This window comes from Passer montanus, unplaced genomic scaffold, assembly GCF_014805655.1.
Source record: "Passer montanus isolate IOZ18808 unplaced genomic scaffold, ASM1480565v1 scaffold12, whole genome shotgun sequence".
NCBI lineage: Eukaryota > Metazoa > Chordata > Aves > Passeriformes > Passeridae > Passer > Passer montanus.
The window spans coordinates 4,781,450-4,853,538 of NW_024358722.1; the positions used below are offsets into that span (position 1 = coordinate 4,781,450).

The window sequence follows — 72,089 nt, forward strand, 5'->3', positions numbered from 1 at the left end:
GTGTGAGACCCCATTGCTGCTCCTCCCCTCTCCCTGGCATTCTGAGGCCACTTAGAGCCAAGTGTTGTACATAAATGGTTCCTGACATTGAACTATGGTATTTTAAAGTAACAGCTTTGGCATTTATTTGGAATTACTGTAACTGGGAAAGTAGCACATATGTATTTCTCTACTGCTTAAAAAGATTGCACTGTGGGAGTTTTCTGTACCCTAAAGATTCGATATGTAGGCTGTCAAGATTATATTGGTTGCCATCTGGTTTTCAGTCCCACTCTTTGTTTTCAGTCTCCAGGCCATTATGCCTTTAGTAAATAATCAAACATATTTTGTTCTATTCAATTTCTTTTCTTCTGGTGAATTGTTGATTAGGAGCCAAAGGTTTATTTAAACAGGTGATAGCTTTGCTGCTTACTTGGTGCATTGGTAACATGATTTTAGGTCACATCTACAAAGACAAATGTAGTCCTGCCAAGAGATCTGAGCACACAAGAACAAAGTAAAGTGTATCTAAGGTTTGGAAGCCTTCTGGAGAATTCCAAACTAGAAAGAGCTGAGCTTTATCCTCCCACTTCAGAGGCTGCAGCAGTAGGGACCACTGTGGTTATGAAGTGGGGTGGAGGAGCATAGGAGTGGCAGTAAGTGGGAACTGGAATGGGAAGAAAGGGAGGAGGAACATGCAGCTAGAAAAGGTGCAACTAAAATTCACAACTGGCATGGCCTCTTTCAAAACCTGTTTTGAACTGGAGCCTCACTAACAAGTCCCTGTATTTCAGTAGGCTTGCCCAGTCCACTTCATTGCCCCTTAGCAATGTTCTACCCGTGCCCTTTACTGAACTACATCCATGCAAATCCTAACCCCCAGCAGATAAAAATAGCATGGCTGAAAGTGTGCCAAAGCTTGAGTTTTTCACTGAAGGAAGCCATGAGCACTCAGCTGGGTGCCTTGTTGGTTGTGTCTGCCTCCTGTAGCTGAAACAGTTCAGACTGATGTTGTTTGAGGGGAGAAGCCAAGTCTATCTTCTGGCTATCAGCCTCAGTTGCCAAGAGGCTGCTGTGTCCTGCCTGCAGGCAGCTGTGGTGCTCCTAGGGGGCATGGGACAGCTGCAGCACAGCTGAGGGAAGGGAAAATTAAGACATATAAGCAAGAAGACAAGCAATGGGAACCAGAAGATACAGATGAAAGGGTTGGAAGTGGTATCCTTCCTTGAAAAATTAGTTGGGTCATTACTGCATAGGTCTGAATAGAATGTGTGTTTGAAACCAGTCACAGGTCTCCCCACCCTGAGTCTTGCTGATATTGCTTTCAAGAATGGTCATTTTACAGTAAATATACTCTGACAACCCCAAAGTCTCTTCTTCCCTTTCCGTGCCAGAGTTTAGCCCATGCATTTCCAAAACCATATAGCACTTGAAAGCACAGTAATATTTGGAGGCTGAAGCTTTTAAATAAGAGCCAACTAGAGCTACAATCCATCTCCACCTTTTTTTTTTTTAATTTTCTTTGCATTCTTTGAAAGAAGCCTGTCTCAAGCCTACACATTTTAAAAGGCTGCCAGTTCTTTCCTGCAGATTTTGCAGCTTTCAGCTGTTATGCCTCCATAACATTATACTTTGCATCTACTGACAAACATCATAGAATTAAAGTCCCCCAGAGACATTAATATCACTTATGGCCAGATGACATATTCAGAAAATTGCTTGAAATTATTTGCCAGAAAACTAATTTCTTAGTGTTTTAGAGCAAATCTCCCAACCATTAACAGATTCTTCAGCTACTGTAGCTCTCATTTCTTCCTGCACTTGATAAAATTTTATATCTCACCCAAAAAAAAAAAAATCTTAATTCAACACCCCATCCCTTTAACTTTGCCTGACTGACATGCTGGGATTACCAGAGCTAGGGCTAGATGTCAGGCTCTCTCAATTTGAGCAGCTGTGAAGGATAGAGAACATACACCACAAAACTACAGATAACTTGATGGTTAAATTTTAAAACCAGGTATTTGCTTTACCTTCTGCCTTCACCTGATCTCTATCATATACCTCTGAGTCTAGTCACACAATTTACATCAGTGAATTTCACTTTCTGAAGATAAGCAGGACAGAAAAAAACCTTAAAACTTGAGTCTTCTTCACTGTATGAAAGAAAGCTATCCTTGCAAGCCTTTCTCATTTTAAGCCACCCATTTTCTATCATTTATTAAAAACTAACAGCCACAAAAACAGCCAAAGAGTGCAGTGTCTCCCTCAGGTGTCCAAGGTGTGCTGCATACTCCTGCTTTTGTATTAATTTTCCATTTTAATCAGCAATTAAAAAGCAGACCAATTAGCTTGCTATTTTTCCTTCCTTTCCAGCTGTGCCAGAGATGAGTTGGCAAAATCCCCAGGATGAAAGGAATAGAGTATATCAATAGAGATTGTCTGCATCTGAAGTGTTAATTTGTTCCTTTACTTTTTGCTAGCTGCCAACAACCCAAAAGCCACAAATATGAAGATTGCCAGAGAAGGACAACAGAGCTTTATGAATAAACACTTAAACTTCAGAAGCTTGTGACTTTCAGTGTGAACACAGATTTATTTCACATTGGTGTGCACATATTTTGCAGTTTTGCCCAGCAACCAGGAGTATGTAGGAACAAGTGCTCCTCTGCAGAGTTTATTTTGATCAGTATGGATAGCGCCCAACCCACTAATCAGCACAGAAGAGGATTTTTGTCTCTGATCTTAGCGGCATTAGGAATTATGATACTTCCTCATACACCCAAATGCTCAGCTAGATAAACTGAAATGTGATCAACAAGTGTCCAAAGCCAAAAGTGCACAGAACACTGCAAAGCTGTGCACAGGCCTTAAACAGGATTTTTTTTTGCTCTTGGTCATTAGTACTGAGTACATTAATTCCCCTTACAGTTATAGGCATATTATAGTGCCCCACTATACTTTTATATCAAATAAGATTAAAAGTGTGTCAAAGTATTTACATTTTACCTGAATTAATAATGCATAGAAATAATTTGAAAACATGAGTGCTTTTGTTCAGCATATTTAGGAGAGTAGCCAAAAAGAATGTTAGTAAAAGTTAGCATGGGAAATTTCAAAGAATGTCTATAGGAAAAAAACCCTGACTTGTACTTAAGATAGTTTGTGTTTTAATCTCCTCACAGAGGAGAAATTCATTGTTTCAGAGATTTTCAATTTTTCAGAATTCATATTTTCAATTTCTTTTTTCTGCTTTGTCATTCGCAGCCTCACCCCAGTAAGAAGAAAAGAAGGGACAGGGTTTATTTTCCACAGCTTTCTCCATGTAGGAAACAACATAACCATCAAAATATGAAGAGTGGGTTATCACTCTTCTGCTCTTTCCTATAAGCAGCAAGGAGGGACAAGAGGGAGAAAAATTCTGGCATCCCATAAAAAATATTCTAAAAACAGAAAACCAAAACTCTTTGACTTCACAATTTTTTCAGTTTAAGTTGTAAAATCAAAAATGATAATCAGAACATTTCTCATATGTTAATATATTTTCCATATATCGACTCATTTTTTTTATTAACCAGAAGGAGTTCTGGCTATGGGCTGTACTTGGAATCTTGGCTATCAGAGGAAGCCCTCCCAACTACAACATGATACGTGGCTTTCAGGGAGCCTCTGTGCAGGATAATGCTTTCAGCATCCCAGTGCCTTTACTCTCCCTTTCTAGAGAAGCCATGCTGGTGTGAAACAGCAAATTCCCTTGGTCAGTTAGATGAGTATGAGTATTTATGGGTGTTCTGTTTTGGACCTCCATGCTCCTATCAGTCGTGGTACCACTCCCTGTGCTAGGCTGGCTGTGCAGTCACAGATAACCAGTGGCTGCTACTTTGTTGTACCAAAGATGCACCCATTGTCCACAACACATTAACCCCTCTCGCCCCCTCCAAAACCCCAACCCCTTAGCAGTCTGTTTCCTTGGGAGCTGGGAATAAAATCACAGCAGCAAAGGGCAGTTTTGCACCCCTTTTTCCCCTGAGTCTTTGCTCTCGTGCCACGAGTCAGTAGGAGTTGCATCAGCTGCAGGCAAAAGCAGGTATTTGCCAAAAATAAAGTGAATATTCCTCACCAACCCCTTCAAGCACCCCAAACTGCACAAGACCTGATGATGAACAAATTTGAGTTGAGAGCTAAGGGCCTGCCAGGAGGAGGCAATGCCATGGCTTTGCTCTCAGTGAGACAGGTGACTCTGGTCAGGGCTGGGTTTACTCCTATTCACCCATCACTTCCCCCTTTTCCTCAGGGATGAAGCCACTGCCCAGAATCAGTCAGTAAGGCCATGCAGGGTATGTGGAAGAGGCCCAGTCTGGGTGCAGGTCAAGAGAATTCTCCAAGAAACAAAAATTAAGAATCTAAGGAATGTTGTACTCAGCACAACCTTTTTTTCTTATATATCACAGTATCAGTTATCTTACCAAGGGCAGGTTGAGGCTAAAAATATGTTAAAAAAAAAAAAAGTAAAAATTAACCAACCAAAAAACCCCCCAAAACCAGCTAACAAGTCACAAATTTAGAAAAAACCCTTTTTAAACTATAGGTAACAGAGCTCCACCACCTCCTTTCATAAGAGTTGAGACAGGTATTTTATGGGTCCTTCAGGACCCAGGCCCAGGAAATTGCCCTGAATGGAGTAGCATTTCCCTGTTCAAAATGGTCCTGAACTGCAACTCGTTCTGATTTCTTACTGTCTTCATCTCTCAGAAATAAAGGTTTGAGTTCTCCGTGACCATGAGCTGCAGGTTGCTGGTTTCATGTTGCACTGGGCACTGGTAAAGGCCTGTGATAAGCATTCAGTGAAAACATTTCAGGCTTTTTAAGTGTCAGCTGGTCTGTGATTTTATCTATTAAGCTATTGTGTTCAGAGTACCTGCAGCCAGGCATGGACCATAAGAACGGGTGTGTAACAGATACAGGTTTGTCCTGTTTTCCCACTTCTTGCTACCCTCCCCTCAATAAATTAATGACACTACTAAAATTCCAAGGGCAGAAGGTGAACAATAGTCTCCAGCCTGCTGGGAGCTGATAGAAACATTACTGGGTGCATACCAGACTCCATGCTATGTGCTGCCCTCGGCTCCATGAGGAGCTGCCTTTGGCTCTTTTTGCCATCAGTCACAAGTCAGGCACTTCTTCCTTCACTGCTCCTGTTGTGTGGCTGGAGGAAAAGCAGAGATTGGCTACCCTCACTCAAATCCTACAGCATCCACCCTTCGCTGCCATGCCCATGCATCTCCCCACTTTCCTAGCTTGTGCCTCAGCAATTCCACTCAGTTGTCTAAAAGCCAAGGTTCAGTCTCTTCCTCCTCAGGCTGAGGCTGTCTCAATTTCTTCATATGGCTCCATCTCTACCAGGGTATCACTAAGTCACACTTTGCTGCCCATTAAGACAGGTAGTTAGCTATTTTGCAGCATGTTGCCAAGGAAACTGCTGGAGCTGAAGGACTGCAAATAGTTCTAGCCTGAAAAATGGTGAGCACTGCTACTAGACATATTGCGAAAATTCATAAACAGCTACTCAGATATTTTAATAGCTCTGGCATGAGATTCTGATACCAGTCATAAATGTCCATTTTATTTTATCACAGTACTGATTAATTCTAACACTCCCCATCTCTGTGCATCTTTAAAAGCAGCCCACTGATAAAACACAGCCCTTAAAATAAACTTCAGTTTATTTTTCAACAGCTGTCCAAAATCCACATTGAATAATACTTTGCTATGCTGTATCTAATTGAAGACCAGATGCCGTTGAACTGAAGTCATCAATACCCCGTACAAGTTAAGGCATCTGCTAGCAAAAAACAACTTGCTTTTTTTGTCTCTTTACCTTCCAGCTCTTTGGGTCAGGACCAGCCTCATCTGTAAGGTGCATTACAAGTGTAGGTAGTTGTAAAAAGAAATATTACCATTCTTCTCATGACAGAGAGGATAAATTGTAAAATTTTTATTGCAAAATATTAAAATAAATTACATTTTACAAAGACTTAGCAAATATTTACATACAGTGTGATTCCAGTGACAATCAGCAACAAAGAACAGACAGACAGGCATATTATGGAGTGATAAGAGTCAGAACTGCACAAATGTCAAAAGCCATATGAAAGACAAGCTAATTTTTAAAAGTTAAATCCATCACAAATGGAATAAATCCCACGAGGCACAAAAATTACATGTCTACAAAGTTCTTTTGTTTACTCTACAGACATATTGCTTTTTGCTCTCCTCGTCTGTCTCTACACACTCTTCCAGATCAACTGGAGGAAAAATAAAATCTTTGCACATACAGCTGTGTCACCATGGATCTGTTATCAGTCTGGTTTTAATTCTGCGTGCTTGGTGATATCCATTGCCAGCAACAGATTCACTAATCATTAGTTCAGAAAAATTAAACACTCTGATTTTGTATTTCCTCAGTGACTTCGTACCAGTGTATCAGATGTGTCAGGCTGCCTGATGTGAGACAGGTATCTGAAAGTGATGCCCTCCTGGCAAAAACGGGCTTCAATAATGCAATACAAACCCAAGAAGCATCACAACGATGTCATGAAGTATGGGGTCACACAGTCTTAAAGCACTTAAAAGGCCTTTTGTAGGAACAGACTTCCATGGTCACATTTCAGGATTTAATTTTTGAAAAAAGAGTAAAATTGAAAGTACTGGCTCATCTTGGCAAAATTAGTAAGTGAATCCATCCTTCACATGATGTGACTGGAAATAAAATCTACTTGTAGGCAACAGCTAGAAAAAAAGAGTTTTCACTGCTATTCCATCCCTTCCTTATACATGCTCTTAAGCTTTTTTCCTTCCTTAGATATCCCCCTTTCCTCTCTTTCCAGGAAGAGTTCTGTCTCACCTATAAAACCAACTCCACAGCTTTAAGAAAACTGTTAACATTACTAGTTAGTTAAATGAAATCAACAGGTATCCAAAGAAAATGTTTCCAGATTGACCAAAGAATTGAAATAACCACAAGACGTAACCAGGTAGCACTGGGGAATTCACTCAGAGAGACTTTTGGAGCTGAAGAGAACAAATCCAGCCCGGGACACCCCTCTAAGTCATTACATGTAAATCTGAAGGCAGAAAGACATTAGTTTAGATCCCCCAGGCAGCTTCTTTTCTGAAAACGTGGAAGACAGGCAGGCAAAAAGCTATCCTGTTTAGCTCTTCGGCACTTCTGAGATGGCACCATAATTTTAAAAACCCTGGGAATGGTTCAGCTTTTTGGAGAGAGTCATTATCAAAGCTATGCACCAACTAAAGCCCTCCAAAACTCTGAAACATGTAGGGCTTAACGAGACCAATTCTCTTGGCCCCTGTGTAAAGAGGAATTTTTTCCCAGTGTTAAGATTACATTAAGGCACATGGTGGGATATCTTGAGAACAGTTTTGTGAGGTGTGATCATGTTTCCCCGAAAAACTGGGAATATTGTACTTTGTTTTAATAAATTTAAACTATTACTTTAAATCCCACGATACTTATTATGCAGACTTATAGTCTGTGCTGACTACACTGGGAAAGGCCAGAGAGCCACATCTAGCTTGATAATATGAAACAGATCCCATCTATTCTCAGCTCTGGCATACAAGTGCACTTCGCTACACAGAACAGAGTCTGGGTTCCAGTGTGCAACATCCCCTCCCAATCAAAGCAGCCCAGCCAAGTGTCTGGGTTGTATTATTTCAGTATTATAGAGAATTTTTTCTTTCTTCTTTTTCTTGTTTTTTAAATGAAGATTGGACTACGCTTTTTCGTTTCACGCACTTGCTGAAAGTCTTTTCTCTCCTCGTTGTCCTGTAGCTCTCTGTTACTAAAACTTTGATCTTTGCATCAATAATGGAAGACAAGTTGGAGGAAAACAAAAACCAAAAACTATATGGAGTGCTTTCTCTTTTTTTTTTTTAAGTTAGTGTGGACTTTTTAAAACAAAAAATATTTAAAAAAAAAGAGAGAGAAGGCTAAACTGACTACACAAGCATCCTGCGCATAGGCACATAATCCTACCTAACATTTCTTACAGTTATTAAGTACAGCTGTCAACCACAGCCCTTCAGATACAAAAACTTGAAGGGCATGGAGTAATTTTAGAAGAGTGGGGATTAAGCTATCTTACTAGAAGTAAATAAGAATCATCTTGATATGGCCTCTCCCTCTTTCCTGTTAGATACAAGTCAAATTCATCCAGCCATCCCTGCTCCAAATAGCATATAGAATTTTATTACAAATGAGGATCTCTCTTCAACAATACTACCATAAATTGCAGATTAAATACAAATCAAATGATGTTGACTCCACAGTTGTTCAGTATGACAGGTGAATATGAGTTGGCCATTATTTAGCCATTGTGTTCACATTCTCTTTGAAAAAATGTCATATATGTGGAAAATTCTAGGAAAGAAACAGAGTAGTAAAGACAGTCCCTTGTTTCACAGTAGATAATTTCAAAACTTCCCATCTAAAGGCTGTCCAACCAGAGAGCTAGCTTCCCATATATTCTCCTTCTTCCATGGGTCAGGGCAGCAATTTAAGCTGCAGCCAATACTTGTAGTTATCAGAAATAGCCAGTAATTTAAGATTAGCATTGCAAGGTTCCAAAAGGTCTTACAGAGCTAGCAAGTCTGCCAGCATTACACTGAAAATGAGACTGGGACAACTTTTAACTGTTCACTGGACTTTGGAAACTTTCGAACATACCAGAATGGCTTAAATGCTCTAAAACCAAACAGATCAGCAGAACCTGACATGTTAAGGTTTAAAGGTCTTGGCTATTTTCTGTTCCAAGTGTACTGGGTAAAACTGAAGTCAATACCTCTTGCCAGCATACAATCAAGAGCCTCATTTGTAAGAGCTGTCAGGGTTAATGCATAGACATAGAAAAAGAGAGAAAAAGAAAACCATGGTAAAATTTCTTTGTAGCCAAAACAATTTGGGCGTACATGCTATGAACAGACATGCTTCCTTCTAGTGAGTAGCCCATCTCCAAGTCAAAAGATAATACTTTTAGAAGCTTAGAGCCAAAGTTCCTTCTAAAAAAAGTGCCTTATGTCCTGAAGTCACTTGATCACATCTCAGTTTGCCCAAGGTTTGATATTGCCCAACCTTCTATCAAGTGAGATAGAATAACCATTGTATATGCACATAGGTCAAACTCTAAAAACAAAACAATATATGAAGTGTAATCTACTGTTTCAAAAATCATCTCCCATTACAAGTCATGAAGTACCAAGGCAGGGAGGAATATCAAACAACAATACTGACTAACACACTGCTCAGATCAGCAGCAGTGCTACAGATCCCTTCTGACAGGCATTAGGGCATTTGGAGAATATCTGTGCTTCCCAAGGTGATTCTTTCCTAAGAAGAACAGTGTCAATAAAACTTCACCTGTACAGAGATACTGTATAAGGTTAATTCAAGTATTTCCTTTAGGAAATGGACAGTGGAAGGACACTTCCAACACTAAAAAAGTTCATTGCATCCTGTTTGTGCCCATACATGCTTTGATCAATAAGTCTTACAGTCACTTTGCTCTTTGACAGTTCTGGGGCTGATATGCAGCTCAGCAGCCCAACTGGCGAGCTTTATCCCAGATTCTTCCTTGTTAGAGAACTCCTTCTCGATCCATTCCTTTGGAACTCTTAATTTTAATATTTTATTTATGAAATTAGAATTCACTATAATTTGACAAGCACTGACATTCTATAGAGATGTTTCAGAGCTTCCTTCTCAGTCTACCAGCACAGCACAGCTCAGCTCTGTGTATCCTGGCATTCCATTCAAAGCATCTCTTTAAGTACAGTGCCATATTTTTGGCAGTAACAACTTAACAATGAGCAACCCCCTTGATTTCATTTGTGAGAATGCCAGATTCAAATCCAGGTTTTCAGAGGTGAAAGGATAATGGAGTAACCGAACGTATTTGATGCCCAAAACAGTCTTGCAACAGTATAGTTACACTCCCAAACTATTTCCTCAATGAAATGCATGAACTCAGAACAGATCCAGTGTATTAACTAGTCTTTTCTATTTTGTTCAAGAACTATAACATCTAAAGAAGGAGTGGGACTCCAAATTCAACTGTTATTTTACAAGTCTTTCAGAAAAGCAAAGCTGATGGGCTCAGAAGCCAACTTAGGATGGGAAAAGGAGACTGGAGTTTCTTAGTCTGGGACTTGCTTTTGTTTTCAGAGACAGGAGAAGCTGCAAACCTACTTTTCTCCTTGCTCTATGTTCAATATGCACTGACCACTTTCAGAAAATCATTGTCCAGCATGCTTCACGTGGCAGCTTTCACACTGCTTACTGTATTATATTCATTCATCAGTTGTTCATAAGGCACAGAAAGTTCTAGCTCATTATTGGTAAAGGTAGATTCATCAGAGGATGGGAATTTTACCAATTTTTTTGCAGTTTCAGATTCCTCTGCAAGATTATCATCCATAGAGGATTTTGAAGTTTCCTCATCATCTGAGATATCTTCTTCTTCATCTTCATCTTCATTTACAAATGTTATATTGGCATTCTCAAATATTAAGGGCCGATAGTCTCTGGAATCCCACACTTCACCTTCTTCTTCACTAATCCTGTCCAGCTGGTTCACAAACATGGTTCCTTCTAGAGGGCTGTCTCCACTATGTTTGTCATGGAGGGGTCTCAGTACGTGACCATTTTGAATGTCCAGGGAAGCCTCATCATACTCAAAGGACTCTGTTTTTGTGTAAGTCACCTGAACATCTATACTGGCATTCATCTGTTTGGCATTTTCCACTATAATCATTTTGTCATTGCTTGTCTTCAGGGCCTTCTTCCCAATTTGCTTTATAAGGTCATTGTAGGTCTCTTCCTTCTTTGAAAGAAAGCTGAAAATGTTGACATCCTTTGAGGTACCCATTTGAAGGGGTTTTTTAGGCCGAGGGTGGTTCTCAAATGACTCTTTTCTTTTTTTCCTGCGTTTCTTGATTGCTTTGTGGACTTCCACAAACATACTGACCTTCCAGTTAACGAAAAGTGAGAGCCAAGCTAGCCCCAGATAGATCCATAACTCCACAAAATATCTGTAAAGCGCATGGTAGTTTGCATCTGGATTTACACCTACAGGAAATTAAAAACAAAAACATTACTGTAAGAAGACTCACAGCTGATAAACCTTTGAAGTTATGACCCTGAGAATTACTCTCTTCCTCACTAAAAGAGCCTTGTTATTTGAACACTGGTCAGAGAGCTAACGAGTGGGGAAATGAAAGAAAAAGTTGATGCCACATTTTCCCCTTCTTGGCCACACATATTCTGACCACTGGACTAACAAAATAAAAATAAAGCATATTTATCCTCTCCTTTTAAGATATAAAAGTGAACATTTTCCTGTTTAAAAATTACAAATCTTCTTCCTGACCCTGAAGTATGCATATATAGGTACCTTCTTTGAGAAAAAGATTCAGAGTTCCACTTATGAGGACCAAAGTGCTGAACAGAGCACTGGCTTTTCTAGAAAGAAGAGGTTTAGGAGGAGAGAGGAATATGCTCAGCACTGCCCACTGACTAGTTCTAGGCAGGTGTAGAAAACATTGCCCAATGCCTGCACATCCTGCTTAGTATATTGGATCCCATTGAAAGGTGCACAACTAACATGGTGGGCAGGGTAGCTCCTTGCCCGAAATACAGACCTGGGGTACCAGAGGGACTTTGGGGCTCTCGAACTTGGCTGCAAAATTAACCCAATAAAGTCCTTAGGTGTCTACACCAACACTGAAGAGCCAGATCTAGTCCACTGGATCAGTACCTAGCCTTAACAGAATATTTTATCCTGCAAAATGTGTTGGTAAAGCTTAGAAAACATATTTTCAAATTAAGAGTTTAGAAGTAGAATTGCCACAATATACATGTAATGAAATAATACATAAAATACAATTACTGACCAGCAACAAAATCTCCAAATCCTATGGTGGTGATAGTGATGAATGAGAAATAGAGGCCTTCAATGTAATTCCATCCTTCAGTCATCATGAAGACAAAGGGAGGAATAACCAGATGGACCAAGACACCCCAAACAATGAATATAGCTGTGCATGTAATTTGGGCTTTCCTCTGTGAAGAAAAAAGAAAGTCAGGAAACGATCTCAATTTTTTTTTTCCAATCATGGCACCAAGAATCATCTGACAGTAACAGATATTTTAGTTTTGTGCTGACAATTTAGCTACCATAATTAAAAGTCCCTAAAAGTGACTGAAGTAAACACATTTTTTTCCCTTTAGGCAGAACTCCCTAATCTTACAACTACTTGCTCAAAAAGGATTATTTGCTCATAGTTTTCTTTCTTGGAAGAGTTTAAGGAGTCCTTAGTATTTTCTAAATTGGAATGGGATATGGACATAGCACTCTAGTCTAAAAAGCCATCAGTACCTCTAATTTTCCTTTTATTCATTTGAATACAGACAATCAGAAGCGATTTATGTTGTTTCTCTCCCATTTCATTTTCCTTCACTTTGCCACTCATGCCAACCTCTGTACAAACCTCCACATACACATGTATTTCACTATTATTTTGTAAACTTTCTTCTCAGGTGCAAACACAAGAAATTTCTTGCTCTGATTCTGAAACCAGGAACTAAAACAATCCCAGTGCCCTCCAGGCACTATGACCCTGCATTGCTTCCCATTTCTGTGCAGAGTTAGAACTGAGAATTCACTTGCATTGGGGAAGGGAGGAGAAAGAAACCCAAACAAATCATCACCAAAAAGCTAACAAAATGGCACAAACAAAAAAGCAAAACCCAGTAAACTCAGAACAAAATATTGTTCTGCAGTAGGTTCACAGCACATTAGGAAGTATTTGTGCTAGCATGCAGGCAGGTAGGAGCCAAGCAGGACAGCATATTTTCACTCCTGTGCCTGAGGAGCTTGAATGAAACATCTGTGAAATGGAGCCTCATGTACATTTGTTCTAAAGGTCTTTAACATAAGAAGCAGTACCAAAGGTTTTTAGGAGATCTCATTTTGCTAAACTTCTTGCAGAACTAACATATCAGACCTCATCCCTCTTTTAGTTCTTTCAATGCAATTCCATTTGGGGAAATTTGTGCAAGTGTTCATTTACTATGAGATAAGCAGACAAGTTATGAAATGTAAGCTTAATTCATGCACCAAAACTACACAGTTCAAGGGTAAACAAGTAAGGGCTTACCAGGCTTACTCCTCTTTTCGTCAGAAACTGGCCCAGCCTCTTGGCACGTCCTCCAAAGAATTTCCCCAGAGCACTGATCCACGTCAAGCAGAGAGGGACTCCAAAAAGCCCATAAAATATGCAGAAGAGACGCCCAGCATGTGTCTTTGGGGAAACATTTCCGTAACCTGAAAGAGATAAGTATGTCCTCTGTCTGTTCTGGCTGAAGAGAATTCAAGGCAATGCTACCTGTGCACAAAACACTGTGTGGGCTCCTGCTGTGGTGGGCGCTCCTTACTTCACCATCTAAAAGGGATTTAATTTACTCCAGCTGCTCATCTTCTGAAACTGGATGTGTTCCAATTCTACTCTAACAAACACAGATTCCACTACTGCACTTTAAGTGTTCCCAAGATTTGGTGCATCTTTTTCTGGACAAGATGGGATAAATAGAAAATAAAACTTATCTCAAAACTTCTAATATGATGTCCCAATCTTAAACAGCACTCTTTAAACTTGATTGATTTAATTTTACAGAATGAAACTCAAAATTCATCCTGAAGCTAGATCCCATGTGAAAAATCCACTGTACACATATAACTTGTGACCTGGTACCTTTGCAGGGTAAGAGCTTGTGAGTTAAGTGCAAGGCAAATAAGTGCAAGATATTTCAAATTAATTTAGTTCTTTGCTGGTTATAGAACCCAACAGGGCATTATAGATTCAGGCTCTAAAGTCAGCAGCCTATTTTCTGAACTTCTGACAGAGTCTTCTTATTTAGGTGTGTTACTGACTTCAAAATTTTTCATAAGTTATACTATAAGCTGGGTATTGTGAATTTTAAATAATAAAGAAAAAACACAGTACTGCATATGGTTTAACAGTAAGACTTCTACATTCAATCCTCTCTGGTTATTTTGAATTCCTTTTTTTCTTTTTTAATTGTGCAGCAAGTGTGTAACAACACCACTTAGCAAAGATTTTTCTGTAAAAGCAGAAGGCAAATGATGTTGAGTTCTGCAAACCTATATATCACAGGAGAAAGAAGTCTTCCAGTGTAGAGGATCTTACAAGGACAAATCATAGTGATATTTAAAAAGCAACAGTTGTTCTGCTTCACATTTTTTTAAGAGGTGGATAAAAAATATAGCTAGGTCTGCAAGCCAGGAACACTGATAATTTAGTAGTAGCTCAAGAGAACGCGTATGTGTAACAAGACAGCGATCCAAAAACCTCATATGCACTTGCTTTAGGTATTAGTTTAATGGAATGCTTTGTTACGCTTTTGTTTTGGAATTTAACAATTTGGAAATTAAGTGCATAAATCAATGGAACTGGAATGACACCAGCCAACACCAACAGCACCTTTAATCCATTACTTATTGGAAAGGCACACTTTTCTCTTCTGTACACATGTGGAGAGGGTGCCAAAACCCTCGTTTTTTTCCTCTAAGAATCTGCATGCAAACACATACTTTAGGCAGCTCCAGCCATGGGGACTTTATTCGGTGGCTACCTTGACACAGAAATGGGAGAGTACAAAAACAGTAGAGCCCACAGAAAACTACAGCTAGGAAGGTTGACATAGTAAATATTTACCGATCGTCGTGATCACAGTAGCAGCAAAGATCACAGCGTTAGGCCAATTCCAGTTGTTAAAAGTATTGTTCCCAGTGATGGCAACCCCCTGTCCAGCAGCATCTGAAACAATCTGTAAGGAAAAAGTAACAATCATCTTGTAAAATCCTTGGCAGCCTAAAAAAATAAATGTGTCTGTCCCTCTCAGGTCTGTCCCTTAGCTCATACTTTCAAAATAATCTCTTTTTGAATTTTTTGTGAAGGCTGGCCTAGTATATTCACTAAAAATAATTATATTAAATACTAAAAACTTTCTTCACACAAGAAAAATTAATGCAGGTGCTCTGACATTTCAATAGGGAGTTTCAATTAGATAAACTTTTACTTGACTTAGAAGTTTAAACCAAATGGATGTCTTCCAGAGAGCAAATAACACTCCTGCAGACTGAAATAGCATTTAACCTCCAGTGCAGATCTTGAATTTGGTTTAATACTAGGGACATCTTCAGAACTACTATCCATTTCAAAACACTGTTTCATGCCTCAGCTTGACTTGGGTTTAAATCTCATAGAATCCCTGGCAAAGCTTATGTGATTCATGTTAATTCACCTGCTGTCTCTACCAAAGTCAAACCATCTAAAAGCAAATGGTAAAACTGTACTTTTCAAAGACAGAGAAATTAACTTTTTTTTCAAAGCATTTCATTGCACTTTTTCAAAGCAACAGGATTCCAATCATTGTCCTTGAATCAGGCCCTTTTCTTCTCCCACGCTGGAATCTGGTATGCCGTGATAAATGCAAAGCATTAATTCTTATTTAGTGCAGAAAGTGCAAGTTTCAGATCAAAACCATGCATCTTGCTGATTCTGGAGTGCATTTCTACCTCCCCAAAGTAAAAGGAAAAAACCAAACAGATATACATATACCCTCTGGGAAATCTCTAGTTATTTAAATGTTTGCCTTACCATATTACTTTGCTTTTTTTCCCTTCAGTGTAAACACTGAACAAAACTCTGAGGCTACATCAATAGACAGAAAAGGTGAAGATATTTCCAAATGCTGATTTATAGTATTACCCACTGTATGCATTTCTCCCTCAAAAAGTGTTGAACATCAAAACTATCTGCAGCTAAATATTTAAAATACTGGAAGCAATACACTTTAAAACATTTTTTTTTAGTAATAAACATGACAGGTGATGTTTATCTTAAACTGGCAAGAACTTTTAAAGTAACAACCAGCTCTTATTTTCCCCATCACTCCTTCCTTCCTTTTTATTTGATTAAGATCTGATCTGGACCCAGCAGAGACTCAACACAAAATTTAATCACTACTGAAAACATACACAAGTTAACACAGGTTTTAATTATTCTTGAGACTTATTACCTATCACCACCCTCCTAGTGTAATAAAAATGCCCTCAAAGTGAAAGTATTGCACATGTACAAGATGCACACAACTTAATTAAAAATGCACTTTCAACACACAGGCTGTTCCAGAAGATAAAAGGAGAAGCATTGAAAGTGAATGAAGGTAAAGAATTAGATTTTTTTTTCTTCTTGGTAAACTCAAAGTATGTGTAAAACTGGATGCAGTGTCTTTCCATAGCCTACAGGCTCTGGAGAGAAAAGGAACAGAGTTCACACCAAGGCACTCATTTATCATGAGGAAGTGGTGTACCAATGAGAAGCAGCTCTAAATCAGGAAGGTTGAGAGCAGGCAAGTAAAACAGACAAACTCTATTCCAAAAAGAAATTGATCACAAGAGCTCATCTGAGAAGAAACCAATCAAAGCATGATCATTCATTTCTGCCATAGTCTGCAGAGGAACTTCCTGGAAGTCCCAAGGGACATCCAAATCACCTGAAAAACACAATCTGTTATCTATTATTCTGGAAAAGATGCCTTAACTTCTTCCATTGCCTAAGTGTTACACTGAGCACCAGTTTTCCAGTCATTTTCCATTCCATAATCAGACTTAGATTTTTGTTTTAGTTATTGTTTCCTCACAGAGCAAGTGATTTCCAAGAGACCCAGTGAACTATCCACTCCCATTGTCACGGGCCATTATCTCATTGCATTAATCCACCTTGGCCTGCCTGACCTCATGAGCTCAGTTTCCCAGTACATACACTTATGTCAAGACCTGCCAGGATTTGAGGTCTGGAGGTCTAAAGAGGGCCCAGATCTGAGGGGAAGAAGCTGCTGGACTGAGCCAGGCAGCTAACATTCTGAGGAGATGGCCAGCTCTACAAGTTATATGAACCACAGATAATTCTCCAAACACAGCCGACACTCTCTTCTTGTCTCTATTTGCACACATCTATTGGCTACTAGCACACAATTAATTATCTAAGATCTACAGTCCAGTCTTCTAAGTTACTTTATGCCTGATATAAGTCTGAATGCACTATATGCATCCCAGCTGCAGGAACAAAGACAGTCACAAAACACACTTATATAGCTTTGGTGCTATGGGAAATATGTAGCTGCTTTCCAAATGGCTTAACTTTTGCCCATACTGAAATAATTAAAGATTTTGGCTTAAAAAAAAAAAAAAAAAAAGAAGTGAGTGGACACTATACAACTGAACAGCAAACATGGCTCTGTTTTTTTGCTTGGCAAATCTGTCAGATTCTAATGTCAGAGATGTCTTTGTTTTCATATGCTAGGATATAGAATGCCCCAAGTTGGCTGTGCTTGATTTCCTAGACTACAGAAAACTTCCACTGGAAAGTCTTTGGATTGAAAATACGAGGCAAGGAAGAGGAAGAAGAGGGTAGATGGTTCAAGTGTTAGTATCTTGAAAGATGTAATTTTAAAATACTTTTTCAAGTATGCCCAAATGCAAAAGCTCAAAATAACTAACTCATAATTTATACATCGCCTTAGGTCTCACTTCAAGAAAGTTCATACTGAAAAAGGCAGGAGTGTTTTAGCACCTGCCACTTGAATCCTCTCCATACGAGTAAGAGTAGGGCTGAAAAGTTCCCAAAACAAAGATAAAAATAGCAAGGAGAAGTCTTGGCCCATATAAGTCCCACACCATTACTGACTTTATTCTAAGATTGAAGGAGTGCAAGAAAATCTTAAGATACTCTAGTAATGAACAGTTGGGTCTGACGACAATAAGCAATAGGAAGAAAAAAGTACTTCTGGGGTACTTGTGGCCAGATAGATACTGAAGACAGAAGATAATAAACTGGCTATATATAAACTAGAGCAACAGATCCTGCCCCACAGACCCCCTATTACATACAGAAAAAACAGCTAGATATTGCTCAGAGCCAGGTCTCCTTTGAAGAGGCTAAAGCCACCCTTCATGTTCTTCAAAGCATTCTCAGGGGATCTGACAACATAGGTCTAATGACAGCTTTAAGGTTCTCCCAGTGGTATGAACGATTGTCTTTTGAAATGCTGCTTTTCCACAAGAAAGGAGATGTAATTGAACTATTAAGCCTGAAATTAGACCCAATGGCTTTCATTCTACTCTCAACAGCATTACAGTGTAATGGACAATCACAGCTTCTGAAAGCTGAATCCATTAAAGCAAGAACTGACTGCATCCTTTGAGGACTCCTAGGCTTTGTCCTCACTTCTGACTCCAAAAGAACATAGGAGTAATTTTGCTTTTTTCTAAAGTTGTTTTATCGAGGATGTAGAGATTTAGTGCACTGAAAAACACTGAATTTAGAATCTACCAAGTACTTTAGAGACTCTCCTACAAGGAATAAAAAAGCTTTAACAGCAATCTTTTTTCCCATTGATATCTAAATCTTTTACACAATTTGAAGAAACCAGAGAAGTGCAGTAGTTATCTAATCATAGGTAAGTATAATACTGGCAACTTAGCCAGTCACAATAAAATTGTCCAGGGTAATAAATTTTAATTTTAAACTATCAGATGAACACTATACTGCTGTTCATCTTTAACCATATTTCATTTTTTAACCAAATCCAGTAGCAGCAGGGCTAAACAGATAGGTGAAGTAGTACAAGCAACTGTATGAACAAAAAACTACATAAACAGTTAAAACCATGCAAACTGCACACCTTTTTACTTGTCCCATATGGGTTTCACAGTGATTTAGGTTTTATGGATCCAGCTATAAAGTTACAGTAGCAGTCAGCTATTTTTAAATAATCTTATTTTTAGATGCAATAAAAACATATTTAATTGTTACTGGAGATCTTTCCAATAATAAAAAACCTGAGTCACATGTTAAGACTCCCAGGTCAGATATACATTACAAAGTTCTGCTGACCTGGATAATATTGTCGCAGAATTGACTACATGTACATAAAGAGGGAAGAAAACCTCTCAGCCAGTAGCCCTTTAGAAGGAAAAATGCCTGTGGGTGGTCACAGCTGGACTGACAGAACAGCATCCTCAGACTCATTATGCAGACAGTAGCACAGTGGCCATGGGCAGAAGTTTCCTGTCCTGTTGGCATATTGCACTTTGATGTCTGTTTACACATTAAAAGCAGCAGAACCTATTTCACAGGCACAGTCTGAATTTTGTAAGCTACTTTTGTTCTTTATAGCTAGATCAAGTTGTAAATTCACAGTCAAACTAGAATATATTAATCCTAGCTTACAGCTGTCATAGGTCAACTACTGAGTAAGTTTCTGTGTTTAGTTGTTAAACAACAAATACATATCTAATGTAATACTAAACACCATAATTTATTGTTCTGAGTTACAGTCACTGGAGAAAGAGAAAACAACAAACAAACAAGATAGATATTGAAGGTGATTGGCTTTCACTCTGCATCGCCAATGTACCCCAACAGAATGGAAGATACTGTCCATCAAAGAAAATATTTTCCTCTCTGGAATGCCTTGGCAGCTTGGGTTTTGGGTAAGGAAGCGGAAAGTGAAGCCAACTATGCAACTAATGATTTTACCAATGAATAAAAAAGTCTTTCTCCGCAATTACTTTTCATGTCTAGATATATAAGGTGTACACAAGTAATGTTTTAATAAAAATTCCAGTTTGAGTTCCTCAAATATTTCATATTAACCTATATATTCTTTCACCTCTCTTCCCAACCTCAAAGACAGATGCAGCACTGCTAAGAAAATCTTGCTGTGCCACGCTGCTTACTTTGGTAGCCAGAGACACAACGTGGCAGAGCTGCAGAAAGCCGAGAGAATTCACATACGGTGAAATGATTTCATCGAGGCAGCAGAAAGATCAGCTATTCCCATGTCATCTTTAGAACGGCTGCTATACACGTGTCAGTGCACAGAAATGGAAGCTCATCGCTTCTTGGAAAGGAAAAAAAAAATTCTTTAAGGATTAGAATACAAAAAACCCACACAGCCTAGAATGCAAAGCAGCAGCACCCTATCTGGACATGCATGTTTCTGCCACTTGGCACCTTTCATATGCAATCTGCTCAAGGCAAGAGTTCTCAGGAAAGCAAGGTAGTAACCATGCTCCACTTCTGAGCAGCTCAAAGCTACCAGAAAAGCACACAATGGTGGTTCCTGCCATCTTTTTTCACTCCCATCTCCAGTGTAATGTCTGTAATGACAGACTTACCCTAACTGCTGGCTTGGCCTGAAGTGTTCCCATCTGAATCACACTGGCAGTATTACCAGAGCCAGCACATGTGGCCAAGCGGACAAGCCTTTGAGGCTGCCTTCACCACTTGACAGTCTCTGCATGATTACACGAACCAGCAGGACTTAGGATAGCTGACCTCTCATTTCCCTCTCAGCATTATCTGTGTTTGCAGTATGAATTTCATGTTTGTCAGGGCAAGAACCATGCCAGATGTAAAAAGAAGTCTTTTAGCTGAGTCCTGGATTTCCTACTTCTCTTCTGTGGGGAATGGTTTGCGACCTTTTTTGAGAAAGAAAAATAAGACAAATGAACCACATTGTCTCAGTCTGACAGGCAACACCCTTGTGTCTTGCTAACCTGTGAAAGTTTTACTGTCCTTTACTGACCTATGCAGAGAGGTGACCTGAAAGCAAGAGGTTGGGGCAAGAGGTGCAGGATATGAGTCAGCAGCACCTGTATTACAGAAGGATGGTGGGAATTAATAAATTCCACATTAAGTGAAGAGGACATCAGTTGACTACACAAGTCTGGTTCCAGATCAGCTAAGCATAAAGGAGTGAATACCCAGCTGGCCTATGTTAAACTAGGTTCTGCAAGACTCTTGATAATCCTAGAACTTGTATAGTCTGTCTTAACAAACAAAATCCAAGGCAGAAAAAGCTTGTTTCTAGCAGGACAATGGGGTTGCGGACCGTAGCCACCTACCACAAGGTCAAAGTTGAAACTGAAACAAAAAATAGGAAGTAGTCATTGAGGGAATAATGTTAACTTTCACTTCTACAAGAACAGAAACTCCACAGGCTTCATGCTTGATGTTGACAGATGTAAATAACACACATAACCAAAAGAATACACGAAGTTATGCAAAAAACTAGAGATCACTAGGACTATACAGGATTCCTTCCCCCTTATCTATGAATTGAAACAGAAGAAAAAAATAAAAACAAACCCTGGAAAGCAAGTGTTATTCCCCAGGTTTACATTCCTATGTAGATCAACTACAAATAGCAGGGGAAAATTTTTCCCCTTGCTGTCATAACCAATCACTTTATAAATGCAGTGCAAGTGCTATTGCAAGTGCATACATATTTTGCATTTTTCAATCAACAGTTTAGTCTTAAAATATAGTTCTCTTATCAAAGGACAAAGTTTTGAAAATTCCCAGTAGGGGGAAAAAATCCTGGCAAAATATGGATTAACATACTTCAAGGGGGGAGTTTTTTCCAACAATAGCAAGACTTAACCCAGAATGAGATATTTTCACACTTCTATCAATACAGCAGATAGAATATTATCTTCTCACTTTTCCACAGCCTAGGGAAAAAGAAGAACTCAAAGAAGTTTTGTTGTTTTTTTAACTGCTTCACCATGTCAGGGGTTTTTGTTTATTTGTGTGCTTTTAATAAGGTAATTATGAAAGTCATTTAAATTTGCTACAAGTGACTTTAAATGATCCACCAGTATGTTACAGCATACAAAACAGAAAGGCATATGTACAGTTTGAATGCATTGCATATAACATACTTTATCCAAAAGGTTATGTAACAAGATTGAACTTGCTCTGCAGAAAAAGTTTGGCTAATCTTGTTGATTCTTCATTTACCTAGCCAGCTTCTTAGTGTTTCATTCTGTTCATGCAACAGTGCTTCTCAATGCATAAATTAATTACAGAACCAAGACACTCTATTGCTTTCCCTTCATTATGCTTTACTTTGGTCTGTCAGGAACTTGTGCCTTCACCTAAGCAGAGTTTTTCTTACCTAATTGAGCCTCCAGCACATGCCACTTCCTACAAAGCTGTCCCTACTCTAAGCCTGATAGTTAAAGAATGCATGTAAATACATGTCTGGTTTTCACTCTGCATAGTTTTGTGATACAACAGACAGCAAATTAGGCATAATTTCTGGCTGTTAGTTTAGAACACACAGCACCCAGAAGATTTCTTTACATGTCTCTTTCTTGATTTCTTATTTAAGTCATTTTGTCACAATTCGTTATTGATTTATTTTTAAGTGGGAAACCTCCTGTTCTGAGACTTTGATGTGCCTGGCACTTTTTTTTAAAGCAGTCTTGCTAGTTTTATTGCAATATTTTATTATCTCAGTTTAGGTGGAGAAAGCACAGAGTGGGATACCTTGTCCTTTACCAGACTTTGAAAGCAGATTCTAGTGAAAGCAATTAAGTACATGCTATGAAGAAAACAGTGGATTAGAGCTCAACATCCTTTTTAATTTACTGATTAACCAGCATAGAACAGGCTGTCCAATAAGAACACCAAAGACAAGAAACTACCAAACAAGATACTATCAAACACACAGAAACATGGAAATGGTCTTTACCAGAGAGAAAATACTCTTGACTAAATAACTGCATTACTGTACTGTAAAAAAGCACTGTGTATGTTCTTTAAAGGGTATAAGTGAGTTTGAGACGGCTTAGAAAACATTGACATCTTAATCCTACACACATACCTTTACACTTGAGAATATTCACTATTTAGTACAATTCTGAGGAAGCTTCTTAAGGTTTATTTACATGCTCGGAACTGATGAAGAACACTGACATACCCCAAAGCAAACTGGAACTGCTCAACATGAGCTCCAAAATCTCTCTCCAAAACAGTTTGTTGGATATGCCAGTGAACTCCTATTTGCATCTGGAGTTCTATCACACTAGCTGTTCTTAAAATTCACACTACCTAATCCCAGAATCATCCTTAAATGCAAAGAGTATTTAAACAACAGCATCCTTACTATGGGTTAGTGAATCCATTGTGTTTGTGTGGCCACACTTTGGTAGTTGGGGGGTGGGGGCTATGGGGGTGGCTTCTGTGGGAATCTGCTTGAAGCTTCCTCCATGTCCAGCAGAGCCAATGCCAGCCAGTTCCGAGATGGTGCAGACCCATGGAGAGAGCTCACTCTGGAGCAGGTTGTGCCTGAAGGACTGAACCCCATGGAAGAGTGACCCACTGCAGCAGCTCAGAGAGAACTGCTGTCCATGAGACAGACTGTGATGGAGAAGTTAATGGAGAACAGTCTCCTGTGGGAGGGACTCCACGGCAGAGCAGGGGCACAACTCCTCTCCCTGAGCAGTGGCAGGAATATGATGAGCTGACCATAACACCCCCATTCCCTGTCTCCCTGAGCCACTGAGTGGGACGAGGTAGAGCCTGTGAAGGAGGGAGGGGTAAGGGGAAGGTGTTTTATTTAAGATTTATTTTACTTTTCATCATCCTGCTCTGATTTTGTCAGTAATAAATTCAATTAATATCCCCATGTTGAAACTGTTTTGCCTGTGATGGTGACTGGTGAGTGATCTCTTCCTGTCCTTAACTCACAAACTTTTCACTGTATTTTCTCTCTCCTGTCCAGTTGTGGAGGGGAGTGATGGAGAGACTTTGGTGAGTGCCTGGCATTCAGCCAGTGTCAACCCACCACATTTTACTATTGCATACAGTCTCCAGGACCGTCCAAAAGTGTGTGAGTGAAGTTTTTTCAAAAGAATTTGTGTTTAGATACAATGCCATTATAAATAAAACATAAGAGATAATACTGTCACACCTCCCTACCTTTATTAAAGATAGTGGCTTAAGAATCTGTCCTGACTTTGCAGAATAGACCTGCTTTCTAACTATTCTGCCAAGTAGAAAAGAGTTTTCCCACACCTTCTCCCAGGCACTCATGATAGATAGTATTTTTCCGCCCTTTTTCTTTAGCACCATTATTTTAACACAGCACCAATTACACACATGTTAAACAATGCAGAAAGTTCTTCCGTAGAATGAGTCTCAAAAGGAACAGAGTGATAAATTTCAATCTGGGCTTTTTTCTCCTGAGTTTTATTTCTCTCTTATTTCTCCTGGCAATTTCAGGGTTTTTTTTCTGGATTTTATGTTTTTGCAAGTGCAGAGTGTCTGTGGGAACAATGATGAATTTGTAACAGAGACCAAGCACTTGGCTTTGCTAATCCGTAACTGCTGACAGTGACAACCCAGTGAAGAGAGGAAATAATTGATTTAACATGCAAAGGGCAGTCTCATTAAAGACAGTAATACAGACACAAGCAGCTCTCTTTGTCCTCTTACTCTGTATTCTTCCTAGTTAGCAAAATGAATGAGGGTAGAGAATGCACATTTGTCATAGACAGAAACACTCCTTATTTCAGTCTTTTAAGTGCTCATCTGTTTTCTTGTTTTTCAATTAAAATTTAATCAGACTAAGTGATCCTTTAGAAAGGCAATCTGTTAATTAACCCATATTAGACAGCAGAAATCATGCTCTTCAAGTACAATCTCAATTTATTATCCAGAAATAGCTCTCATTAGTCAGAGACAAGAAGGGAGGGAAAGATTTTACATATAAATTTAGAAGATATATGCTCTGCTCTGGTTTTAGCTTGTTATCTGAAGGCCATGCAATAAATCATGAATTTAGAGGAGATGTAAAGAACCATTTCTTTACATGCCTGAACCTGAAAGACACATGAAAATCTAATTGTGGCTTAAATATAATATTTATGAGTCTAGAAACTTCAGGACACAGTCCAGTGGAAACAAGTTGTGAACTTACAGATAAATTAATTCCACATCATTGTTTGGAAACAGAAAAGGTAAATAATCCTGCCAGCTATTCCCTGCTTGAATAGATGATCAAAATTAGACAAAGGATGAGCAGCATGAAACAGGACACAAAAGACTTGACAATAAAAATTTTACGGCAGTCTGTAGTGCCAGCATTTGCTATGTTGACTATTTTTTCCTACTTTCCCCTGCACACACTCCACCCACCACCACCTACCCTCCCAATTAAAACCAGACATTCACATGCTGGCCATTTTAGTAATTCATATAGGTGCAAATGCTGATCACTTCGATTAATTCTACTCTATCTACAAAATGTCCACAGGGTTGCTTCTACTTGGAGAAACACTCTTAGTATTGTCTAATGTTCTGCAAGATTAGCTGCTCAATCAGTGCTGGTAACTAGCACCACCACCTTTTCCTTCCCTCCAAGGTGGACAAAAACATCACAAAGTGTATTGATATACTTGAGTTTTGCAGGGAAAGTTACAGCTGAGTAATACACCTAATCAAGAGAGTTTTCCTGAGGATATGATGCTTCCCAAGATGCGAGTGCACATTTTTTTTGTGCGCCACTTGGCATGGAGAACAAAGACTGAGTTTTAAAGTTAGTGGAAAATATCTTCGTAAACAATCCCCACTGAAATGATGAGAGAATTATCTCCTGTGGGACAAAGAAATGGGTGGAGCTCAAACTTAACACTCCTAGCTTCCCAACTTCTACAATATCTGAAAATTAATAGAAAAACAGTAGTTCCAGGAAAGGCTCTCAATTTAAGAACAGAAAGTGCCTGCCTGTAGAAGAGAACCTTGGAAAAATCATTTGACTTAGTTCGATTCTAGGGACAACAGACTAGCAAAATACAGTTTGAAACTCATCTAGTTTCTTTAATTTTCTACTTCAGTCTAGGCTGTAAACTTAAATTCTCCTTGAATTAGCCTGCAGTAAGAGGAGAGTTCCACAACCTCCATATCTTGAAAATGGACCTCATTGCCCTTGAGAACAACATAGGTTTTGTCATCAATTTTATTTAGAGAAGATAAGCAGGTTGTACCACAAAAATAAAGGGTGAGAGGAGATAGTGTTGCTTTCTTTTTACTGTATCAGAAACTATAATGCAAGACCACAAACAAAAGCCATATAAACAAAAACCCAGTTTGGTATAGGAATAAACAACAAAAAAATAAGTCTGAATGAAACTAAGCTGCAAATTAAAACAGGCTCTCAACCAGGCAATAGCTGTTAATCAAAACATTCAGCATGGTAGTGTATAAGAACCTCCCTGCCTAAACCAAGGTCCAGATTAACAGCGATTAGTTTAGCTAATGTAAATATTTCTGCAATAGGGTGTTAGAGGTAAGATTTTGGATCTGGAATGCTTATTACTACTATAGTGCACTGCAGAGCATATTTTTGTCCTTTAGTAAAATCGTCTTAGTAACAGAGGAGGAGTTCTTCAGGGAAATGTTGGGAGAAAGTGTTTACTCTTTTACCATTTTCTGTGGCTCCATTTAAAGTGGTGCAGGAGTTCTTCCTCAAGGATGGACACAATGCCGAGTGCCCCAGAGAAAAATGGTGAAGAGCAAAACAAGTTACTTGGAAAGAAACAACTCTACTGATAAATACAAGATTTATACTTCAAAAGACTAATACTTTTGCAGCATAAGCTTGATTTATTTTTTCTCCTGACAGACTTACTTAAAGACAAGAAAGTCTTCAAGTAAGGTTTGAGCCATACAGAATAAATATAATTTCCTTTACTGAATATACTAGTGGTTCTACAAAGGGGATGCATTTCCCTACTGACTTTGTGAAGCCTTATCTTAAGGCCACATGGAAAATAAGTACAAGTCAAGATCACTGATTTTGTAATGATAATTTGCACTCCTTATTTGTACCAAGTGCTATTCTACTGAAGGTTTACAGATGGCTGTTACGTCTACAGCTACAGACATAACACAAGAGCTGTCCTCTTTGGATTAAGCACATTTTGCATGAAAATATTCCATCTGACAATGGAAACAGAATACAAATCTAAGCAACATGGTCCAGTGAAAGGTATCCCCCCTGCCCATGGCAAGAGGGTTGGAACTGGATTATCTCTAAATGTCCTTCCAACACAAACCATTCTATAATTTTGTTCTTTGGCTTTGTAAGAAGCAATGCAATAGTTACATTTGTCTTTGCAGCTTTCCATCATAATCATCTATTTTACAAAACAGCGTTTTAAAAATAGGCAGTATAAGACATTTTCAGTCAAAACACACATATGTGTTTTCTAAAAAATCCTCACATGGTGTACAGGAGTGTTTGTGGAAACCTGTTGTAGTCTGCCCAGACATGATTTGGATAATGCTTATTGATTTCATGGTCTGCAACGAGTTCTATGTTTGCCCTTCTCCGTCCTCATGGAAACTTCCCATTGCTTTTTCACACTACCTTTACAGAAAGGAATGTCCTAAATCTGAGGCTTCATTTTTCATGCAGTAAAATTCAAGAATAAAGTCACAGAAGGATGTTCAGCCCAAACAGGGTTGGACCAAAGCACACCTCCTCACTAAGGCAAATTGAGGCCAAGCCAGCTCACGTGAATTGACAGAAAAACACAGTCAGGCCTTTAGAAATATTTGTGCTCTTTCTATACCATGTAATCAATCAAGCATGCAATCAAGCCTTGAAGAGAAAGTGAATGTAACACCACTGATCAGAAACCAAGCAGTTTTAAGATGTTACATGGTGAATTTTGAGGGGTTTTGGCAAACTGAACCATTACAGTTGAATGAATAAAGCTTTCTCTCACTACCGACCACTGCTATCCTGCTGCTAATTTTGCTTTGACATAACCTAACTAACAACATGCTTGATTAGTGACTTCTCGGCCCAGATGTATAGAATAGAAGACTGGGGTAAACGACTGTGATGAAAGAATTAATTAATTCTGCAATAACCCCCCCAAGTTTTGGAGTAGTTTCTGCTTTAGAGTAAAACATGAAGTCATTGAGGTTTAGGTGGTAAGAGTCCGTAAAAAAACAATTTAAACAACTGGAGTTCTACTTCTATTATGCAGTTCAAATAGGTGTTACTGTTTCCTTTGGAAAAAAAGGTCTAATTTGCAGGGAAATTAACCTCTTGGAGGCATGTCAATATTTTTACAGCATACACTGTTTAAGACTTGCTTGTGTATGATGTATAGCATGGACAGTTAATTTTCCCATAAGTCATAATTCATAGGACAAACAATGTGAGGGATATTAATGGAAAGAGATCAACAAGGTTATTTCCTTTTTGTGACTTTCTGCAGTTAAATAGTAAGTGAAACCCTTAATTCAGCAAATAAGTTAACTGGAACTATTTTGTCATTGCAGAATTGAATACTAAAGCTTCCCTATTTGTGATATTTGCAGATCCTATGCTTCAGCAAACAAATGTTGCTTAATTTTATTTCTGTGCAATGGATGTAAATACCAACTGTTTTGAAGAGGCATTTGGTGTTTTTGACAGATCAAGACTACAGAATTTAGCAGTTTATGTATTTTCCCCCCTATTAATTTCAGGACTAGATTCCACTTTTATGAACTACTTAATAAACTATTTTGATGAAAAGCATATTCAGTGCTTTACCAGCATTGCCTTGCTCTTTTGATTAATGCAGTAATAGAAATGTTTCCTTTTCACTTTCCCAAGTTCCACATAGACATGTTTTGAAGACAAATTAGCTAAAGGTTACTGCTGCATGAGAACTGCAGCTGTTCTGCAGATGCCGAGTGTCCCTAGGTTTCATTGATTTACCAACATTCTCATTCAGAAATAAAATCTATCAGACTATGTCATAGCTTTCATTAGTATAGCTTAATTTGGTGGACTTCTGTTCCAAAATGCTTATAACACACTTCGTCTTGGATGGGGAAAAAGGGAAAAAAAAGTATTTTGACAACTTTTATGTTGCATCAGCTGAAATTAAGACACTGAAATAATCTGCAATACCAGATTAGGCTTCCTTCCTATCTGAATACATACATGGTGACTAATGTAGCCAACTCCCCTCTAGAAGGGCTTTGGAAAATGCTGTTGTCCCCATTTCAGAGATAAGAAAGTGGAAGCAGAAGAGTCAAGAGTTTAATCAAGCCCTCACACCAGCTGGTGACCTATGTTAGGCAGGGTTAGAACCAGACAGTGTTTGCATGAGACTCTTGCAACAGAGCTGGTACCGATTGCATAAGCAGATGGTAACCCATGGAGCAGTCTGTTTCCAAAATAATACATTTCAGTTCAGTTGCAATTGATTTAAGTAGATTTAAATTAAACCAAAACAGTCCTATTGTCAATAAAAACACAGTTTATTGAGATGAATTTATTAGATGCAGAGGGGTTGGACAGAAAATGTTGGTATTACACAGGAAAAGTAGAAGAGGAAACTGAATTTAAAAGGAAGCTTCCCACCACTCCCTCCCTCCCAACCTGCCAAGCTCTCAGGGTATAGGAAGAGTTAATTAGGACAAGTCAAAACACAAGTGATCCAAACTTGACAGCTTTACTCACAGAGGCTCAATAAGCTTTTTAACTCAGTAAGTGACTTGAAGCATTAAGTAACACTGCATACTATATTCTCTCCTATTTACAGCCATGCATTAAAATATGCTTCAGGGTAAGAAATTTACTGAACACTCTAAAAACTGCTTGGCTTTTTAGGCACTAGAAGGAAAATGCCAGAGAGTTTTGGTTTCACCAGCACTTTTGTATTTCATCCCCAAATTTCAATACCTCTTTAAAGGTGTTGTTTCTCTGAAGACATGCTAGAGGCTGCTGCTGAAGCATGCTAGTAGCATCACACACCTCATTTCAAATTTAACAACCTATCCTAACAACTTACTTGTCTGACAATTCAGTGAGTTTACACATGCTAGAATAAAAATCTTGCTTGTCCCAACAGCATCAAATACAAAACTGAAAGTGATCAGACTTGGGTGTAGCAGAGTACTTGTAACAACATTTTGAATTAGGCAGACTTTTGAACTACAAAACAGGAACAAGAAAAAGACACACGGTTGGCTATAAAGTCTTTAGGGTAGTACCTTCACTTAAGCCACCTTGCTAAGCCAAAAAAACAACCGGGTTTCCAAGGTCAACCAAAAACTTTTCATAACTTAAACACACCAGTCTATCTCCCTATACCATTCCTGTAGGCAGGAGGAGGAGGAAGAAAAGCAAGGCATGCTTCTAATGTCAGCAGGTACAGGATGCTTTGCAGGCAGGAGGAGGAGGAAGACAAGCAAGGAATGCTTCTAATGTCAGCAGGTACAGGATGCTTTGTATGACTAGCAAGGTAATGGGTTTATCTTAAGGGGTCTAATAAGGGCAAAAAACCTTCCACAGAAAGGCTCTTAGCTTTGAGACTTCTGTTATGTATTTAGCTTTATCCACGGCTTAACCTGAAATAAAATGTTTTTATATTACTTGCTATAAATCTCTTCAGTACTAGATTAACTGAAGACTGATCTTTGAGGAGGACTGGGGAAATTTTCAAATACAGAGATCTGCCGGCACAGTTACGGCAGGCTAGAAAGGAGTGTGATCAGTAACTGAGATAACAGACTAGGAAACAGTCTGACCTAGACAGTCTCAGACCTGTAATAGCTTGGTTTGCCTGCTTATTTCTTCTGCTGGCTGAGTGTATTATACTGGCAATAACATCAGGCTGCTCCTAAAAGCTAGCCATGCATTAGAGTATTTATTAAACACAGTTGTGTCAGCATATATACAACCCCTTTTTTTTTTTCTTTTCAGTAACTGTATAACATTAAAAACCATACATACAACATTTGCACTGGAACACAATCTTCTGCTATTTAAATACATTTGGCACTACACTAACAAGCACACAGAAGGGGCTTTCTTACCAAGGGAGCTTCCAACCACTAAGTGACAGAAAGCAGAACAGATACTGCTTCAATAATTCTCCAATCATCTTTTCAGCCCTGTACCACATCTAGTCCTGGTCAAACCCCACAGGTAAACTAGAAATTGCAGCATGTATCTTGTAGAAAGGATCTTAAGTAAGTGAAAAAGTAAGCTTAGTAATTTCCACTTTAAAACTACCATGCACACTTTCAGATTCACAAAATTTCCCATCCATTTGCAAGTTTCCCCTGAACAGCTAAAACAAGACAAATTGCAGGCAAAGAGTAATGTACAGCATTGATGTGTGGGAGGTAATAAACAGACTCCGTGCTCCATCACTTCTCAACTGTCCCATCCCTGAGGATGGGCGAAAACCAAACCACTTTGTCACCTTTTTAGTACAGTATTAAAGGCAAGAGGGATCAACTGGCAGAAGTACCATAGTTGTTGCTTCTGCTACTCTTTTCCTTCCTAGCTCGGGTTTCCTGCAACTGACATCTGTAACTGTTCAGCAGCATCTAGTACCTTCTCCAAAGCTCAGACAGGGGAAGCACTCATACATTTCCAAGTAGAGAACCCTCAAGCTTAAAAGCTGCTCGCATACAAGATCTAAGGAAGTCAACAAAACCACAGAAAAGCTGCAGTTGCCTCAAATAAGTGAGACGGTTTTTCCAAGATGCACAGAATTCAGCTGAAAACACCTACTCAACATCTAGTGTGAAACTACTTTATGACAGTGTTTCTCCACTAGGAGACAAGAAGTAGCCACCTGTGAGGACATCTGTCCAAATAACCAACTGTCTAATTGCAGGAGAGCTGAACAAGCATTATTAAAACATGCAAATAAAGCCAAGGTACTCTCAAAGTTTGAACTATATTTTACTTCTCCTAAATATAAGATAAAGACATCTATTCTCATTTCATTAATCAAGTTGACAGCTTTAGGACCTTGCAAAGACAATGTAACAACTTCATGAAAAAGCAATGTTATCCTATAGTCACAATCCAGTTAAGACACTACCAGAAAATCTAGTATTACTGTAACAAATAATGTAGAGACACAATAAAGATGACTACTGGGTTTGCTGCTAAACAGAAGCAACTTCAAAATTTTTTGCTCTCTCTCACTTTCCTTGCCTCCCACCTAAAAAGCTATGAATAAAGGTGGAAGCAGGCAAGTGGTTATTTTAAAAGGGCAATTGATAGTGACACAGGTGAAAAATTTTCAGAGTGCACTGATAAAAATAAGAAAGAGTGAAGCATAAACTCCAGTGCCCTTCAAAAACCCTTGTGCCAACAAGGCAAGCACTGATTGCCCTCTGTCATTCTGCAGTCACGTACACCCACTTAGACAGAAGCCTTAACTGGCAGGTTATCATAGATCAACTATTTGACTTGATTTTAACATATTTGCGTTACAGTCTGTAGCTGGTTAACAGCAACTGTAAGAGCTGAGCATGTGGTAGGTTGAGCATTCCAGCCAGACTAATGCAAGAGAGGCTAAGGGAGAAGTCGGTATCACAGTGAGCTTGATTAAACTCTTCTCTTTGTTCAGCTGCTTGGCTCCAAACACCTCCCCTGTTTCTTTGGTGCCTGGAGAAGACTCATCAACCTCACTTCCATTACAGGCCAGAACCAATCTACTTATAAAGTGCCATATCTCTAGCGAGGGACCAAACACGATTCTTGAGCAACTTTTCTCCAAAGCTTTTTTACTCATTTGGAGCAGGCTGGGAGTAGCAAAGAAGAGCAGCAATATGAGCATTTGGAGGTCACACAGCAAAGTCATCACTGATAATTTGATATTTTAGCCAGGCCATCACAAATACTGTATCATATCTGGCTTTGCTTTCTACCTTGGGACCTTCACAACCCTTTGCAGAATTATTTTCAAGTTCCATCAGCTATTACTCACTGCCATTGTCCGACAATCTTGTGACTTACTTTGCAGTCCAAATGAATGTTAACTGTCACTGTTGTTAGCAAGTATCAGAATACAGAGACCTGTGATAGGCCCAACTGGGACATTTTTGCACCTCTTGCCACCTCAAAGAGACATACAGGTCTGTGTTTTGTTTCTCAGCAGTTGGAAAATGCTTACACAGTATTTGCAAGACACAGAAAAAAATTTAGTATTTGCCAGTTTGCTCAATCATGATCTGTTTCTACCTTTTCATTAAGGCAGAAATAAAGTCCTACAGACTGGCTGATCTGTAGCAATTGACCCCACAACAGAGGCTAAAAAAGATAGCTCCATCGTAAGAAACACTACAGACACACATACAGTTAGAAAAGGAAACACAACCTATTATTTGTTTCCTACTTCATTTTTATCACTCACATTCTTTCTCTTAAGAAAATCTATGTACGAGGTTTGATTTTAAAACATTCCAGAAGCTATTTTGCACCCAAGAGTGTATTTGATCCACTTGAGTTCCCACAACACAATGCAGGGGAAAAAACCAAACTTCGCTACTGATTTGACTGTAAATAGAGCTACTAGGGCAATACATGCCTAGGAACAATCTCTCCTGCCTACAGGAAAAAAACAAACTTTGGTACTGATTTGACTGTAAATAGAGCAATACATGCCTAGGAACAATCTCTCCTGCCTACAATTCAGGTGTTGGTAAGTACATAAAAAACAAAATAAAAACTAAAAACCCCAATAAAAAGACATGATCATGTAAGGTGGGAGGACACAGAAAACAAACTGCCAGCCTGAAGTTCCCTGCTGAAGAGCCTGGTGTTTTAAAGAAAAGATCTAGTAATGCTAGAACCAGCAGTGCTGATGAGTGACCTGACAGAATCAAGACAGACAATAAAGCAAGACAAAGTTCCTTCAAGCCCAAGGCATCCCCTCAGCAGACAAAGCTAGCAAAAATGCAAAGTTCATATTGCATGCTTATTATAAAAGTTCAATCGGCTTCAAAGTGTGGCTCTCCTGAGGACGTCTGTAGCATCACAGGTGGTACTTCAGGATTTTGATTTAACTGAAGAGTGAACCCCGGAACTCGTCCTGTTACCACATTCTGGTATACACTAGAGAGCAGGCTCAGTTTGTGATGAGCTCAGTTTGGACCAAAGCAAGCCCAAAGACACACTACTATTCCAACCTACTCCAGGAAGATATTTAACTACATGTGCTTATGTAGTCAATCCATAGAATCAAACAAGTGCCAGGGCAAAATAAAACCTCTGCAAATCACAGGCACTGTGATCAGCAGATCCACAGCACCAAAGTGCAAAAGCATTCTCCTTTGCTCCTCAGCTGATCAGATTATTTACTCTCACTTGTAATCAAGCTTGTTTCTGGGTTGTGTACTATTATATTGACATCTAATTGCACTACCAGCAAGGAAAACAACTGTTCTGAAAGTCAACAGCATTCAGACAAAAGCAAAACAATTAATAGTGTTTAATTATTAATACATAGCAAAAACAACAACTTGTTTATAAAAAGGAAATCTGTACAAACTCATCCTTACACTGTATCTTCACTGGCTACAGAAGGTATCTTGCAAAAACCATATATACAGTGTGAACCAAAGCAGAGAACAAGCTGTTGATAACTTGCAAAACTACTTGCATGCCATGGTCTCTAGAGCAGAGCTTGCCAAAAACACACCTAGTAGCAGAAGGTAACATGTAAGGTCACACAAACATTCAGTTCTAAGGTAACAGAAAGACGGCATACTAGGAACACTCAAAGATTAAGTTCGTAACAGGAAAAAGGAAAAGCCCATAGCAGAAAAATTATGGCTTCTGATCGATTGCTATTGCTCCATCAGTAGAGTTGCAGTGTATGCACTATCAGCTTTGTTTAACTATTTTCCAAGAAAGTTCAAACAATTTAATGGTTAAACAGGGAAAAAGGAAAAAAAAAAGAAAACACAACAGAAAAGCATGCCTGCTTACATTTGGTTTCCTGTGTAGAAACACCCAGAGAAAAGCTGTGGTGTAACACAGCTGGACAGCAGGAGAATTTCTTCACAGAAAGGGCTGTTAAGCATTGGAATGGACTACCCAGGAAGATGGTGGAGTCACCATCACTGGAGGCATTCAAGAAACAACTAGACATGGCACTCAGTGCCAGAGTCCACTTAACAAGTTGGTGTTTGTCAAAGGTTGGACTCTGTGATCTCAGAGGTCCTCTCCAACCCTAATGATTCTGTGCTGCCTGTCCTCAATTCTTTTCTAATGTTGCAGTGGCAGTACCACTAAGTCACACTCTGAGGCATCTTAGTTGGCTGTGGATAGTGGTCCTATATTTTCATCTCAAATTATAGTTGCTGAATTTAGACAATGCATAATTAAGATATAAATTTGAAAAATCTAGGAATACCTATTTCACATGCATAAGCCCTAATTTACATTGTCAAGATTTTATATGAAGGATATTAGAAACAGTTAACAACTCTGTTTCACTGGCAGTCCTTGTTTGAAAGATGCTCAGCTTCACTTTGCTTGGACTATGAAAAAGGCTTCGCCTTGAAAGAGACAAATCAACTGGAATTCCAGATAATTAATTCAGTCCCCTATTTATCCATTCAGTATCTTCAATGAAAGGGATCAAGATGGTAAAGAGCAAACAAACAAACCCAAGTAAGTCTAGAATCTCATTTATGCATCTCCTGAAGAGCACAAAAAAGGGAAAATATTATGAAAAAGATGCCCCTATTAACTTTACACTGAAAAACAAATCACTCTATACTGGCTAAGCAAAAGCCATCATCTCTGGTACATGTTGAACAAAGCATTGAAAACCTAGTCCAAATTTTTAAGAAAACTTTAGTTTTTCTAGTTTGTAGACTGTCTCAAAAGTACTGCACATAGATTAAACCTTGAGGCAGCAGCTTGAAATTAAAGCAATGTGGCAAACAATGTTCAGAATCGAGAATAATCTTAAATTTTCTCAATTTCCAAGAATATTCAAGCAAGAATATCGAAGCAAGCTTCTCCATCTTCAAACACAAACCAAAATCCTGGAAATACACCTGCAGGTACTTGTGAAAAGTGAAGACACTTTAAAAACCAGGGGAGAAACTACTATTAATCCACTTAACTGTTATTTTCTTTAGCATAAACCATGTGCCATGTGTATTCCAGCAGCCATCCTTAAAAGTCTTCTAAAATGTTTGTTCACAGCACTGGGCTTTAAGTCTAAACATTTAGGTTTCCAAAGTTGTATCTCAGGCCTGCTTAGAGTCTTGTACACTTTTCAAATAAAGACTCCAACTATTTTTTCTCATACTCAGTATGTTTGCCTTCCCCTAAACACAGGCAGCAGTTTCTCTTTTCATTTTATTGCTGTTTTAAAAGTAACCATTTTCACTCATCTGCAAATGATTCCCTTTCTTTTCACCAGCCTTGATGTTTATCAATGGGAAGAGTATCATTTTTCAATGACTGGTGGGCAAGTAGAAGATTTCCTGGTAAATAAGACGCAGCCCAGTGTAGGCAAACCTTTGCTCGTGTGTGAATAGACATGAGGGTCAAGAGGGCACCTCCTTGCATGAATAGCTCCTTTATCATTAAAGCTGATGTTTCACAACCAGCATGGAGCAATAAAGAGTAAAAGTAAGGAACTGGAGAAGAGGGAAATGACTGAATCACCTTATATTTGTCATCACTGGATCCTTGCTTTGCTGCCCTTTCCTAAAGAGTCCCAAGACTTGGGGCCACTGAAACAAGTGGCAACGACAAGGCACAGAATTGTATCAACAGACAAAGCTGTTACACACTACTTTTAAGATCCTACAATGATGATAAATATGATATAGTGACATTAATACTAACAATGTTAATTTCTGCACATATTCCAAAGAGTTATGAGACATTTCTGTTCCAAAATAATTGTACATAAAGATGGGAGATTACACAGCCCTTGTGTCAATACACAGTTGTGGTTGAGGGTCTTTGGAGGCTTAAATAATGTGAATAATGTGGCATCTCAGCCACATTTATATGTGAGCAATTAGCTCTACCCAGAAGAACATGGACAGGCAGAAGCTAGCCTATACACTGCCCAGGGTGAGCCACCTTTAAAATCAGGGTCTACATAACATTACTCTGAGAAGTGTTTAAGTATTTACTATTTATCATAACTTACAGTTATGATAAATAGTATAGTGCTCTCAACAATCAAAAGCAAATGGATTCTTCACACAAGAGTCTCCTAAAAGCTGCTTTTAAGCAAGTTTATTTTTAAGGATTTCTCAGGATGGAGGAAAAAAGCTTTCTTTTTTGCATATCCTACAATACTCGGCTTGTAAATTTCTGCAAGTGTGTTAAACACATTTCAATAAACATTTATTGTGGTGTATTTCTACTGTAATACACTGTGAAATTTTATTACAGAATATAAACTTTAGACAGCATTTGACCAAATACAGCACACTTAATAATCAGTCAAACTGTTGGTACAGAGCTGCTGGTCTGTACCTGAGCTGAGAATCTGTACTGATAACCTGCTTGTCTTTTGAAGTGCTCAAGATCAACGCCACAGATCTGGCTTTGTAGTCATTTCACACAGTTTCCATTGCACTTACAGCTAGCATTAGGCTCAAAGGAACACACAGCTAACCTGAGTGGGGAACAAGGGCAGCAGAGAGACCCGTCTCTGAATAAGTCAGTCCTTGTCACCTTTCAGGCTGCTTCTGGAAACAAAATTGGTATTGTTAGTTCAACTTGAACATTTCTTGGCATCCTTGCATTTTACCAACAGCCATTTAAAATTCTACAGTTGGTGATATTTGCTGAAGAACTTTATCCAGTATGTTTTAAATGGGGGTCTTAAATAGAACATCAGAGAAGTAACAGCAAAGCTCAACATGGCTCTGTAAAGTCACACGAGTATCAGTGGGTACCAGAAACAGAGTGAAAGAAGAGCCTCCAAGATGAAATCACCTATTTAAAAAAAGGACAACAGCAGAAAAACGAGTTAAACCACGCAAAATCCCAAGAACAAGTCTAGGGAGTCCTTGGAAGAAGCTAGAGGAAGAGGCTCAGAGGAACAAAACAGAAGTGGGGATGAGGATGGGTGGGGAGGTGTAAAAAGCCCATTTTTCAATCAACGACGTTCTGGCTGTGAATAGAGAATAAATGCGGAGCTTTAACAAGAGAAGAGGATGGTCAGGATTTGTGAAAGAGATGCTAGCAATGCTTTAAAGATTCGGCAGAACACAATAGAAGCAGCACTGAGTGGCTGAAAAGGGACAACTACAAAGACTATTTGTACATACTTTACAGTTTACAGGACAGAATCCTGATGTCCTTACATAATTCCACTGTCCCCACTCATCAGTTAGCTTCAGCTAGGTTAAGATTTCACCCTGCCATTGTTCTCTGTCAGTTATGACACACTCCTCTCTTTCCCATCACTTCTTACATAGAAGTTGAATACGAACAGACACAAAACTACAAGTCTAAAAGAGAGCAGGCAGTAGAGTTTGCAGTTACCAATAAAAGTGAAATAAAATAATTTACATTTGAGCTAACCTGAACTTAGGATGACAACAGAATATCTATGTGGGATCATCAGACTAGCAAGACTGGACATGGAAAGTAGGATAGGATTGGAAGAAGTGCAGAGGGAAACCTCAAACCACGTATAATATTATCATCAGGGGCTAATGCATTGAAGAGGAAAGGCCCTCCACGTTTTTTCATTATCATCTTGTATTTTAAGGAAAAAAAACCCAAAACCAAAAAACCCCCAACTTTCTGCCACTTCAGCATTCATTGTGATACGCATCATGGGAAAAAATAACCAAACATAAAACCCCGTTAATGATTCCCTCATACCAACATAATTTTCATAATAAATTGAGGTAGAATGTAGATTCTGCATTATGTCTGCAGCAAGTTAAGCGTGCCAGGCACATCCCAATCCAAACAATGTTTTCTTCCTTGAGGACATTAAAACAGGTTTGGGATATAAACTAGAGCAAGACTTCATTAAGACTCCAGAACAGCAAAAACATACTCCAAACACATAACACGTCTTTCATTTTCCAACATCTCTTTATAGTTCTTTATAGTCCTTCAAGCCTCTACCCACCTGTTCCACTAAATGCCACAGACACTTAACAAGGCACTAAGATGGGAACAATAAGGACACTGCGACCAGAAACCTCTGCTATCTGAAGCAGACAGAAGGAAGCCACCAACCGAAGAAAGGGAACTTTTAACCACAAACTTTTAGGATAAAGAGTCTATACTCTTCCAAGCTTGCACAGTATCGATTACACCAAGAAAACTAATGAGCCACTTTGCCGTTCTTCTAAATTTGAGCATTTCAATCGACTTTTACTGAATTTGAAAATAAAGTAATTTTATAAAAATCCAAACATAATGAACAGAAAATCTACTCGGTATAAATATTTCTGAAATTAAAGTCCCAAATGGCTCACTCTCGCCACTGGAGCCCCACATATCTGGGCAGCCTGTGTTTCATAGCTCACTACTGCTTACCACATTTTAACGGATTCCACGTCCATAAGAATGCACTAAGTTTATATTGCTCTCGGGTTTAATACACGCTATCGATTAATAATTAGGTTTGAAGAGCATTCTGCCAGATGAGCGAGACAGGACGATTATCAACTCCTTATGGCTTGGAAAAAAGTCAGTCTCCTAGAGTATAACAGCGCAGGAGTTGCGAGCATCCCCCCGTGCGAGCCGTGCACCCTCTCCCCCAGTCACTCTGCGGGACCCCCAGGCATTTAGTAAGGGGAGAAACAAAAAGAAAAAAGAGAAAGGGAAGAAAATCAGACCAAACACAAGGGGATCTAGACATTTTGCTTCATCTTCCCTTCCTCTTAACACAACATCCATTGAGGCAGAAGGAACCACCGTGGGTGCTAAAACAAGAGGCGCATTCACGGCGCCGGGCTGAGCAGAGGGCGGGAGCGCACTCCGGACGGCACCTCTGGGCCGGCCGCTGGAAATCAACCCCCGGCTCTTTAGCACGCACAGGGAAAGAGAAGGCAACGCGGACCCATTTTAAGGCTCTGTCATTAAGCAGTTAGGAACGATTAAGAGGTTTCCCTCCGCTGCCGCTCGAGGGACAGTTTTTCGGCACCGGGCTTTGTGAAGGCACAGACGCGGTCGGGCTGTGCCAGGTCGCGGCTGGTTCCTCAGCCCGGCTGCCCACGGCCGCGGGGTTCTCCGCTCCAGGGCGCCCTGCAGCACCTGCTGCCGCCGGCACCCCCGGCCCCAGCCCCGCTCCCCGCCCCGGCGGCGTTTGCTGTACCTGCAGGATCCTGTCCAGACCCTCTTGGCCCAGGCAAGGGAACTGCTTGAGCAGCTCCGTCTTCTGCCGCTTATAGTTGTCGGTAGCCGAGCGCCAGTGGGGCTCCTCCAGCACCTCGAAGATCGCCGCCCCAATGGACAGGTAGAAGATGATGGCCGAGGTCAGCAAGGGGCCCCTGTCCACCATGGTGCTGGCGGTAGGCAGCGCGGGCGGGTGGGTGGGCGAGCCGGGGTGGGTGCCCCACGCTGCCGCCGTGGGTGCCCAAAGGCGCCCTGTCCTTCCCCTGACACCTCCGCCTACCCCGGCCGTCTGCCGTGCCTCCTCTCCTGGTTTCTGCCGCGTTCCCTTAGAGTCTTCTACACTCTCCACCCACTCTCTTCTTCTCCTCCTCCTCCCTCTCCCTCCCTCCTCCACAGCGCTCCACTCCCCCGGGCTGTCTCCTTCGCCTACTTTTCTCCCCTCCCTTCAGAATCAGCGATTTGAATCTGGTGCTCTCCCGCTTCCTCTCTTCCCCCCCGCCCGCGCATGCGGCGCTGCCGCCGGGGGTCCCGGCCCGCGGCCCGGCCGGGCTCCGGCCATCGCCATCGCCGGCCCCCGAGGGGCCGCCCGGGGGAAGGGGAGCGGGGCCGCCACCTCCGTTCTTCCCGCCCTGCCTGCCGGGAGCGGTGTGGGGCCGAGAGGGCAGCCCGGCCCCGGCCTCTTCCCCCTGAGCGCGGTTGGTCGCTGCGCCCGCAGCCGTCCGTGCGTTCCTCTGTGTTTTCCCCAGAGAAGGGGTAACTTCGCTCAGTTTTATTTTACTTGTTCCCTCATGCCGGCAGGTTCAGCGGAACTCCTCGTTTTCGACGCCGGGAGGCTGTGAAATGAGGTGTGTGGCTTGCCCTGGATGCGTGGAAGCACGGGGGCAAGCTGAGCAGGAGCTTTGAGGAGAAAAGATGTCCGTCCGCACATTTCACCCTTCCCTGAGACGTCCACACGTGGGCATTGCAGATCGTTAGGAGCAGAAACTGCATCTCCCTTTCTTTCATGACTTTGGTACCCTCAATAAATACGCTATGTCCCTGTCTGTGTGTTTGGGAGGGAGGGGGGAACACTGGGTAGTGATTTTCCATAAGATGCTCAAAACATCTTCTAGGCTGAAGCTCCCTTGAAGCTTACCCTGTTTGTGGAGCCTTCTCCAAGGGCTGCTTACAGCCACGCACAAGCCCTGGCCCCTCCCTGTTCCAATGAGGCTGGAAATGGGGTTAAATGGGTCAGTTATGCACACTTGTAAAGTGCTTCTGGTGTGGACACGGTTCATCTTACAAACATCATTTTTGTGAGGGTAAGTTGTTCTGGTTCTCCTTCAGCCCCCACAACAGGAAGTAAACGCTCAAAAAGTAGAGTAGTTCATATCAACTGGATCAACACCAGGAGATTTGGGGTGTATAGGTACTCAGTTGGAGTACACAAGCTAAAAGGCTGAGATAAGCCTGTGCAGACATAGTTGAAATGGGAAGAGGGGGAATGGATGAGAATGGGAAACACAAAGGAGAGAGGTAGAAAATATGCAAGAGAGTGTGAGAAAACAAAAAGGAGTGTACATATAAGGCATAGGAACATGCATTGGTTAGAAATACCTATATAAAACTGAATCAGGTCCAATGGATACTCATCTGATATTTCCCCGGGAAATCACATGGTCCTTAAGCAGTCCTTCTACTAATGTATATAGTGCTCAATAAAAACACATCCGCAAGAGGTTCCTAGTAGCCTAAAAGCAGGACTGGAGAAACCACAAAATCCACAAGCACATTAAGTGATCAGTCTTTGCATGGGATTTTCCAGTTATTTAAAGGAAGCATTAAAAAGAAAAAAGGATTTTCAAACTGCAGTAGTTAAAAAAATTAATTTATATATATTAGTGGGAATAGGAAGGAAAAAAAGCATCACAATAAACATTTTTGAAATGTTGTAAACTACACTAATTTTTTTATTAAGGGAAAAATGGGGGATGCTTCATGAAGTTGAAAGTCTGTAATTTCCTTTTAATTAAAAGGAAAAGAAGAATTCCATGATACACAATTACCACATGAAAATTATTCCCAGGTGTTATCACTTGGCCCAAGACCTTTGCAAAACTTGAAAAGCCATTGGCCACAAATTAATAATGTGAGCATCTGTCGTTGTCTCACCCGCTGATTTTAAAAAATTGTCTATAAGTACTTATGGCAAGTGACTGAAAGAATTGAAGAATTTTCAGTAGGCAAATTATTATATAATTTTCCTTTTCGTGCTCTTGCACCTTCTTCCGAGTCACCTGCAAGTGGTTAGGTTATTCCGACAGCAGCAGCAATAGCCTGACACATTACAGCAATGCTGCATTTGTGTGTTCCTGACCCTGAACATCTGTGCTTCGTAACTGGAAGGTATTTAATTAAATTTTGAAACTGTATTCTTCTCCATCTGTCTTTAAGTCTCTAAAGACCCATTTATACATTGAAACAGTATCTTAAAGGCACAAGGAATTACATGAATGACCCTGAACCCACTGCAGTTGCAGAGCACAGACAAGAGCAAAAACACTTTCAGGCATTTTACAAAAAGTTTGTTTGTGATTTTGATTCAACATTTCTACTTTCCACTCTAAACTCCCAATCACTGATTGCATAATTAGTACTCTCAGTAACTGAGTCAGTCCATATTTAAAAACAAACAAGCCTGTAAATCACATACCATTTTTCCCTGTGTTGAAATGCTATTGCACTTGTTAGACTGTCTCCTTGTGTTTCTCTGGGTTTAAAAGAGGTGAGCCTGGTAAGGAGCAACATCCAGAAGAATAGTTTATTCCCCAAGGAACCATAACCAGCTACTCCTGCAAGCAGAGGTGATCCACTGAGTATCAACAAACTTCAGGTACTTAAGATATTTCACTTTGATTCCATTGTCTTTTGCAGAACAAATTACAAGGTATACTTTCATGTTGCTGGCCAAGTAGTGTGGCAAGAAGGAATGTTTTGTGTAGCTGGCCTCTCTTTTCACCTCCTGATCTAAAATGCTTCTCCTGACCTCAGAAAAGCTCCTGTATCCTTTTATTCACGGCTTTTTTCTCCTTTTTGTTTCCCTTGGATTAAACAGTACCCCTATTGTCAACCCACAGCACCTGCCACATAGGCCCCCCAGCTTTTCATGCTAGCTAAGTTAATCAAAAGACTGGGGTTATTCACTCACAGGCTTTTAAATCTCATTAAAAATCAAGGGAGAAACAGCAGAAAGCACTGTGGTGAGCAATACCACAAGTATCAATCATTTGTATTATTTGCATAGGACATTATTTCAGGCTGTCCAGTCCAAAAGGAAATCTCTTTCATCCAAGCTGTATGTCTAAGACACATTTGCTGTACAGATGTTTCCTAGGACAGCCTGGAATGAATGACTAAATGTCAGAAAATGTTTTAGATGGAGCAAGTAAAAGACATTATTTGGGCAAAAGAAACCTGTCATGTAGTGGCAAAGACTGCATGTTATGCAGGGCATGAACTATGGGCCTCTCTTCAAGCCTCTGCCATTTTTCACTTATGAGCCTATTCTTGGCTGGTTGATGACTGTTCTCAATGCCTGTCAACTCTGCATCTTTCATTTATTTTTTTTTCTGTTGAAATTTAGACACCTCCAACGTTGCCTTCAAGTGTTATGCATCCAGTCTTGGATGGTTTAACTAAGTTGAGGGGTGCCCTGTCTGACTATCTTGAGCAGTTTTGGTTCTTTGATGCAGTCCAGTGCACACTGAGAGGGTAAGGGTGGTCTGCAGATGATGCAGAATTTTATATGAGGCATTTGTGGAAAGTTCAAAAATTCTCAATGGGATTGTTCATACCTTTTGGCTTAAGTATTTACAAAAGCACATTTTATGTTCTGAATGTACAGTAACACATAGTAAATCATAATAAAAATAATAAAAACCTTTACCAAAACAACCTGCATACCACTGCAACAGACTTCTTTACCCATGGACAGATAATGAGTGAACAAACACCACATGACAGATGTTAGTCATGCTGCTTAATGAATAACTGGTGATGAGTACAATACCTGTGTGGAATGGCTGTAATATGTTCAAGGAAAAATATGCATTTGGATCATTTGTTTTTCACTGAGGTACCTGCAGTGCTCGAGAGAAATGTCTTCATCAGGAAGAAGCCTATGTATCATGAAGAAGCCTATGTATTTCAACAGTTTTTTTGCATCTGTTTCCTTGACTGCCTTGTTCCTCAGCCATCCATTCCCCAGCCATCCTGGATGACTAAACATTTTTCCTTCAAAATATTTTTAAATAAATACTCTGGCCTTCTCTTTCTCTTCTACCATGACCTCACTGGTAGTGCCAGAAGCTTTGTGGCAGTCCTTCATGCTGACATTCATGTCAGTGATCTAAGCATTTCAGAATACAGCTCTACAAAAAAGACCGACTTGTACAATGTCAGTCCTGGGCTGGCTTTTACCACCATGATACTTGGAGGACATTACTCTTCTAGATAATATGCTCAAGGATAGCTGAGCACCATGGTAACAGAGCCAGTGAATATGCAACAATCTGTTATTTTGTTAGATAAAACATCACTGTCAAGTCTTATTTTTGGGTCATTAAGAAGGAATTAAATTTTATTTGTGTGTAGTAATATGGATGAATGTTTACCCATGGTCCTGAGACTTGTTTCCCAAACCAGTTTAATTTAACTCCTATCAGTCTGGTGTCATGCAGTGCATGCAGTGCATACTTTCCCCAGTGTTACTGCCTGAATGTGGCAGTGCTGGGTTACAGAGGGGAATTCAAGGAGCTGTTAGCCTCCCCCATTTCCCAGCTGGGTTGCACAGCTGTGTTTCTGTGTGCCAGGTTGTGCAATGAAGGGCCTTGTATGTGACTGTGCAGCTCCCAAATCCAAACTGGGCTCCCTTCCATGCACGGTGTGTAGCACTCACGTTTTGTTAGTCAACGTGTCGGAAGAGCTGTTCCCACCTAACTCTCCCCTTTATAGAAGAAAAAGTCTGCACATTAATTTTGGCAGTGGGAAAGCAGAGGGAAGGTTGATGGCAGCTTTTTTTTCCCCTCTTGGGTGAATAGAGCCTCGTGGATAACAAATGAAGACAGCTATAGACCGAAAAAAACCATTGAAAATTATCATATTTTTATCATCTGTTCTCCAGTTCCAAACCCTGCAGCAACAGCTTGTGAGGTTAGATTGGGTCTTATCTAGGGAAATAAAAGATTGAGTAAGTAAGTGAAAGAGTTGGCTGCATGCAGTTAAAGGAGTATGGATTTTTAAGATTTTTGTTTTCTATGGACATGAGTTACTTTTCTGCTTGGTGTCCTGGAATGAAAGAAGGGTCATGGCCCATGTGGTCTCTATGCATGTGCCTCTGCCTTATGTGTTTAAAGGGGTTTTGGAAGAAGACAAGAGCTCCAGGCACAATCTCCACAGCCCCTTAGCCTGTCACATGGTTCTTTGTGATCCCTCCTCCATCACATGTGGTACCAGGGAAAAAAGACAGCAAAGGCTGAGTACTAACTCCCACAGTTGTCCTGCAAGTGAAGGGCTTGCAAAGCTATTAGTGGCTTTTAACTTAAGCTTTGTACCCTCCTAGACCATCATCAGGAGAGGTGTCAAGAGAGTTTGGAGGATTTTAGTGTTACTGCCTTTCAGTGGTGCCTCCCACAAGACAAAATTCAGTGTAAAAGTAGCAAGCAAATCCAGGTGACTTGCAGATATGACTTTTGGGAGGTAACTTGGCACAAAAGTGACTGGGTTAGAGCATCAGGGAAAAGTCCACCTGGAATGGTGCTTCGGTCAACAGCAGGACTGTTGTCACTGCTCTAAGCATAGAAGCTGCCTGCAACTCCTAACTTCCAGGTCTCATGGTGAACACCATGCTCTTGACTCTCAGTGACTTTGTAGGGATGTGTGCATGCATGGTCACAGCCAATTGCAAGATAACCCATGACTGAGGTGGAAAAGCAAGTCGGATGCTGGACATTTTCCTCGTGTTGTGTAGCACCTCAGTAGTGCTCTGTTCATCATTCTGTCTCACAACTGGAACAGAGTCCAGGGAAACTGAAGAAGCAGTGAGTGAATGGAAGCAGTCTCAAATTGCCCATGTTGCTGATCTCCTTTGGGAGCTCATGGGGAAGTCCTGGTAACTCAGGTCAGACACACAGTGGTGCCAACAAAGAGGTTTCGGGGAGGTCTGGCAAGAAGCAGAGTTGAGGGAGGGCACAGAGTGTAAGAACAGACAACTCCTAACTGTACCTGTGCATCCGCAAAAATCTCTCAGCTGCTGGGGGAGAGAGAGAATATGGGGGAGGGAACACTGACTCCATCAAGATAAAGGACTCTGGTGCTCTCTAAGGGCATCCAAACAGAGGTGAACATCCTAAAGTTTTTTGTTCATCCCCAGGGAATACTGCATTGCCATAATGGGTTATAGAAACTAATGGTTATCAGCCTGTTAGAGTTTTCACAACTCATTTCCTTTGAATATTAGTTATTTCTTTTGCCAAAGAGAGGCGAAAAAGGGGAGGAGGAGGAAATAAAAACTAAATGGGCTAGTTCATTTAGTTTATAAGATCAAGTCAATAAGCAGATAGGTGAACTCTGCAGATGGCATTGCTTCAGTCAAGACTGAAAATGTAGTGCTTTCCCTGCATGTGTTTTTTTGCAAGATTTCTTTGGAACAAGGAAGTGTATGCAAATAATGGGACCAATCTGGAAATGTTCATCCAGCTAAGCAGCCATGAACTCTCACTGACTGTGGGTACTTGTTACAATAAAGACTTCAGGCTGGGGAGCCTGCTTCATATTCTACCCTTGCTTCACTACTCCCTACTCTTACCCCCAAACTTTTGCAATTCAGTGGCAATCAGAGTTAATAAAGGTGTGTCCATGTTCCTATAAAGCAATTTGCATCATCATCTTTTGTGATGAAATTTTCACAGGGGAAGGAGGAGCGGCAGCATTTTGTCCAAGTAAAGGTTACCCTGGCAATATACCAAGAAGCCTGAAGCCCTTAATTTTCCTAAGAGAGATTTGATTACCACAGCCCATATCTGAGTGCAGAAATGTGTCCTGCAGAAACTACACTCCCTCACCCTTCACTCCCCCTTTCCCAAGATAAGTCTAAAAGTAGTCTGGAGTTTACAGTCTTGCATTGCTGCCACTGTGTCACAAGCACATGGACAAGCTTGTGCTGCCTTGCTGAAATTATTGTACTAGGTCTACAACAGATCACAGATTTGCCCCTACCCTACCAAAACCATAATTTTCTATAGCTGGATTGAAGAAACTGCTCCTTTCACTAGAGAGAAGTGGCCAGAACCTGCCAGTTGACATTAACTGTGTTGTATGTTTTTTTCAATGTGTGTCTGTTATAAACAAATGACAATGCAACTTCCATTTTGACTAAAGGAACTGATAATCGACACAGAGCTATTAAAACATGACAAATAAGTAATGCCTAAGCCAGATAAATAAATGAGCTGTTGGAGAAGTCTTTCTTCTGCTGTGCTGCCTAGTGCAAATACAGCAGCCTTGCTTAATAAAGGAGGCCTCATTTAGTTCTGGGCTTGTCTCAACACTAGTCTTTTACAAGCACTTTGGACAAGATCATTAATCCTGCATGTGTCAACTGAAGACATGCCTCCCAAATTTCCTTCTAATGCTGAGAAAAGCCCTAGTTACACAATTAGACCTTAACTAACAACTATCTATTCTCAGCAGCGGGAAGTGAGGTTTTTTTTTGCAGCTATCAGAGTGTACAAATGCCTTGTATGACATTTAGAGAGATTAAATTCCTTTACCTCTGTTTATACCTGGACTGCTTGTAGGACATGCTGCTTGGAAAACATGGGAAGATTACAATTGGAATATCTGTTATCGTGACAATGTGTGGAAATCTGACAGTTGTTAGCAGAGCAGTGTGATAAGGACATTGTTTGGGTTCATAGGTAAAGAAGAGAGGGGATTTTGATATCTACTAATAGTACAGAAGAGTGGGAGAAGCTGCTGTGGTGCCTCACTGACAAGACACAGTGGGGAGGCTGCTGTTGCCACTGGAAGAAAGGATGGGATGGAGCCTACAGAAATGTTGTGCTGCCATGGGAGGCCTTTGCTAGCCATATTGTGGGCAACAGGGCTACACTGATACTCCAGCAACACATAATCCAGCTATCATTTTTATTTTCCAGAAAAAAAGTTGGCTTTCCTGTCTGGGGTGACTGAACTATAGTGTTTTTTCTCCATTTAACCTTGATGCAAACTCATCTGTTTTAGAACAGACATCGCAAGTTTTAAGATGCAATTCAAATCTGAACCTTTCCTTATGGTCCCCACTGTGTGGAGAATTCCTTTGAGTCTGGCAGTTCTCCATGTTAGCAATCTAATATAGTTTACATTGATCATGCTTTAGACATAAAGCTTGAATTTTGTCCTGTGTGGATAGAAGGATTGAATATCTTCAAACAGTGGTGCAGAGAGAAAAAAATAGGAAAAAGTAAAAAGGCCATGAATAATATAAAATATGGGATCTAGCACTGCTAAGGAGGCAGATCAAATAATCTTGTGGTCTTTTCATATGTGACTTCTGCAGTTCAGCACAGGCTTTTCAGGACAATTGAGTACCCACTTCAGGACCAGGGAGCAGGGGTAGCGAAGAGCTCACAACAGCACCTTGACAGCTTGCCAATGCACACACAAGCAATATGCACCTTTCAGTTAGTCCCTGCAGTGAATTATGTTTTCAGTTGTACCTTGCAGAGTGAATAGCAAATAACTTTAGACTGTAACACTGTCCAATCTGTTCCCCCATATGCACTCATTTTCCAAGGAATACACTGTACTGTGCAGTAATGAGTGTGTTCAAATAACAATGGAAAGAATGACTCTGATATTCTCCTGAACTAATTTCAAAGCTGCATATCCAGTTCTCTGCCTTTTTTGGTCAGTCTCTTTACACCATTTATGCCTGCTTTTAAACAGACTGGGTAGAAGAAGAGATTCCAGCACACCTGATCCAACTTTTCAATTCAGCTCCACAGAAAGGCAGATATTACACAGCCACAGCTCCCAGGACATTTTTATTTCTTAAAACTATGCAAATTCTGTGTTGGTAAGGTAGGTAAAACTGATTGCAGGAGGTTACACATGAACTGGAACGCACAGCACAAAAGGACATATCTTTCTGTAGCACTAAGTATTGTCTCACATATGGGAGACAATTTATCAGAACTGACAAATCCTCTTTTAGGCACCTGTAAAAAAACACTGAAACAAACATGGGCCACCTGTGACATGCAAAGCCCTCAGCTGAAACAGTCACATTCACAAAGCTGAGCTATGAAGTCCTCTGCAATACAAAGTCCTCCAAACTTGAAAAATTTATTGTTCTTCTGGGGACAGATTTAGGCACATAACTTATTCCCATTGAGCTCTGGCAGTTTCTCATACCCTGGTTCTTCTCATGGTATCTTCTCTATGGCTGGTCCTGCAGCCAGCTTGTTTTCCAGCTGGATAAGCTGCTTCTGCTGCAATACCAACACTAGCTGGGCCAACAGGGAAGACAGTGGAGTCAGATACAGATATAGGATAACAATAGTAATACTGTTACTGTAATAACAGTATAGAAATTACTAGAACAGGAATATTCTTTATTCCTTGTACTGACTTTCTCCCTGAAGGACTGTGCACAATACTGAGTGAATTTCAACCCTGTGTACAAAGCCAGCACATGGTTTCTACAACACCTGACTTCTACTTAATGCTCATGTTGGCTCTAAGTGGGAAATAACTCTTGTTACACTTCTGCACATAGGCAAATTTTGAGTAAAGAAAATGAAAGATTACTTGGGAAGAGTGAGGGTATTTTTTTTTCTTCTTCTCCTTCTGGAAAGGACCACAAAAGCCCTTCTGCCTACTGAACTATAAAGATAAAGCATAAAGGTTGCAAGTAATATGGGGGAAAGGGAAAGGTTTTACAGCACCACTCTGTCCTGTTTGAGTGGTCTATCTCCATATGTTTTTTATGCTTGGGCAGTGCAGTTTCTATTCAGAAATATTCTGAAGCTCCTGCTTAAGTGTCTGTCTAAGTGATAGTCAATAGAGCATTGTGTCATAAATGGTGCCTGGCACAGGGCATTGCTGTGCTGTGAAAGAGCTCAGCTGAGCACAGGGGCTGTGAGGACATGGGTGAAGGCTCCCAAGTGCACTGGCTGAACCAAATATGTTGCTTAAAAAATAGTGTATTGGAATAAGACAAGTAAAAAGCAGCAAGCCTCTGACTGGAAAAGAGACAGCCCAATTATTCTTTGAGACACTCCATTTATGTAGGAGATGGACAGAAGCCATCCAAACCTCTAAAATCCTCCAACTCTTGCAGACAGACAGGTCTCCTTTTAACCATTGTCCCAGATGTATTTCAGCTGCAATACAAAACAAGTCTGGCTCAACCCTTTGCAGACCTCTGAACTGTCAAAAGCCTGGAACATCGAGACTCTCGAGTGATTGCATCACGTGAGAGGGGAGGAGGTCAGAGGGAATCATTGCTTGAGAATGCATGCCCACATCTCAGCTCCTGATCCTGCTCCGACACTGGGCATGTTGGATCATGCACGGAGGAGATGCACAGGGCATGCCACTGCTGGCAGGTGCGTGCTGCCCAACAAAGCTGCTTTGAATGCTGGCCCCTGCAGGTTCTCCTCCACCTGCTCCAGCCCCGGGCTGAAGATCTTCCTCTCCACAGCCACAGTTCTGGCAATGGCTCTTACCTTGGGGATTGCTACTGCAGGGATGGGCACAGGAGGATGGAGCTACTGCAGGGATGGGCACAGGAGGATGGAGCTACTGCAGGGATGGGCACAGGAGGATGCTACTGGAAGTGGAAGAGTGGCAGCAGAGGGAATCACACGCAAACTGCCTTAGGCTCAGCAGGACTTCTCTTGGCATTACCAAAGGATCCTGTCATTGCCTTTATAACTGCAGAAATACTGACCAAGGCTAACTTCTCCATTTAGAACAGAGAAATTCCATCCAGTGAACTATGTATTTCTTGGGTATTATTTGGCTTGACAAAGTGTTGTAACATGTCAGCCTTCAGTTTCTGTCTACCAGATCAGCTCAAGTCCTAAAAATGGAGTGTCTTGTATCTTATTGCTGAAAGATTGGTTTGTGCATGCCTGATTAGAGAATTCTGTTAGGAGAATCTGTTGTATAGAGCTCCTTGTAGCTTCTTCACAAGGCAAATGTGTCCTTTCCCCTAGAAAAACGTTGAAATTATCAGTGAATTAGCATATGTTAAGGAACTAAAAAAACCCCAAAAATTATAGCAAGAAGGCCAGACAATATACAAGTTCTTTGGGTTCCTGTGTGTTGCAGCCAAATTCTGAAAAGCACTTCTTCTGTTCAAGGACAGAAACTGCAGCTCTGTACTCTCAGAAGGGAAGGGTGTCAGCAGTTGCAGAAGTGTGGAAGGGGAGAGGAAGTCTCATGGCACCAGCTGAAGGAAGGAGGAGCAGTGGCATGAAGAGTGCCCCTTCAACCAGCAAGGAAAAGGGGAACCACCACTTCTGTCTCTAAACCACCGGGTCTCTTTTCTATGCTAGCAGGATGCTCCTCCCAGCCCCTGCTTCAATTTTAAATTGTCTGTCAGAGAAGTAAATGCAAATGCCCCAGGTGATAATGAATTTGTATCACAGAAATGGGCTGAGTTTCATTGCACTCACTTCTTTTTGAACTTGCTGACGTTCAGATACATTCAGAACTGGAGTTTTGGAGCAGACCCATCTCTGTTGTCAACTCACTTATCCTCTGTTGTTGTGGTTGTTTATTACAAAATAGTGTGTGCAAGATATCACTCTAGGTGAAAATGTAGAAAAAATAGTTCTGAGTGCAGTGGTTGTAATAATTTTTGTTTAAAATGCTTTAAATAATATGCTTAAGAAAGCTGAGGACAAGTATGTGTGTGAAGATAAACTGCTTGAAATACTGAACTTTGACCTTGTAGGTCTGCACATTTGTACAGATAACAACATCATAAACTCAAGCACTCTTAGATTCAAACTAGCTGGATTCATCAGGAACTCTTCAGCTGTGGACAGAATATATTTCAGGAAGTTGGAAGTAGTACAAAATAATCATGGTCTGAAAAGGCTTTTGCCCTGTTCTGAAGTGCAGAGCAGATTCGGCTCAAAAATGCACTGTCAGAAGCTCTTTGAATTAATGTAATGATAGAATATGGTAAATATTTCCTTTACCTAATAGTCTCCAAATAATTTATTATTAAAAGTATTATTTAGCACTAGCTACATCTCTCAGTTGTGGGAATGTGTTTTCACAGGCAGCTGTGATATGGTCATGTGATTTACCCTGATTCACAAAATTTAAAAACAAAAAACAAAGAGTAAACAAAAGGAGGCAGTGGCAAGGAAACAAGAAAAGGGCCAGGGAATCAATCCAGATTGGAATTACAGTTTTGCCTCCTATTCCTGCTGGACAATATTCTCTGTCACAGTTATTCTCACTAATTTATCTGACCTATAGGATGTCAAGTTTCAATCACTGTCATGATTCTGTGCAATGTTATTTTATTTCCTTCCATTTTGACCACTTACCAGGTTTCCTCAGAGAGGGATGATAAAGTCTAGCCTCAGAGAAGCCCAAACTGTATTATTGTACTACTGGAACAATTTCTAAACCCAGCTGCTCTTCAAACATTAAAATGGGCTGTATCTGTCAGGTCATCCCTTTTAATTTTCCCAAGCATTGGATGTTTGTGCAGTGCTTTACGTACACGTAATTGCAATGACACAATTGAAATACACTTAAAAAATAGCTTTATAATACCTCTCTGTGTTGTTACTCAAGCGAGGTTGCTTCAGTTTCTGGCTTGTCACAAGAACCAGCCGTATAGGAAATGTATGGGCCTTTTCATATGAGAAAAAATTAATATTGGGAACTTTGTAACTAAGAAGATGTTGGGAGATGTACACCCATTAAAGTCTCTGACTAGCAAACCAGGGAAATGATGGCAGACCACTGGTTACTGTGAGAAAGATGCTCTTGCAGTTTCCCCACCCAGTAAAGGCTGGGTCTAAATGTTTGTTGTCAGTTGCTAGAGAGCTTGTAACTTGACATAACCAGGCGCTGATGTCAGGGCTTCAGGATTAATACTGAGCTAAGATCTTGTCAGCATTTATAGTTAACCTTTTTATTACGGATAGATGGCACAAAGCACACTTAAGTCAATGTTTACCTCTACTGTTGAAAGCAAGGAGAAAGGAAGAGAACAGTTAGTGGCTTCAGGAGGACTTGATAGCCAAAGACTAATGTCCTTGTAAATCTGATAAATAACAGACAGTCCAAATTTTTGTAAGAGCTCCAAGGTTTCCTGTAGGATTCCTTTAGATAAGAATTTGAAGAGCACTGGTTACTTCTGAAGGTATGTTCCTCTCTCAAGGTCCAGCATATGGGGAGAAACAACTCTAAAACAGAAAGAAGGAACTTATGGGGAGAAGCAGCTTTAGAAAAACCCCGAAAACCCAATAAACCAACCAGTACTTATTTGCATAGAGATGGACTGTCTACACTCTCAGAAGAAGCCCACAGCCAGTGGATGTGTAAAGCAAGAGGAACAATTAGATAAGACAGTGGTGAGCAGAAACACAAAATGCAATGAAACTGAAAACCAAAAACAAACCCTGCCATATGTAACCTCCTGAATCAGGGTCATGCCCTAAATACACAATACTGTCTGAAAGTAGTGCATGTTGTATTTAAGTACCTAAATACAGTCTTAGTGCATACCTGTAAAATATTTTCCAGATCCAGCATAACATTTTATGTACGATATGTTCCTTTAATAAGGAAGAGATGGCAATCCTGAACCTGCAGTCAGAGGTGCTTTTCTTAAAGAGGGTTCCTGGAACCATCTCGGCTCAGGTTCAAAGGCTGCTTAAATGTTTAAGATCAAACTAATCAAATTAAGTATGTACTTGACAGATTATGTTGCCCCTTTTGTAGGTCTCCCCTGAGGGATATTAGTCATAAACTCAGCAGAACGCCTACACTGCATCCACACAATTTGAGGTAGATGTTAAAATAATCCCCCACCTGAGCACACAAGTCTGGTAACTGTTCAACCAGTTATGCAATTTGCATGTGTAAATGAATTCAGCATTCACAGATTCCTATGTGTGTTATGGATAGTTAAGAATGGAATCTGAAAACTTTTCTGTAGTATTTATTTCCCCTAATGGGATTTTATCACATCAAATTATAAATCTATATGTTGAGATATATTTATATATCAAGATGCACAGAACATATCTGCCTATGTTCATTTCTGTAACAGTGCTTAGCCAGTTGAGAATGTGATGGTAGAGCTCCATAAAAAGCTGTCTTTGCTTGTCACATTTTGGGAAAGTGAGCAGGACAGCAAGACTTGCAATGTTTTCAAACTGTAGTGGCCTCTGAGAATAGCTGATTTCATGAGCTCTGGGTGTTTGGATTTCAGTTTGTAGATAATTTCAACTCTTGCTCTATTTTTTGGAATGCAAATCTTCAGGTTATGCAATGTACTATTCACATTCTTTATTGTCAGTACTCAGAGAGGAAGTGTGTCACCAGTCCCACTGGCTACTTACTGGCATCAAGTTGTTAGCAAAGCATTGCATGAGTGCTCAGTTTCTGGCACTGACCTTTTTTAATATCTTTTTTTTTTTAGAGAACAGACAAACACAGTTCTGACCTACGCAACTGAATGTAGAAAAATAAGGTGGCTTAAGGTTTAAGGCTGCCAGCTCTGTCAGTATTATCAGTTTCTGTAGTATGATACAAAATGAAAGTATTTTTGCATGATCAGACCAGGGAAGAATTGAGGGGCTGAAATGATCAATACTTCACCTAACCTTAGAGAATTCAATTTTCATCAATTTCCAATGAAAACAGAAACATCTTCCAGATATTCATCTGTTAAAAATACAACATCTCTCACTCACATGTTTACAAAACTCTTTCCCAATATGATTTTTAGTTTCTAAATGATAGGTCATTTTAAAAGTTATCCTACACTTCATGTTTAGGGATTAGATCAAAGTTTGGGTAACAGTAATGGTACATTCAGTCTTTTCAAATTCCTCATAGGAACCACAGAGCTACTACTAAGAGCCATGAATGTGGCTTTGCCTATATGCCTGTAGGCATAGGTTTATGTTATATTATTATAGGTTTATATATTTGAATATTCCCTGTCAGATAAAAGAACATTAATCCATTAGGAATTGATAAATCTCTTGACTAATCCTCTGGGGACATCTCCCTCATACTGATCTGCTTTTGGATCAAATGAAATATGTTTACCTTAAATTCTATTCCATAACACCTTTAAAGTCTTAATTACAAAGATTCCCAGGACATTTTGGGAAGCCAAGAAAAAAAAAGAAAACAAACCGAAACCTGCAATATTCTTCTTAAGTCATAACAGAAAAAATATTTCAGCACTTCTTCTTCTTGGAAAAAAAAAAAAGAGTAAAAGGATACCTCTAAATACCTGGGTTCTCTACCTTGTTGGTTTATTTTTTAGGAATAAAATACTAATAGAAATTTAAGAATTATAAAAAAAATTAGAAAAAGTATGGTACCAGAAAGCAGACACTGGTATAGAACGTTAACAAATTAGGAAAAATTAAGCTGATAATCTGAAGTGACGGGGACTCTTTTCTGCCTACTTAAAACTCAGTTTCTACTATTAGAATTGTAAATTCTAATGCCCCATAAAGACTTCCCAGGTGAAAAAATTCTTTGCTGAAGATTTTATGTTTCTTTCTTTCCTATTCTCTCATATTGTTTAATCAGCCACTGATTACAGTAATCAAATAGAAATAAAAAGCTTACTATAAAACATCCAGAGAGTCCTTTAAGTAAACCAGTGCTAAAGATATAGCACTGGAAATTCCTCTCAGTTCCAGAGCCTCAGGAGAATTAGAAAAATTATTATTTTCTCTTTGTAAATCACTTTAACATCAGGGTATGTTACTTGAAAATTTCAACTGTAAAAAATAAATTCTCAAACATAATATTAATCCAATCCACTACCTTTTGCAGCAGACATGCTGTTAGAGGCATTCTCTGTGCTTTGTTGGGTTTTAGCTGATGCCCTTGTTTTCACCTGCTGCAGGAATACAGCTTTATCATCTGAGGCTGCTGTGTTACTGTGCAGCTTCCTACCTGTCCCATCTCTTTAATTACTGTCTACTGTTCATGCCATTTGCAATACGTGAATGAAAACAGAAACCAAGGCATGAAAGAAATTGACGTTATAGATTAAGTTATAAATCTGCAACCTCTTTTAGTGTCTTACTTCAGACTTTACTATCCTCATATGTATTTTATCTTGTTACAGTGATATGCTGGATTTGTCTTCACCCCCCGAAAAAAGCTTAATCAGTCAGGAACCCTTTGTTTAACTAAGTAGTAGGATTACTTTTTCAGGCACAGCAAGTATTTTTCCATCCAGCTCTATTTTCACAAACTCAGGATGTCTTTGACAGATAAAGTTATTCATTTCTTTGCCATTTTCAGTGTGGACTATTTAGCATTTTGGTCTGAGGTATGACTTTTGTCAGCATAACTATATAGCTAAAACCTGTAGGGAAAATGCAGCTGAAAAGAGCAGATACAGTGTTCTGCTTCTCTTAAAGTAATGAACTGCTCTCCTATAAACACTTCATTGTCAATATATCTTTATCCTCAATTAAGAACATAATTGGAACAGTACAATTTCTAGGTGGAGACATGGCCCAAAGGACTTTCATGGTTCTTTTGAAACCCAGTTGACTGTCCTGATGAATGTGGAGTTACAATTCCATTTGATAATGGATATATTTAGTTTAAGTGTTTTCTTGAAAAAAAAAAGAATTTAAACAATAAGTTAATCTAAGATTAAATGCTTTACTGCACAGGAATTTAGGTAAGTGCTGAATCAGAACCCAATGAGTAAATGAATACCTACGTGGTTTTTAGAAGTCCTCTATTTAGATTACACATTCTCAAGCGCAAGAACAATTGATATTTCAGTACAATGATTATTATACTATATTTTTTCCCATAAAATATGTTAAATGTTACCACACAAATATAAAATAGAAACTGGTTTAAATTGTTTATTATATTAATACTATATTATGCTATAATTACAGTATCCCCCCCATATGCTAGATTAACAGAATTAATAAAAATGTTCATTGTTCTGGAAAAGCAATTGTCTAAAGACAGAAAGAAAACGAGAAATATGAGGAGAGAAATAGTATATTTTAATAATAAAATCACTGTGAGGTGATGTGATGCTGAAGCAGAGTGTTATTAACATACATAATTTTATCAACTCAGGCTTCAAAAAAATAATATTTGTGAAGGTTACTTCTAGTTTTTTCTTGTAATTTTTCCTTGCAAATGAATTTTTAGACAGTCTCCAAACACTGTCAAAGTCAAATGAATCAAATATGTTGGAACAAACTATGTGAATATGACAAAAGGTGATTGTGAAAATTCAGCAGTTGAGAGTAGTGAGAAACTTGCAATGTAAAAGGGTTTTATTAAGAAATAATACTCATAAACCCCAAAATGTTCCACCACAATGTTTTCAGTGCACTTCTGATAAAATTCCGGCTGGATCTACTGGGGATGTGCAGCTTGTTCTGAGTCCAGCCATTAGGTCTGGAAAATAACCAAGAGCTTGAGCTTCCAAGTCCATAGTTCTGTGTCAGTGCCACACTGATGACTTGGTGTCTCACATTTATCCTCCGAGGCACCCAGTTCCTCTGCTATCATCCCTGCCTTGCCATATGGGTTGTCTCAAAACCAATGGTCCAAATGTTTCCTTGTGAGTGCCATTGCTGGGAATGTGGGAGCCTGCATGCGATGAGGACTCTCTGCTGGGAACAACTTCAGGATACCCAGAGGTGATGGGTGATTATCTTGTACCACATCAGTATTTTCATCTAAATGCATGACACCAAATCATTATTTAATTTAGGGGTGCAGTATGGAGTTATAACAATGATGTCACTGAAAGACATGTTCATGCTTCTCAGAGCAGTTGCTTGTGGAAAGTTGCATACACACAACTATAAAGGTATTAGGAAAGTAAGTCTTATATTTGTAGAGAAACTGATGTTAACCTGATATAATCTGAGTAGACATAGTATTTTCTGTGTTGATTTAGCTTTAGTTAATTGCCTACTGGCTTAAGCTAAATCCTTAAATCTACTCATAACTTCCTATATATCAGGGTGAATTCTGTCTGACCATTATAGTTTTCTTTTCTGTAAAGCGACTCATAAGTTCAAGACACCCTTTAGAAATTACTTGCATGTTCAGGAACCTCAGACTTTTTGTAAGACACTAAAGCTTATCTTGAAAAATTATATCAGTGGTCTTAAAATGGCAAGAGTCTCCACCTGCATCGTGCAGCATAAGGCCCTAGATTAGAAAACAAGTCCAAAGTAAATATTTAATTGAGGATAAACAATTAACAGTTCAGAGAGATCAAAGTGAGAACTCACACTTCTGACCAGGACTGTTTAAACTTGCCCAGCTGCAGGTTAGGAGCAGTGATCACTTTGAGGTCACATTCACACTCAGAAATGACAGGACCTTCAGCATTTAAGCCATGTCAGGTCTCCAGGCACAAGTTCTCTGGAGAACCCTGAACTCTAAGCTAGCTACACTTTTTCCATGCCTGAGGATTTCACATGTCTCATTTAATAATGATCTCCAACCATGAAAGCCAGTGGTGATCACAGGCTCTTGAACTGTCAGTTATCTGGTATTTGCATCTCTTACTGAGGGGAAGGAGCAGGGCGTGGAAGGGAGACAGACGGCATGCAAAGTGAAACTGAACTCAGAGAGAGAACTGCAAACATGCAGGCTGAAAAACCTAGCTGTTAAACTATCCTATAATATGTAGACTCATAAAAAGTTAGGAATGAGGATGTAGCTTCTGGCAGTGTCAATACACCGAGTAAGCAAAACGTTAGCATGGCTTAAGACAGCTTCATGATCTTAATTTTCCTTCCCTGCCTCTTTCATCAATCTGATAATTTAATATAACCAAGGAGATTAAATACTTTAATCTTCTGCCTTTGTTGGACATGGTGGCATCATTTCCAATTCTGAGACACAAAGTTATATCATCATCATTATATATTCTTGGCTAAATTTGCAGACCTCGCCTTGTAATGTGAGTAACAAAAGATTTACTATTAATCCTAGCTTTCAAGAAGCAAGTATTTTCCATGAGGAGGGAAGATGATTTGAACAGAAAAACATCTAAATATCTACATAAGAAATTCATAGAATAGCTTCTTTCTGTGTCTTGCTAGGGGAATGTAACCACATGTTTCAGGGCTTGCAGATGGGTCTAGCTGCCTGACCACACCAACCCTATATATCTGCCTGTGAAGTTTTGGGATTCTGTTCCAGGTTCTGGGACAGCTGGACAATGCTTCTCCAGTCAATATTCCTTTCCAGTGCACCACCTTGAAAATATTAACAACAACAAGCTACTTCCCTGTCAATAAAAAAGTGCTATCATGCAATAAAATGATCGAGGTAAAGGTACAGAAGGACCTTAATGTAGTTGAAAACAAAGACTAACCTGTGTGTGAAACTGTGTGAAAAGTAGAAAACGGAATTTTTAATAGATCAAAATGGAACAGTTTGGCCTCCAAAATAATGGTTAAAAATTAAAAAAAAAAAAAAATCAGTGTTTCTCATGCACATTGCACAGTCTTATCCCCAAACTCACTTGTCCAGCAGGTCTGCTGGCAGGAATGAAACAACAGGGTAGACAACTCCTAGGTGTACCTAAGGCTATGAAGTCCTACTGTACTTAGGTTCTAACCCACAGCCAGCATCTCTCTCCTGTCCCACTGCATCTGTTCTTGTGGCTGTAGGTATTCTTTACCTTTCATCTTCAGAAAGTTGATGTACATCAACTACCCCAAGGTTAAAAAAAAAGGATAGAAAAAGCAGAGTTCAGCACTGAAGACAAGCCCTAAGGAGATACTGACAAGCAATCTGTCTTGAGTAGGTAATTTCCAGATGGATCTGGTGCAGAAACCACATTCCTGAAACTAATAGATGAAAGCATGGCAGCTGATACAGCTTAAATTTGTGACTCAGGCAAATCTGGGTTTACCCAGATAGGATTAATGCTGATACCAGCCAGAAGTGCAGTCTCTTAGTGCCAGCAGTAAGGGTTTGGGGACTGTCCATCTAGAATAACTACTTGCTCTACTGACTGCCATGAATATGCCATTGATTTCTTCATGTATTTGAAAAATGGCAAAACAAACATTCCCAGTACAATCTGGGCTTTCATTTGCAGGAGGGCTGAGCTGGTTCAGGCAGGTTATAGTAATTTGGCTGTTGACATTCTTTTGATGGACAAAATGCCTATTATAAATAGGTTTGCTGCTTCTCCTGCTCTGTGGCCTCTTGCCAGATGTATGGTCTAATCCTGGCTGTAAGACCTGGCTCTGCAGATACAGTGCTACCATATGCAGTGCAGCTCCAAACGCTAAGAGAAAATTAATTAGATATACCACTAACAGAATTTTAGAAGGTTAAATCTTCCCACAGCAGAGTGAAAGAGATGAGAGGCACATGTCTGTCTGTGGATGGTGAATTCAAAGTCTATGAAGCTTTTACATTCCATTTATCAGGGAGAAAGGGTATAAATGGTCCACAGACTTGCAAGTGGCCTTGGCAATTAAAAAAACCCCAAAACTTTCAAAAAGGCATCCTCTATAAACCAGACCATCTTGAAGGGAGCCTGTAAGGCAGATGGGAACAAACATTCTACCAGGGCCTGTCATAATAGGAAAAGGGGTCTTGGTTTTAAACTGAAGGAGGGTCAATTTAGATTAGATATGTGGAAGAAGGTATTTACAATGATGGTGGTGAAACATTGGAAAGGTTTCCTGGAAATGTGGTAGATGCCCCATTCCTGGAAACATTTAAGAGCTGGAGCTCTGAGCGACCTGATCTCACTGAAGATGTCCCTGCCCATTGCAGGGGGGTTGGACTAGATGCCCTTTAAAGGTCCCTGCCAAGCCAAACCATTCTGTGATCTCACAAATCAGATCATATTGCAGACATATGAACATTAGATTTAGCACAAGGAAGAAGGAAGGAATATGAGGCTGGGAAGGAGAAAAAGGAAAAGTTAAGATCAAGACTGCCCAAACTTAAATCAGCTCAAGGTGCCTGGAATCCTACCTAGAATTTCAGTATATGCCTTTCAAGACATGTAAATGCTTTGAAAAGATGATGCATTTGACCAATGCAAAATGAACTCAAATTGTACATCCTTGTTAAGCTGATTTGTCTGCAATTCTAGTAACTATATCAGTCAAACCTCCTTTATTTCCCTGGGTCCCAGTACCCTTCATTGCACACTTCACTCAAATTAGTGATCCTTCACTAACGTTCACTTTACTCAAAACCCATTCCATATTTAACTACAAACAAGTCTGAAGTTCAAAGCTTGCAGCAACAAGACGACACACGGTGACAAAAAGGGGCTGAGAAATTCCATGTCTCTTTCTGACCCCTCTGTTTACCAGTGAGAATCAAGAATGGAGATTTCCATTTTTGATGGACAAATGGATTTCCATCTGTCTGGCCACAGCATCAGGTGGGCTTGGACTAGCTGGATGTTCAGTCTGATTTCTCATGGAAGCTCCTGTATTCCTCTCATTGAACAAGGCTCTTAATTCAAGGTTCAAGTCTGATTGCTGCAGTGCTATATAAACACGGGATTAAATGCTTTACTAAATCAGAGTTTATGTTGGTACCTTTTTTTGGCACTGCAGGAGTTGCACCGCTCAGAGGAACTGTCTTCTGATCACTCTGAATACAGGCACATGACTTAGCTCTGCTGGGGTGATAAGCACATGTTAACCACTTGGGTGGATGTTTACTTAAAACCATCTGCTCAGCTAATCTGTGTAACTATCTGAAACAATTCCTGAGGTCAGTCTTTTAAACAAGGACATTGGACAGATGGTCAGCTTTACAATGTGGGTGGAGCACCATCGGTTTGAGGAAGCAGATATCATTCCAATAGAAGCTTGAATTACCCACTTTTCTTGCAGTTGTTGGATTGATAGAGCTGTTGCATCACTTCCCAGCCAGTGCTCCTGGTAATGTGACCATATTCATTCCTGCTGCTCGTTCAGTATAGAATCTGAGACCTAACATCAGGGTAACATGCATTTGTACAATAGTTTCACTGCTCAGCTTCCAACTACCACCCCACAAACAGCAGCTGCTGCCCATTCAGCTGTGTAAGTACAACTGTTTGAGTGTGGACAGCTTTAGTCACCTTCTAAAGAACATATCGACTTTTCTCCTTAGTTTGCAGTTCTGTGACCATGACTGTGATCAGTTACTGTACCTTATCTGCTAACTCCTTCAATTCACTAAAGATAAGAGAACTCTGACTTGAAACCCTTCTGGGTGCTTTGCCAGGGTAAAGTCAAGCCAACAATCAGCCTACCCGTGTCTCATTTTCTGTGCTTAGAAAAGAAAGGGATAGCACATATCCTGCTCCTTGGTGTGCAACACAATGAGAAAATATTTACATTTTTAGAAAACATCCATAAAAACATGGATTGTTTTCCTCACAGGTCTTTCAAGGATACCACACATTGAGCATGGAAATCCTCACAGAAAAGAACAAACTGTGTTTGGATGTTTTGGTTGTACTTGAAAACCTTACAGAAATGGGGGAGCCAAAGGGTAGGTAAATGGTTAAAATATTTGCTTAGCAATTAGGTTATCATAAACACAGAAAATTATGTTTACATAAACACAGAAAACTTTCAGTAAAATTTGTTCTGAGCAATTTCATCAGACACGTCTACCAGATGGCTGTCAAATAATTGATTTTGTACCTTGGAAGCCAAATAAAAAGTGGAAATTCAGAATCTGAATCTTCTTCCCAAACAAATTATTAGAAATTTATTTAATTTGACATGTCATGTTCTGGCTAATACAAAATATTTAATTTCAAGTATTTTCACAGAATGTAAATATAAACATGTAGAGCAGCTGTACTTCTCAAGACTTCTCTAGGAGAGACAGTTGCCCCTTTATTCAGTATCTCAAGAGCTCTGGCCCTTGCAAAGGACATGAACTATCCAGATTTAACTCTATTCTCTGTCTCCATTGCTCACCTTTCAGAAAATTGACATAATCAGCACGTGTGGCCAAAGAGCCATTCTCCAGTTATCTGCTGATGCACTTTCACTTTGGACAAACATTTGTAGCCCCAGCCTTCCTGGGAGTTTCTCACACAATAGGTGGAGGCTCATTCCTGGCCACTTTTCTGTGGTCCTTCTTTTGTAATACAGTAATGTGGAGTTGTGGTGTTAACCCAGGCTTTCTCACAGCCAAGAAAGCACCTGACTCACAGGCTGTCACATAAATCCAGTACCTGTCACATCCTCCTTTATCTTTCTGGTAAAAGAAGAGAAAGACCAGGATCTAGACAAAGGATCTAGACCAGGATCTAGACAGAATCTACTGAATTCAAACTGAATGTATAAACAACACTGGGACAAATAGTCCAAACACACTTTGCTCAAAATTTGTCTAGCTCCAGCAATTTCTTTGCCAACTCTTGAGAAAGGAGTGCCTATTTTATATACTTTATGTGACACTGGAAAACTCAGAGAATCAAAGAAGATGGATTATGGTCCAAAGGTTTAATTGTAATTGCACTGAATGTGTCCAGTATGCAATAGTCCGCATGAATATATGAGTTACATTATTGAGATATAAAAGATATTCCTGAGCTAGGCTGGACAAAACAAATTGAATGTAAAATGGGTATTAAACTGACTGCCATTAAACATTTTTACACTTTAGATATACAAAGTTATACCTCTTATATAAATTCATTGGAAACACAGTGGTCCTAGTCTCTAAAAACATGATGTCTGTATTCTTTTTCAGATTGGTTGTCCGTTAACTACATTCAAATTTAAAAAAAAAACAAAAAAACTTTGTAGAGAAGACAAATAAGGAAAGCTTTTAAGACGTCCCTTGTAAAAGATGTAAGAAGGCATGCTGTCTCATGTGTTGATGCTGATGCACAAAAAGACTGCCTGGAAAAAGCCAAGGCAGTGCCAAGAATGCTGGCATAAGCAGATGAATGACCATTGCCTTTGGGGCACTGATGTTTCATTATATAAACAAAAATAGACAAGACCATCACATGCACTCACATGTATCAGGAATGAGGAAAAAATTCTAATACTTTGTTAAGGTCAAGGATCTAAGCCACGAGACTTTTTGAAATATGTTGGCAGATCACAAGATGAGCAGAAAAAAGGAGGGCACACAATAGCTTTTATCTTCTTCGCTACTCTTGGAAAAAATGAATCAACTAATGAAAGCAAGTCATATTTTAGACCACAGCAGAAATCACTGCAGTCTTCTGCCACCAATGTTAGGCAGGGGTTGAAACACAAACTTGGATCAAAAGTGATATCAAGACCTTTCTACTTGGGTGCAATAGCTTATAAAAGGGCATCACTTAGTGCTGTATATTCATCACTGTTGACTAGTGGTGGCAGGAAGGAAAACCCCAACCACACCAGCTTCTGCTTTGTGTAGAACTCCAGGCTGCTAAGATTATACTTATGACAAAATGCCAGCAGCCAAATTTCCAGTAAATGGGAACAACTCAGTCCACTGGCCAGCCAAAATACCTGCTCATCTATAAGCAGGGAAGCCAAGGGACTTGGCTGATTCTGCAAGAAGCTCAGCCAGATTCTGAGTCCATCAGGCAGTCACACCTTTAGCCAGGCAGCCAACTTGACAGACTTCTGCCAAGAGCTTTCAAAGTACCAGTGTTTCTCCAGAGGGAAAATAATTTTAAAAAAAGGTAGTTATGGAGTTGTCAGAGAAAATTTGTTATTTTCTGGAAAATGTGTTTTGGTGGAAAAAGTTGTAACCAAGTTAAGAAGCAACTCTGTTTGTGGTACTTAAATAGTCTCCATGGTCTGGAATCAATACAAAATATTGCTGATGCCAAAAGGGAGGTACACACTGGAAATACAGTGTGTGATGATGAAGGACTAAGTGGTGAGGTTAACAGTAGAAGGCCTCAAATGCTGGCCAAGACCATGCTCAGAATCCCTACCCTGCCCCTGCTAACAGCACTCCACTGAATAAGGAACTACTGTTCTTCATATTCTTACTACTAGTTATTTCACCCATGGGACCAGACCATTTGAGAAATTTTGCCTCTAAATTTGCATTCTGGCAGTTAAGAACAGCATTTGCTAATATTTACAAACCCATACCGTATATGTTTAATAGGTTTGTTTAGTACACCAAGAATCACGTATGTCTGAGGTATAGCTGACTCCAGCCACTGTCCAGAAGTTGGATGTTCTATTTCTGTAAAACAGTCCCTTTATTATTACTTACATTTGGCTTGTGCACTTGTGTGTCCTACATTGACCCTCATTTGAGCTGAATTTTGAATAGAAATTTTCTCTTCTCATTTGTTTGCTTCACTCAGTCTCTTCCTAAATGTTCCTTTTATGTTGCTTTCATAATATGCCATAAAGACTTAAGGGCTGTCACTAGAACCTTATGGGACTTGATAGTAAGAAATAAAGGGGCCATTGAACTGTGATGGACCACTTACAGGTCCTTGAGTACCTGGATGTACTCACAGTGACAGAAGCCAACAGGAATACAGAGCAGAGATGAAACACATTCTTTGCAACACAAATCACACAACCATGACAAGCTGGACAGTAAAACACTCTGTGTTACTAAGAAACAGAAACTTTACCTTTAAAGAAAATCTTCACTAGTGCTAAATATTATTCCTGCCCTCGTCAGATTTCACATATCCTGCCACATATCCAAAGACCAGACAGTTTCAGCTCTCAGAGGGACTACAGCTGGTATTGGAACCTTTCATTTAGCCAAGGCAAACCTTGACATTATCCCCATTTTCATATTTATATTATAGACATACTTGACATTCCTCTAGCACCTTTTATCAGAGGGTTGATCTCCTTTACAGACAGCAACGAATTAATGCTTGCAATGCAAGCAATGCCAATGTAAATTGGGATTTGTTTTCCTTGTTCTGTAGATAGGAAAGAATGAAGCTCAAAAATGATGCAACTTATTTAAAGAAGGCTTGGCAGATACAGGCACTGAATCCAGATATCCAGATAACCTGCTACCTGAGGCAGTGCCTTCACCTCACTATCATTGCCTTTTCACCTGCTCACTGTGCCACAGACATTCAAACTGGACACAAATACAAAGGAAATGTTCACCTGCTTTTTAAAGTGGATGCCTAAACTCATGGGTTCACAGCTAGACACCAAGTGTAATAAATATCCAGGACATCTTCAGGCATGAGATTTCACTAGTTTCAGAAACTTAGTAACTAAATAAGAATTAAGAGCCCTAATTGTATCCATGCATTAAAAAAAAAAAAATTCCCTTTTCTTAATAGGCACTTCTTAGTGGCTGAGTGTGAAAGTATCACAGAAAATAAGAAAAAAAATATTGTGAAAAGAAAAATTGTTTTTTCTTCACTGGTGCCTATATGTTTATTTGGCATATAATTGTAAGGAAGGCTGGTTTTATTACTAAATATTTGTCAAAGTTTCCAGAAAATATATGCATGGATTAGACCTGACATTATGTGGGTTTGAACATAGTAGCTCAATATCAACAAATACCAACAGAGAATCCTGTGGCACTCACCTTTTTCATCCTGTCCAATGCCACTATCTCATTTCTCAATTTACACCCCCTGATATTCATATATGAAGTCTATGCCTGTCACACCAACCACCTCTGTTTGAAAAGAGGTAGGAACATAACTGATCTTGTGTGACACTCAAATTCTACATACACCAAAGACTTTGCTTGTTACAGTGATCTTGATCTATTCCTTCATGCAAGGCACACATGCAAACCAACATTTCAGTGGAGATAAACAAAAGTGGGTATAACCTCAAACATATCTCCCTACCTACTCCTTCAGTAATTCTGTGGTTCTGAGCACTGTCCTTTCTTTCAGAACCCATTTGAGAGTGTTAATATTGGAGTCTGCCTTCTCTTGCTCCTCCTTGCACACAGGGAGACATTACCTATAAAAATCCACTGATTTGAATATAATTTCAGATCCAGCCCATAATGTGTAGCTCCTTTGGGCAGAACTGTGTTCTTTTCAGCTCCTGTTATTTCTTAAAATCAAACCTAAAGAAGAGTTCTCAAAACTCCTACTGGCTTTCTCTACAGCCACAAATACATCTGGTTCAAAAAGAAAAAAAAAAAGCAAGCATTTAAAACTTCCTAGCTTAAACCAATAAGATACTGTGAATAAAAGAGTATTTTACTACACATGCAGTGTTCTTTTGCTCTTGTAGACATGACTGCAGAGGTTGTCATGCATTTTCCAATGACAATACTAGCAAAATTGTCTGATTGTCACTATTTAGCTGCTTGCTTTTTTAAATTAACTTTTTATTTTATTTAATTATTTTTCCATCCTATTTGCCATAGCTAATAATCTGTTCTGCCATAACTTCAAACCATGTGGATACTACTTGCAGAATGAGTCCACCCTTGTCAGCTGAGATGTTACTGAGATCAGAGGAAGAGAAAAACCCTACCGGTATTAAAATACACTATAAAGGCAATTCACTCCTGCTTGAAGGTCTTATTCTATAGAAACTGCTTTTTTATATTAACAGTTTCTTTACTTTCCTATCTGAATGGGGATTTTGACATTAAAATTACACTGTACTTCTTGTAAAAATCCATCTGTTTTTCTGATGTTATCCCTGGCAAGAAAATTGTCCACAGACACTCCAATTGATTACCGTTCTTAACATAACTCTGTTGTGAGATTCAGGTGTTGGGGTTGGTGGATGCACTGCTGTGTCATGCATGTGTAGCTGCCCACAAAGTTCACCCTGAGAGCTGTTCAGCCAAATTCACTAATTCAAAGCTTCTAGAATAAAGAAAGCAAGTTGTCTACAGTTAGGTGCTTGACTTCCATCCACAAATACTAGATCTCTAGCTGTACTACTGTTTATTAGCTGTACTGGGTAAGAGTGAAATTGTATATATCCACTGATTCCTTGTCCTTTGCTTTTTGGAAATCGCTCTGATCCTAAGATTTTCTCTGATCATGACTCTTCCTGCCCCGTTCTTCATGTTTCCATTAATAAGAACAGCATTGCACCATATGTTTTTACAGCAAGTGACCACCACCATCACTCTATTCTTTAGTCTGCTTCCAAGTCAGATTTCTGCTTAGGCCACCCTGGACCCCTCAGTTCATTCTGCAGATTTTCAAACTGTAACCATTGCTCTGGCCACCGACATTCCCCATTGCTCTCAGTTTTGTCCTCATTTCTTTTCCACAGCTCTTGGACACTTGTTTCCCAATTCCTCTCTTCTCTAGCTCATGAAAGCAGTCATTTAACCTTTGCCACAGCCAGCCCCAAACCACCCCCAGGGACAAGGCAGGGTGAAAGCCTCCCAGCACAGCTCTCCCAAGGGAGGCAATAACCAGCAGTTTTTCCACGGAGCCAGACTCAGGCTGGCTACCGCATTACACTGCATGAAGAATTGCTAACTGGGATTTAGATTACAGGTCTCAAAGCCTGTCCTTCTTTCTTTTAATTTCCTAATCTGCCACTGATCCCTGTTTTCCTCCTATTTACACTGCCACAAGCTCTCAAGCAAACCTAAAACAAGACAAACTTTGGAGTCAAATCAAGTCCAAAAGTCCAAATCAGTGTCTCCAATTTACTCAAAGCCAAGGATGCCTCAAAAGGCAAAGGATACCCTTTGCCAGGGGGAGCTTTCTGAAAGGTAATTCTCCCTCAGCAATGTCTCTCAACAGGCAGCACCTGTGTATGCAGCAGACCTCAGGCAGCTAAAATAGCCCATCTTTGAACAGTGAGGTCAGGAAGGCAAGTCAGCATCAGCTTGTTTAACAGGCACGGAACCATCTCTTTCTGCCTTGCAGAGCACCGCACAAACTAATGACACAGTTCCTGGGCAGAGGAAAGCAGCAGGGAAAAATAAGAACATATTTTCTCCTGATGCTTCACTTTATGGAGTACTTTATTATTTTCCACCTTTCCTTATCTCTGTTCTTTCCTTTAGGTATCACTGTTTATCTCTGTTCTTTCCTTTAGGTATCACTGTTTATCTCTAAGGAAAATGTTTCCTAAATAGTCACTATCTGGCTCATTCTTATTAATGAGTACATCAGGTGTTTTTGATTTTAAATTGTGAAGTATCTCCCCTAAAAGTATGTTTGAAGTTCATAGTCATAACATGGAAATATTTCCAGACACTGACAAAGACAATATGTATGCCCGATTTCAACCCTGTTACAAGTACAGATGTAATCCTTCTGTGCTATCAGTCTGAAATGGGCTTAAAAGCCCAGAGAAGTATAAATGCATTTTGGAAGATGAACTCCAGGATAAGATACTCAGTGCAGCTGGCAATGAGGGTGTGTAATTAGTTAATGCTACTCCAGCCTCACCATTCTTAATGTCCAAAGGGGCAAGTAGCAGTTTGTTAACTGTGTTAGTTAATCATGACCCTGGGTTGTGCATGTGGCAAAGGTATTTTGTTACCTCATGGAGAGGGCTTGAGGCCTGATCTTTGAGTTCTTTTTGTGGAAGGCCATTGAAACATTAATTAAGTGTGTTGGCTGAAGGTCCCTAGCTGTGCAATGGGTGGTGGGGACAAGATATATATTGTTTCTATCTTGCAAGGCAAGGTTGCAGGGCTTTTCCTGGACGCATTAATTCAGAGTGTTGGCCGAAGGTCCCTAGCTGTGCAATGGGTTGTGGGGACAGATATATATTGTTTCTATCTTGCAAGGCAAGGTTGCAGGGCTTTTCCTGGACTTAAGCAGTATAGACAGTAGTGGTCAGGACCCTGACATTTCTAATATGCAATCAGAAGGTCAAACAATTAACAATCTTTATACAAATCTGGAACTGTGCAGAATACCTCCAGATTTTCTAGTCCCTGTTTCTTCATTTCTTGGTGCTTTGCACTTCATAAAGATTGGATTTTTTCTAGCCAGAGTCTGCAGTAAAACTGAGCAATGACATTCTCAGATAGCTACCTATAAATATGTTTGTCTCCTCAGAATGATTGTGTTTGGGCTTTTGGTTCTGCAACATATATTTTAATTTCACTTATCCTAGGGCACGTGTACAGTAAATAATGGGGCAGTACAGAAATCCCTCATTTAGCATCTCCAGATGACTGTGTGGAGATTAAATGTTCAAGACGCTTGCTGAGGTCCACAAGCAATATAAGTGAATAACATATAAACTGGCAAACCCTGCCACTCCACAAGTCTAATCGCAGCCATCTGGAATTTAATCTCCTGGTCTAGAGTGCATCTGAGATTCCTTGTGAACAATTACATGTTTGTAAATAACATCTCTGGGATCTGGGCCCAGACCTGGATGTAGCAAGATGCCACAAGTCAGCTATCCCACACTGCTAAGCACTGTGCAGAGCAAGGCAGCCATTCTCAGCATCTCACTGCAGACGCAGGAGCAAGGCAGGACAGAGCCAAGCTGGCAGGCCAGGGGGTTGAAGGTGGGAATGTGGAAGAGATGGAGCCTGACTGTAGAAGTGGAGAAACCATGAGCATATCAGAGATGTGGGGTTACATGGTGGAGGAAGTTGCTGGGGGCTCAGAGTGAGTCCTGGGGAAAACACAATCTGAGCAGGAATAATTCCCTCTATGTCTGCAGGTATCCAGATGTGTCTTGGCTGAAAGCCCTCCAGCAACAGCAGCTCCCACAGCCCCCTGCCCTGTGACACAGGCACCAACCCAGGGCAACTGCACTGAAAACAGGTCTTAAATGCAGACACCTGAGGCAAAGTTTAATCCCTGCTGTTCTATTACCAGCACATGTTTTTTATTTGTCTGCAGCCCTTCTTCACTTGGGCATGTCCTGGGTACAGGCTGCTTACCTACAAGGAATCTGAAGCATTTATTGGCATGCCAGCATTGGGGCAGTTACTGCTGTGCTGGAGCTGTCCTTGGCTCTGGGCTCTCATGTGATATCCTGTCTCAACGTTGCCAGTGCTCTGATCTTCCCATCCCCTTGAGCCATCTGAATTTGCAATATTCATTTGAGGGTGAGCTGAGGCCACATCAATTTGTGTCAGTTTGAAAAGACCTAGGTGAATCATATGCACTATGAGATTCCCCTAGTTTCATCCACTAAATAGTAATGGGTTTTATATGACAGCATAATTATAGCCTGAAAAACTCAATTTAACTTGAGAAGTGAATTTATGTCAGCGTGATTCAACCAATGTGGACACTGCCATTGCAGCTTTGACAGATGAGCACCAGCAAAAATCACTGCTGCAGTTCAAGACTACAACTCCAATTATTCCCTTTGCTCTCCATTGACTGGTCCAATAAGAAGAAAACTGTGATGAGGATTTATTTAATCCCCCTCCTTCCCCATGTGAAGAGGAACATAACCACCATTCAGAAACTTCATGTATAATTTTTTCTCTCCAGTTAACTGTGTGTGATTTGAATAATTCAACATTGTAAACTGAAGAGACACTTTTCTACTATTAAAAAAAAGGTAGTGTGGGCAGTATATATTCTAGTTTTCTAGTTTAGGGAGGGCTACCTTTCTTTTTTGTGTAAGTTCCCTAACAGTAGTATATTCATGCCATGAAGTGCATGAACATTCAGTACAGTGAGGCTCACAGGACATACTGCACAAACACTGTAACTTTGATCAGCACAAAATCAATGGAAGTTTCTTTGGGCTTTCTTGTCAGACAGTCCAGGCAGGGTGGTACTACTGTAATAACTGGGCTACTGGGCTCCTGGACACAATCTCTGAGCAGAAGGAGA

At 39.9% G+C, this 72,089-nt stretch overlaps 1 protein-coding gene across 1 annotated transcript; it reads right to left on the reverse strand.

Moving 5' to 3' along the window:
* Positions 1-5,959: 5,959 nt before the first annotated feature.
* Positions 5,960-40,438, reverse strand: KCNK5 (potassium two pore domain channel subfamily K member 5). Its single transcript, XM_039697999.1, has 5 exons — positions 40,080-40,438; positions 14,791-14,902; positions 13,213-13,379; positions 11,947-12,115; positions 5,960-11,122 (listed from the first exon to the last, which is right to left on the reverse strand). Exons 1-5 carry the CDS (start codon positions 40,263-40,265, stop codon positions 10,308-10,310), a joined length of 1,449 nt encoding a protein of 482 aa, XP_039553933.1. The 5' UTR covers positions 40,266-40,438; the 3' UTR covers positions 5,960-10,307.
* Between the last annotated feature and the right edge of the window lie 31,651 nt (positions 40,439-72,089).

What these genes read in the sequence shown, in the direction of transcription:
- KCNK5 (XM_039697999.1), bottom strand. Translation starts at nt 40,265, where the DNA reads ATGGTGGACAGGGGCCCCTTGCTGACCTCGGCCATCATCTTCTACCTG. An exon ending in TACTGTGATCACGACGATCG is followed by an intron (nt 13,380 to 14,790) that starts GTAAATATTTAC and finishes TATCTCTTTCAG; the next exon opens with GTTACGGAAATGTTTCCCCA. An exon ending in CGAAAAGAGGAGTAAGCCTG is followed by an intron (nt 12,116 to 13,212) that starts GTAAGCCCTTAC and finishes TTTTCTTCACAG; the next exon opens with AGGAAAGCCCAAATTACATG.